Genomic DNA, 62,508 nt, shown 5'->3' with positions numbered 1-62,508 from the left:
CCTGCTATTAGACGTGTGCTTCAACTCTTTTTGTATTTTTCAGCCTAGTTTACGCACTGTAGCAAATCTTTTTATGAATCGACCAAACTCCTTTATGGGGTAATGTTTTGTTACCTTGGAGAAATAAAGTGTCAGGGACATGTGTGGAATGGGGAGTGTGTTTTCAGATGTGTGTGTGTTGATAAACACACGTAAAAGACCCTACGTGGCTTTAATATTTCCTGAATTAAGCCCTTATTTAGAGATGTCAGACTCTCCCAGGCCTTTAACTTTCTTGGGCTCCTGGACTTACAGTCCTTACATGGCAATCTGAATGACTTGGACGATCAGACATTTATGAACTAATAGATACCAAATGTATCTCCGTTTAGCAGCAACTCTTCATAGTCATGACAGTACGTGATGATGTATTGTGTCAAAACAATGGTATCTTAGAGACGTCTCCAGTACAGGGAAACCACCTAGTTCATTGCGAAGCTGGCTTGGGTTGTGTAAGCTAGTGATGTAAGTCTAGCACTGCCTAGCAAAGGCAATAATGCTTGGCTGGGCAGATGTGTTGTTTGGACAGGAGTGTGTCACTGTGTAAACTGAAACATGTCAACTAGTCGTTTAGCACTGAGAGCTACTGCTGATCCAACTCCTTAGTAGCGAACTAGGTCATTATGTTTTGTGGGAATTGCAGGGGCACTATGAGTCAAGCCCGTGTCTGCTGCTGCCGGGGCAAACCTGACAGCAAATCATGATTTTAGCTAATTCACCTTTACAATCATAGACATACATCACAGGTTGTGACAGGACTTGTGCGGGCGCAATTGCGTTGCAATGTGTTGTAATCTTAAAATGCATTTTCTGTATTTTTAATGGTTGTATGCAATGCTTGGTATCCAGACAACTGTACAAAATATTGAGCGTGATCATGGATATTGACGATATTCTTTCATTTTAGTTGACATCTTTCTCTTGGTTTATCCTCTTTGGAAAGAAATTATCTTTGTCTCGAGCCCCCCATTGAACCAGAATGGAAAATTACAATGGATAATCTACATATTTATTTTACCTTTAGGCAAGTCAGTTAAGAACAAATTCGATGACAGCCTAGTGGGTTAACTGCCTGTTCAGGGGCAGAACGACAGATTGGTACCTTGTCAGCTCAGGGGTTTGAACTTGCAACCTTCCGGTTACTAGTTCAACGCTCTAACCACTAGGCTACCCTGCCGCCCCATAGAGAAAACCGCCTTCAGACATGTGTTCATTGGCTCCCCATACCTTATATAGGACTGTCTGCCCCATGGGACAAACATCTTAACAAGATCTGTAGCGACTCTTGAGAAAGGGAACCATTAGTTCATTCAATTATTGCTGAGTGATATCTTTGTGTTATTGCAAATTTGCCGTGTGACCCAAAGTAGGCCAAGACTGTGAGTAATTATGTGTTCACTAAAGAGAGATACATTTTATAAATATCACATAATCACAGTGTAAGAGGTACAAAACAGGAGGCTTGAATAACGAACTGGAAGCTTTACTTGATTGTTACACATTTTGAACCATAACCTACAATACACAAAACAACCAATGATTATCTTTAATAGTTTACGATGTGTACAGTCTACGCTAACATTGGTTTTGTCCTGGTTATTTCTGTATTGAGAACCGAGATACCCAATTCAAAACAAATGTCTATTAAATCCCCCTAACTCTCCAACCCGTGTGTGTGTGTGTGTCGGGAACATTATGTTTTTGGGCTACACTGTTTCCTGTAATCACTTCCTTGAAATGGTTCTCCTCATTTGTGAAAAGTGTGTGGCACAGATTTTTCTTTCAGTTCTACAGAGTTACAACCCCTATTACGAGATAGGTAAACCATCCATTGAGGCAAGCCCATCCTCCACCCTCTCTTCCACTCCTTCCTCTGATTGTTTTCCTTATTCCTGCTGGTTCACAGGAACCTTGTCTCCACAGCAGACCAAAGCATGTCCGTTCCCCTGCTCCACCTTACAACTATCCTTCTGTCACCCACGGGGTGTGGAACACGTCATTCAGCTTCACACCCAACAAAACTACCATCCTGTCCCTCTGCCAGCTCTGCTAGACTGCACTTGATTCCCAGAATAGGTCTGAGACTGAGTATAAGGAAATACAAAAAAAAAACATGTATTGCCTTGTCACAGTGTTATCACTGAGTGTACAAAACATTAGGAACACATGCTCTTTCCATATTATAGACTGACCAGGTGAATCGAGTGAAAGCAATGATCCCTTATTGATGTCACTTGTTAATAAATCCACCTCAATCAGTGAATATGAAGGGGAGGAGACAGGTTAAATAAGGATGTTTAAGCCTTGAGACAATTGAGACATGGATTGTGTATGTGTGCCATTCAGAGGGTTAATGGGCAAGACACAAGACAGAAGTGCCTTTGAATAGGGTATGGTAGCAGGTGCCAGGTGCACCGGTTTGTGTCAAGAACTGCAACCCTGCTGGTTTTTTTCACACTCAACAGTTTCACGTGTGTATCAAGAATGATCCATCACCCATATCCAGCCAACTTGACACAACTGTGGGAAGCACTGAAGTCAACATGGGCCAGCATCCCTGTGGAACGCTTTTGACACCTTGATGAGTCCATGCACTGACAAATTGAGGCTGTTCCGAGGGCAAAAGGGGGCGCAACTTAATATTAGGAAGGTTGTACACTCTGTGTATGTATATACAGTGGGGAGAACAAGTATTTGATAACCTGCAAAATCGAATTCCCCCGGGCAGATATCTAGGCCCCATACATTTTTCAATCTTTACTAAAGACGTGGTTTTGAGTAAAGCCAGTATGTCTATGTATATGGATGACTCAACACTATACACATCAGCTACTACAGCTACTGAAATGACTCCAACACTTAACAAAGAGTTGCAGTTAGTTTCAGAATGGGTGGAAAGAAATAAGTTAGTCCAAAATATTTCAAAAACTGAAATCATTCAAACCTTAAACCTAAACTACATCTCGTAATGAATAATGTGGAAATTGAGCAAGTTGAGGTGACCAAACTGCTTGGAGTAACCCTGGATTGTAAATAGTCATGCTCCAAATATATTGATACAACAGTAGCAAAGATTGGGAGAAGTCTGTCCATAATAAATTGTTGCTCTGCCTTCTTAACGACACTATCAACAAGGCAGGTCCTACAGGCCATAGTTTTGTCACACCTGGACTACTGTTCAGTCATGTGGCCAGGTGCAACAAAGAGGGACTTAGGAATAATGCAATTGGCTCACAACAGGGCAGCATAGCTGGTTCTTGGATGTACACATAGAGCTAATATTAATTATATGCATGTCAATCTCTCCTGCCTCAAAGTGGAAGAAAGATTGACTTCATCACTACTTCTATGTGTGACATGTTGTCTGTTTGAACTACTGGCACACAGCTCAGACCCATGCATACCCCACAAGACATGCCACCAGAGGTCTCTTCACAGTCCCGAAGTCCAGAACAGACTATGGGAGGGGCAAAGTACTACATAGAGCCATGATGACTACATGGAACTCTATTCCAAATCAAGCAACTCATGCAAGAAGTAAAATTAGAGTTAAAAATAAATAAAAATACACCTTATGGAACAGCAAGCACAGGCACAGACACATGCATACACACACACGATGCCATACCACTATACAAACACTTATACATGGATTTGTTTGTTGAGCATACTGTATGTGGTAGTAGAGTAGTGCCTGAGAACACACTTAATGTCTTGTGAAATCTGTTGTGAATGTATTGTAATGTTTTTAAAATTGTATCACTGCCTTAATTTTGCTGGACCCCAGGAAGAGTAGCTGCTGCCTTGGCAGCAGCTAATGGGAATCCATAATATATACAAATACAAGATGGCAAAAATATTTTCATCAATTCTCTTCACAAACTAGCATTTTTGGCCATGTCAGTCTTCTCCCTTGTAATACCAGATGTTTCTAATATCTGTTGTCTCATGTGTTGCCCTGTCATGGCCTCCAGTATTGCCATAGAAAATGAAACTATTTCACAAAAACAGCTCAATCGTTTTCTCAGGTGCTCAGTTTGGTTGTAGCTAGAACAGTTCAGCCTGCATTAGCAGAGTAACCAAATGTCTAAATAAAGAAATGAGTAGACGAGTAGATCATTACCGTGGAGCACACAACGGGTAGTGGCATTTCAACTTGTCATGTCTGGGAGAGGTTGGCTTACTGCCAGAACCAATGTTGACCCTAAAAGTGTATCTTGAATGTATCAAGACTGTAAAGGGAAATAAAACATTTGGCAACCCTCACTGTCTCCATTTTAAACTTGTTTCACTTTCCTACGGCTAATGTGGAAGATTTGATCTGTCTGCGTGAATGGCTGCAGGGCAATGAGCATTCCAAAATGCGTTACAGTTGTCTTTCTGTTATTTTTATGCACCAGGTTGAATCATTGAAATTGTTTCTTTGCACCACACAGCTTTTGTCTGGATGACAGGCAATAAAAACAGTTATTGCATGAAACCCAAGATGCCTTGAACCGAGAAGCTCAGGACCAAAAAAAGGTTTAATAACATTATAAAAATAAATATTTTCTAGAACATATCATAGCTATCATAATTGCAGACAAATAAAGCTTTATGGCGTAGCTGAAACAATTATATTATATTACAAGTTAAAAAGACAGCTCAGTTCCTGCTGTCGGCTTCATGTGAAGTATTTGGTAAGGAATGAACATTTTTCTCCTTACACTGCCCTTGAGTAAAACTGTAAAACTATCATCCAAAAAAATTATCAGTATCATTCACCTATAATCTGAGACTCTCTTCACATGTTTTTCCTTCAAATCAACATTCAAGTAAGTTCTTACGATTCTCTATAAGGATTAGCCATCTTTTCACATAGGCCAGCACCACTTGTATGTGGTAAGTAAAGAGCCCATACCTGATTACTACACTATGATGAGAATAAGCTATACCCCCACAGATATCCTAGTTCAACATTTACGACAAAAGACACTGCTACTTCAGAAACAGGACGTCAGCACAAGTATCAGTTCCCCTTTTATGGTCGTCACTAATTCCCAGCCGTCTGCCTCTGTCGTCATCAATGTTTGTTGATAATTCACCAGAGTAGGTTAATCATGTCTGAGATTGTCAACAAACACTCACTAGCTCTGAGTGCTGCATTTCTTGGACCCTAGACCAGTCTGATCAGCAGTTCTACCAATGGGGTAATCGGTAGACCTTAAGAGTAGAAAGTATTTCAGAGACTGTGAATGGTCCTAATAGGCCTTTCAGTGGACTCTATCATAAAGAACAATTGAGACAGAAAAGTGGGGGGTTACATTGTGAGGGCACAGGTGTCCCATTCCCCAGGAGGATAAGAGTTGGTGGGGGTTTGGACTCACCTTTTGAAGTGGCCTCTGCTTTTCTGAGACTAGACTAGCCAAATAATGAGGCCTCGAAAATAGCAATTTAGTCTCAGCCACTTTCAAAACACACAAGGGCAGTTATTCTTCCACAGAACAGTAATACTGTTTCACCGGGTCCTTGACAAGCTGTTTGATCAACCAGAGAAATGTCACTTGAGACATTCTTCAAGTCCAGAGAGATGATAAGAAATGGTGGATGGAGAGAATATTTACTGGAAACAGATGTCTTACGTTAAGTTTTGAATCGTTGTGGCGTTCCCGGGTTTGTTTCCATTGTTCTTCCACCATTTCATGCTAGCTTCCTTTTTCCATGATGGATTGTTTTCACTGAGAGAGGGAATCATTTTGCTGTCCTCGGCAGTCGAGTTACCACAGTATCCCTGGGGAGGTCTGCTAGTAATATACCATTCAAACCACGCTATACATACCTCCTTACAGAATTCACACACCTGTTCAAATACCCAGCGTGGACAGCCTGTCCACAAAGGGGAATTGTCCGCTACCACGTATTTGCAATGTCATGTGCTGTATTTCCAAACTCTCGCCAGTGCTTATTTTAGACCTAAAAAAACACAGAATTGTAATTACCTAATTGAAGTATGACCATCTGTGCTATGCTAAGACAGTTTACCTCTTGTGTGCAAAATTACTGCATTGTCAGCTAGACTCAAAGAAAATGCATGACCATCACCGCTGCTTTGGGATCTCAATGTAATGCTATATTTTCCTTCTTTTTCTGGGCTGTATGTATTTTGGGGGGGGAAATGACATGAACAAGAAGGAGTGGTTGCCAGTTTCGTTCAAATACAGATATACCTAAATGTATTGCAATTCATTTCAGTCACATTCACATGACAATAGCAACCTCCTAAAGCTGTAATGAAAACTTCAGAAGCACATTACTAATGAGTCCATCCCATCTGATTGTTGTGCTTCATCAGAGGTCCATTCCCACCCACAGGATTCCCATGCTCCGTTATAGGCTAAACCTATTTGTTGTTGTTACGAATGAATATCATTGTGCAACCAACACCTGCAAATATGCATGGCTTTGCCAAGGCATTTCTCAACTGTGTGGAATCAAATTCCATCAGGACACCATTGTGTACATGTTATTTAAGTGGTTGCTTATTGTGTGAGTGGAAAGAACTCTGGGACAATACTTGAAGAGTTCCTGGTGCAAGATTTCTGAGGTCAAGTTGAAAATGGAGCCAGAAATGTGATTTTATTGTGTTTATATGCACCTTGTAATGACTACCAAGGGCTAGGGTTTCACAAAGAAACATCAAACAGGAACTTTGGTCTAAACTTCTGCAGCCTATCAACACATGGGTTGTGAAAGATGTCTTTTTTAAGAAAACAAGGAGATGTGAAACAGGCTGACAGGGTATTTCTTTTGCAGAAGAGAGTGACGCAAAGTATGCCGTGTGCAGATCATCAGCCAATAGCAGGGTTCAAAAGGAGATGGCCTCACTATGTGAGAGTATTGCTTTGGTGTGGGTGTCTGTTTCCCTTTTTTGAGTCCATTTATACACCTTTCATCACTTCGTTGTACATGCTCAATGGTATGTCGCAGTGGTGAATTATTAAAATATATTTGTACTCCTGTAAGATATCTATTTTTATGTACAAGATGGGTTGCCCATCACTTGATTCCAGTTGACTCAGGGCATCCTCCAAAGAGCACCATTTATTCCCACCCTAGAAAGCTAAAGTAGTTTTTATTGAAAGGCATGCTGGAGACTGTGAGGACAAAAATGGCAAACTTCTAAACTGGTTTAGAGTCATCTCATTGAATGCAGCTGGAAGGTAGAGAATGAGCTGCTTTAGTTTTGCTTGTACAAAAATGAGTAGAGAGGAGGGAAATAGCTGTACACTGACGTCAACGCCCATGAGTGGAAGTGCTCTCCTTTTATAGCCACATTCTCTTTCTCTGGTGCATTCCTTAGAAGAGCACTGCGTCCCAGCACCCTGGAGAGGGCCGTGACGCACACACAGGGAGAAATAGAGAAGTTTGCACATGCCAGCCATGAGGAAAGGGAAGATGATTTCCCCCTCCCAAAGCTTTTACTTTTAATCGACAGGCTCAGTGATCTCAAAGCTCCGTATGTTTGAGGAAATGTAAGAACAATTTTACTTTAGAATGGACTGAGGTCACACTGAGACTTGGCAATGAAGTTTGATGAGATGGAGAAATGTGCCTTTACAGACACCTTTGGACTACTACTGAATCTGCTCTGCATTGTCAAAACATGATGGACTACAATTACACTGTGAAGAAGATTGCTATTATTTAGTAGAAAGCACTTTTACTTCGGATTAAACATTTTCTTCCCTTCCCCCCTTGGAACAGAATGGCACCAAATTACATGGCATCAAAATCTTGAAAATATGATTTCCCCCTAGCTGATCATTGTCTGCAGCCAGATCTGATCGTAGTGTAATGAAACAGGCAGAGAGAGTGAGCTCATCTGTGGTGGTCGGCAAACTTTCTGGCTCATAGCCCTGCATGGCATCAACTGTGCACAAAAGCATGCTGAAATTGCAATGTCAATATCCACATTTATTCACACATTGTTATTTGTGGTCGTAAACAATTTGTTGAGTTAATTTATAAGGTGGTTACATTTATTTTACAGTACAAGGGGAAGGCCATGTGAAAATATGTGTAATGTTGGGGAGGGGGGTGCATTTAAAAAAAAAATATGACACATTGAGTTGGACCAGCCCCCCCCAAAAAGAAACATGTTGATTTGTCCCTTACTATAGCCTATATCCCATGGCCTGACTTCCCACAACACCAAATTAATAAAGTCAACACACCACAAAGTCTTCAATGCAACCTCTCTCAGATCAACTTGATTAATAAAGCCAAACACATTTAACATTTAAAGCCTATTTCCTAACTCTCTGATTCTTTAGCCAATTTGCCACATTGTTTAGTTATTTGTTTAGCTTAGACACTCAGCTCAAAGATGTGCCAACTGCCTACACACACACCTGCTAAAATACACGTTCATATACAGTACATTTTGATTTGACTTGAGTGAAGTTTTATAGCTAGCCCTGAATGATTATAATAGCACAGGGAGTGCACCGTTCAACCTTGAATGTGCCTGACTCAAAACACAAAACTGTAGCAGTGCTTAAATGTGACTGTTGCGATAACTTCTCCATCGCTCATATTGCTGTGCACACATGCTCCACATTAGATAGGTAGGAATTCTCCCTCTGTGTTGTTCTTGGGTCTTGATAGGATTTGACACTGACTTGCACTGGCAGAATAGAAACCAGACTTGTTTCCATGACGCTGAACATGCCTGTTTCAAGAGGCTTTTGCAATTCATCTTGTGTCGCCTCAGTAACTTGTGCAAATAAACCACTTCTACCTTTGAACTGCTGCTCTAACAATCACCTCTCGGCAAATGTTGATAGAGAGTGGTTCAAATCGACTGCTTTCTAACTGTTATGGTGCTGCTAAATGAACTTTCCTACTGTGACTCATGTTTGTCCAAAAAAGTGTGCCTGTTCGTGTTTGTTACCGTAGGCAGAAGGATGTGTTTTGGAGACATGTACTTTTGAATGGAAATTACTACCTTGGTTAAAACACTGCTTTTAGTCATACATGTTTTTCGACAGCCTGTCTGCCCAACAAAACAATGTCCTGACTAGAATATTTATTATTCAAATTATACTTTTGTAAGGCTTCAGTGTTTCATAATAGTAGACTGTCTACTAGGTCTACTATCTCCTCTTTGCTTGGGAGGGTGGGTCTTGACAGTCCACAATGTAGCTCATGGAGTAATGGATTTTGTTTATATTTTATCTCTTACTAGTGGTTAAACATTGATGTTGTGAGAGGTTTGGTCTCTGATTATGGATCTGCTTGTTTGCACTAAGACAACCTTGCCAGGGTAAGTCAGTTAAGAACAAATTCTTATTTACAATGACGGCCTACCCCGGTCAAAACCTAACTCGGACGACGCTGGGCCAATTGTGCGCCGCCCTATGGGACGCTCAATCATGGCCAGATGTTGATACAGTCTGGAATCGATTCAGGGCCTGGAGTGACGAAACTAGCACTGAGTTACCATGTCTTAGACCGCTGTGCCACAACCTCACTCTGTCAAGAGGCTTAGTGAACCTTATGTATAAAATATTACTTTTCCAATCCCATCACGTTCTTCCTCTGTCCCCATTATGAGGTCCTTTAAGAACAGTTATTCATTTGGGTTTAGGCCATAAGGCCAGTGCCCCCAAGTGAGTTATTGCAGACCCCTAGAGGTTTCTAAAGGCATTGCAAGAAGGAATGGGGATTAGGATCAGTTTGCCATCCTAATAAATGATTATACTGTCAGTCCACAATAGATAGCCATAGAGCTCGCCAGCTTGTAGTCCTTTAAGAATGGAAATGAGTTACCTCTGGTTCGTTCGGCCATTCATATGGGGTAAATTAATAAGGAAACAAACAAACATCTCTCTGGTAAGAAGAAGTATGCCTTATGATTAACGACTCATGGTGTAATAACAACAACATACAGGAACTCAAGTCCTTTTGTTCACCTGACATAGAATTCCTTACGATCAAATGCCGAACACGTTATCTTTCAAGAGAATTCTATTCTATTATAGTCACAACCGTGTATATCCCCCCCAAGCAGATACTTCATCGGCCCTGAAAGAACTTCACTGGACTCTATGTAAACTGGAAACCATACATCCTGAGGCTGCATTTAGTGTAGCTGGGGATTTTAACAAAGCAAACCTGAGAACAAGACTTCTTAAATTCTATCAGCATATTGAATGTGTGACACGGGCTGGTAGCATTCTGGATCATTGCTAGTCTAACTTCCCTGATGCATACAAGGCCCTACCCCGCCCTGCATTCGGCAAATCTGACCATGACTCCATTTTGTTGCTCCCAGCCTATAGACAGAAACTAAAATGTGAAACGCACTTCTTCAGGTCTGTCCAACGCTGGTCTGACCAATCGGATTCCACGCTTCTAGATTGCTTCGATCACGTGGATATGTTCCGGATAGCCTCAGACAACAACATTGACATATATACGTTGACTCGTTGAGCGAGTTTATTAGCAAGTGCATCGGAGATGTCATACCCACTGTGACTATTAAACCTTTCCTAACCAGAAACCTTGGATTGATGGCAGCCTTCGTGCAAAACTGAAAGCGTGAACCCCCACTTTTAATCATGGCAAGGTGACTGGAAACATACAAACAGTGCAGCTATTCCCTCCGCAAGGCAATCAAACAAGCAAAGCATCAGTATACAGACAAAGTAGAGTCGCAATTCAATGGCTAAAACAAGAAACGTATGTGGCAGGGTATACAGTCAATCATGGATTACAAAAAGAAAACCAACCCCGTCACGGACATCAACGTCTTGCTCCCAGACAAACTAAACATTTTCTTTGCTCGCTTTAAGGAGAATACAGTGCCACTGACACGGGCTGTGGGCTCTTCTTCTCCGTGGCCAATGTGAGTAAAACATTTAAACATGTTAACCCTCTCAAGGCTGCCGGCCCAGACGGCATCAGTAGCCGCTTCCTCAGAGTTATCGGACATGTTCAATCAATCCCTATCCCAGTCTGTTGTCCCCACATGCTTCAAGATGGCCACCATTGTTCCTGTTCCAAAGAAAGCTATGGTAACTGAACTAAATGATTACCACCCCTTAGTACTCACTTCTGTCATCATGAAGTGTTTTGAGAGACTAGTCAAGGATCATATCACGGCCTCCCGGGTGGCGCAGTGGTTAAGGGCGCTGTACTGCAGCGCCAGCTGTGCCATCAGAGTCCCTGGGTACGCGCCCAGGCTCTGTCGTAACCGGCCGCGACCGGGAGGTCCGTGGGGCTACGCACAATTGGCCTAGCGTCGTCCGGGTTAGGGAGGGCTTGGTCGGTAGGGATGTCCTTGTCTCATCGCGCACCAGCGACTCCTGTGACGGGCCGGGCGCAGTGCGCGCTAACCAAGGTTGCCAGGTGCACGGTGTATCCCCCGACACATTGGTGCGGCTGGCTTCCGGGTTGGAGGCGCGCTGTGTTAAGAAGCAGTGCGGCTGGTTGGGTTGTGTATCGGGGAACGCATGACTTTCAACCTTCGTCTCTCCCGAGCCCGTACGGGAGTTGTAGCGATGAGACAAGATAGTAGCTACTACAACAATTGGATACCACGAAATTGGGGAGAAAAAGGGGTAAAAAAAAAAAGGATCATATCACCTCCACCCTACCTGATACCCTAGACCCACTTCGATTTGCTTAATAGGTCCACTGACGATGCATTCGCCAACACACTGCACACTGCTGTATCCCATCTGGACAACCTTTGTAAGAATGTTGTTCATTGAATACAGCTCAACATAAGGTAGTTCTTGTTACATTATTTGTTAGATATTACTGCATTGTCAGAACATTCGCTACACTCACATTAACATCTGCTAACCATGTGTATGTGACCAATAAAGTTTTGGGATTAACAAAAAATAAGGTCTAAGGTTAACACAGGCTTAGGAGATCTTATACGTTTTGTTCTGTGAGATAATATCAGTCAGTTAACATGACCTTTGTAAATTATGAAGCCTTCATGTGCTTGTTTTTTTTTACATAAATGCTTCAAAATTCACAAAAAGTGATGTTCGTTGATAAAGATTCTCATAGAGCAAAACATATAAGATCTCCTAATAAGTCCTAAAAAACAGAAATGAGTTACCTCTGGTTCGTTCAGCCATTCCTATGGGGTAAAACACCTGATTTTTTGGCATTTATCCAAAAACTCTAGAAACCCCATTAATTTCCCCATAGGAGAAAGTTCCTACAAAAATACGCCATTACTATTGCTCGCTATAATATTTATTTACCAGTGATACTGGATTTAAATCAGTTGTAGGGTATCTCTGTTGAGTCTTGGAATCAGATCAGAGTAGAGCGTAATACTTGGGATTGATTTGTGACTCACCATGTGACAATTTATAGAAACTGGGTCCATTAGACAAGGTGCACAATTGTAAATTGAGTTTGTCATAGACTGTAAATATATCCTCCTTGGCAGGAATCTACACGTAGTATATAAACTAGCATAATACTTAGAGTAACGACATTTCAAAATGTCAACTAAAGATAAGGATTTCACCAACCATTACAAAAGATAAAATGCAAAAATAGAATAAAGAAACACACTACATGTGGCATTACACTGTTGCGGTCCAAACTGCAATGGATGGTCCACCAGCTGTCTATGTTTGCAGTGTGAGGCTAGGCCAAACCAAGAGAAAACAGACTTCCCATTTGTGCTCTGTGTTGGTTATTTGCTTTTACTGAACGCCTCTGTTGTTATGGCAACACATCCTGTGTCTGTACTGACGTAAAAGAGAAACTAAATGGACTGTGAATTTAACTCTTTGTTGATGTGACTGATGACCTGCAATCGTAGTTTCCCTATAGTAGGTGTTTTTGTGTAACGGCATGGTCTTCCTAGGGGTGCTGTGAGGGGTCCTCTGGTCCTACATTCTAAGTTCTTGCGTGAAATACAGAGAAAATATTAAGGCAAAATCATCTGATTGACAAAAAACATTCTGCTCTTCAGATCAAACTTTAACTTCCTCCTTGTGGACTGACACCTCTACTACCCCATCTTGGTCCAAAGAGGGCAAGGCAACAAATAAATTGATGGCGTGAATTTGTCATATCCTTGACCTCACTTGTAGCTGTCACAATTGGGCTTACTGTGGTTTGAACAATGCAGTCTATCTCATGTGTCAACCACTGAGTGGCTGGTCTCTTTCCTTCATCTAAAAGTGAAAAACACACTAGCAGCACCATGCAAGATTACATTATCTAAACAAATAATAGCTTGTGCTCCCACTTTATAGTATATGGGCAATGTAAGTCTACATAGGCAATTTGTTTTGCAACTATTAATTTGTCTTTCGGTGACCTGTTCAAAGATTGTGTTTTCCCTACATATGGATTAGGACTATGTACAGTGCCTTGCGAAAGTATTCGGCCCCCTTGAACTTTGCGACCTTTTGCCACATTTCAGGCTTCAAACATAAAGATATAAAACTGTATTTTTTTGTGAAGAATCAACAACAAGTGGGACACAATCACGAAGTGGAACGACATTTATTGGATATTTCAAACTTTTTTAACAAATCAAAAACTGAAAAATTGGGCATGCAAAATTATTCAGCCCCTTTACTTTCAGTGCAGCAAACTCTCTCCAGAAGTTCAGTGAGGATCTCTGAATGATCCAATGTTGACCTAAATGACTAATGATGATAAATACAATCCACCTGTGTGTAATCAAGTCTCTGTATAAATGCACCTGCACTGTGATAGTCTCAGAGGTCCGTCAAAAGCGCAGAGAGCATCATGAAGAACAAGGAACACACCAGGCAGGTCCGAGATACTGTTGTGAAGAAGTTTGGATACAAAAAGATTTCCCAAGCTTTAAACATCCCAAGGAGCACTGTGCAAGCGATAATATTGAAATGGAAGGAGTATCAGACCACTGCAAATCTACCAAGACCTGGCCGTCCCTCTAAACTTTCAGCTCATACAAGGAGAAGACTGATCAGAGATGCAGCCAAGAGGCCCATGATCACTCTGGATGAACTGCAGAGATCTACAGCTGAGGTGAGAGACTCTGTCCATAGGACAACAATCAGTCGTATATTGCACAAATCTGGCCTTTATGGAAGAGTGGCAAGAAGAAAGCCATTTCTTAAAGATATCCATAAAAAAGTGTTGTTTAAAGTTTGCCACAAGCCACCTGGGAGACACACCAAACATGTGGAAGAAGGTGCTCTGGTCAGATGAAACCAAAATTTAACTTTTTGGCAACAATGCAAAACGTTATGTTTGGCGTAAAGGCAACACAGCTGAACACACCATCCCCACTGTCAAACATGGTGGTGGCAGCATCATGGTTTGGGCCTGCTTTTCTTCAGCAGGGACAGGGAAGATGGTTAAAATTGATGGGAAGATGGATGGAGCCAAATACAGGACCATTCTGGAAGAAAACCTGATGGAGTCTGCAAAAGACCTGAGACTGGGACGGAGATTTGTCTTCCAACAAGACAATGATCCAAAACATAAAGCAAAGTCTACAATGGAATGGTTCAAAAATAAACATATCCAGGTGTTAGAATGGCCAAGTCAAAGTCCAGACCTGAATCCAATCGAGAATCTGTGGAAAGAACTGAAAACTGCTGTTCATAAATGCTCTCCATCCAACCTCACTGAGCTCGAGCTGTTTTGCAAGGAGGAATGGGAAAAAATGTCAGTCTCTCGATGTGCAAAACTGATAGAGACATACCCCAAGCGACTTACAGCTGTAATCGCAGCAAAAGGTGGCGCTACAAAGTATTAACTTAAGGGGGCTGAATAATTTTGCACGCCCAATTTTTCAGTTTTTGATTTGTTAAAAAAGTTTGAAATATCCAATAAATGTCGTTCCACTTCATGATTGTGTCCCACTTGTTGTTGATTCTTCACAAAAAAATACAGTTTTATATCTTTATGTTTGAAGCCTGAAATGTGGCAAAAGGTCGCAAAGTTCAAGGGGGCCGAATACTTTCGCAATGCACTGTACGTACATGCACAGATAACTGCGCTAAGAGTCGGGAAGCAAGTTCAGGGAGTGAGTGTTAATTTAAAATAGCAAACATGAACACAAAACACAAACAACACAACGACATGAATACAGAGTCAATAACACCTGAGGAAAAAACCAAGGTGAGTGAAAGATATAGGGAAGATAATCAAGGAGGTGATTGAGTGCAGGTGAGTGTCATGAAGCGCAGGTGCACGAGACGATAGTGACAGGTGTGCGGGATAATCAGCAGCCTGATTACCTTGGTTGGAGAGGGAGTATATGTGACAGTTACAAAGATACTGGTAATTTACATAAAGTTACCGGAATATTCAGTCATTTTTGTAATTAAGGCAATCCATCGTAACTTTGGTTATCCATATGTAGTATTTATTTCTTATATCTGTGTCATCATATTGTCCATGAGTTTCTAGTAGATAGGCCGTATGGTTCTAGAAAAAATAGACAAATTAATGAAAAAATCATCTGATTAACAATGGCTTTATTTTCAATTAACTCTGCAACTCTTCACAACTGCCACCACTTTGATGCCTAGGCATTGACTACAACTACAGTTGATGTCAGATGTTTACATACACCATGGCCAAATACATTTAAACTCAGTTTTTCACAATTCCTGACAAATAATCATAGTAAAAAATTCCCTGTCTTAGGTCAGTTAGGATCACCACTTTATTTTAAGAATAATAGTAGAGAGAATGATTTATTTCATCTATTTCTTTCATCACATTCCCAGTGGGTTTACATCCACTCAATTAGTATTTGGTAGCATTACCTTTAAATTGTTTAACTTGGGTCAAACAATTTGGGTAGCCTTCCATAAGCTTCCCATAATAAGTTGGGTGAATTTTGGCCCATTCCTCCTGACAGAGCTGGTGTAACTGAGTCAACTTTGTAGGCCTCCTTGCTCACACACGCTTTTTCAGTTCTGCCCACAAATTTTCTATAGGATTGAGGTCAGGGCTTTGTGATGGCCACTCAAATACCTTGATTTTGTTGTTCTTAAGCCATTTTGCCACAACTTTGGAAGTATGCTTGGGGTCATTGTCCATTTGGAAGACCCATTTGCGACCAAGCTGTCTCGAGATGTTGCTTCAATTTATCCACATAATTTTCCTCCTCATAACGCCATCTATTTTGTGAAGTGCACCAGTCCCTCCTGCAGCAAAGCACCCGCACAACATGATGCTGCCACCCACGTGCTTCACGGTTGGGATGGTGTTCTTCAGCTTGCAAGCCTCCCCCTTTTCCTCCAAACATACATGGTCATTATGGCCAAACAGTTCTATTTTTGTTTCATCAGACCAGAGGACATTTCTCCAAAAAGTATGATCTTTGTCCCCATGTGCAGTTGCAAACCGTAGTCTAGCTTTTTTATGGCGGTTTTGGAGTAGTGGCTTCTTCCTTGCAGAGCGACCTTTCAGGTTATGTCGATATAGGACTCGTTTTTATTGTGGATATAGATACTTTTGTACCTGTTTCCTCCAGCATCTTCACAAGGTCCTTTGCTGTTGTTCTGGGATTGATTAGCACTTTTCGCACCAAAGTATGTTCATCTCTAGGAGACAGAACGCGTCTCCTTCCTGAGCGGTTTGACGGCTGCACGGTCCCGTGGTGTTTATACTTGCGTCCCGTGGTGTTTATACTTGCGTACTATTGTTTGTACATATGCATGTGGTAACTTCAGGCGTTTGTAAATTGCTCCCAGGGACGAAACAGACTTGTGGAGGTCGACAATTTTTTTTCTGTGGTCTTAGCTGATTTTCTTTAGTTTTTCCCATGATGTCAAGCAAAGAGGCACTGATTTTGAAGGTAGGCCTTGAAATACATCTACAGGTACACCTCCAAATGACTCAAATTATGTCAATTAGCCTATCAGAAGCTTCTAAAGCCGTGACATAATTTTCTGGAATTTTCCAAGCTGTTTAAAGGCACAGTCAACTTAATGTATGGAAACTTCTGACCCAATGGAATTGTGATACAGTGAATTATAAGTGAAATAATCTGTTAACAATTGTTGGAAAAATTACTTGTGTCATGCACAAAGTAGATGTCCTAACTGACTTGCCAAATCTATAGTTTGTTAACAAGAAATTTGTGGAGTGGGAATGCATTTCAATTACCAGGTGTGCCTTGTTAAAAGGTAAGTTGTGTTGTGACAAGGTATAGGGGGTATACAGAAGATAGCCATATTTGGTAAAAGATCAAGTCTATATCATGGCAAGAACAGCTCTGATGATGCCGAAAAACATGGCTGATGTTTTACATTCTCCCAACCAATTGTGCTATTTTTATTTTATTTTGTCATTTTTAGCATCTTATTTTTTTTTAAACGTATTGTTTACATAATGTTGCTGCTACCGTCTATTCTGACAGAAAATAACTTCTGGAAATGAGAACGACGATTACTCACCATGGACTGGAAGAAACGTTTTTCATTAACGAGTCCGACGAGATGGACATCCTGCTTTCACTGGAACAGGCCCAGTGTAGCTATTCCCTCTGCAAGGCAATCAAACACGCTAAGCATCAGTATAGAGACAAGGTAGAGTCGCAATTCAATGGCTCAAACACGAGACGTATGTGACAGGGTATACAGTCAATCATGGATTACAAAAAGAAAACAAGCCTTGTCGCGGACACTGACAACTTGCCCCCAGACAAACTAAACAACTTCTTTGCTCGCTTTGAGGACAATACAGTCCCTCTGACACGTTCTGCTACCAAAACCTGCAGGCTCTCCTTCTCCACAGCCAACGTGAGTAAAACATTTAAAAGTGTTAACCCTCGCAAGGCTGCCGGCCCAGACGGCATCCCTATCCCCCTCCTCAGAGCAATCCCTATCCCAGTCTGCTGTTCCCACATGCTTCAAGAGGGCCACCATTGTTCGTGTTCCCAAGAAAGCTAAGGTAACTGAGCTAAACAACTATCCCCCCTTAGCTGGGTCCTGGACTTTCTGACGGGCCGCCCCTAGGTGGTGAGGGTAGGAAACAACATCTCCATCCCACTCCACTGATCCTCAACACTGGGGCCCCACAAGGGTGCATTCTCAGCCCTCTCCTGTACTCCCTGTTCAGCCATGACTGCATGGCCATGCACACCTCCAACTCAGTCATCAAGTTTGCAGTCGACACTACAGTGGTAGGCTTGATTACCAACAACGACGAGACTGCCTACAGGGAGGAGGTGAGGGCCCTCGGAGTGTGGTGTCAGGAAAATAACCTCACACTCAATGTCAACAAAACAAAGGAGATGATTGTTGACTTCAGGAAACAGCAGAGGGAGCACCCCCCTATCCACATTGACGGGACAGTAGTGGAGAAGGTGGAAAGTTATACATCCTGTCGGGCTGTATAACCGCCTGGTACGGCAACTGCTCCACCCACAACCGTAAGGCTCTCCAGAGGGTAGTGAGGTCTGCTCAATGCATCACCGGGGGCAAACTACCTGCCCTCCAGGACACCTACACCACCCGATGTCACAGGAAGGCCAAAAAGATCATAAAGGACAACAACCACCTGAGCCACTGCCTGTTCACCCCACTACCATCCAGAAGGTGAGGTCAGTACAGGTGCATCAAAGCTAGGACCAAGAGACTGAAAAACAACTTCTATCTCAAGTCTATAGACCACTATCAACCAAGAGAGTTCTCATTTACATTATTTCATAGCTGTCTATTTGCCACCACTGAACACTGCTGGCAATAAGACCACTCTCAACCAGCTCTATAAGGCCATAAGCAAAGAAGAAAATGCTCACCCAGAAGTGGCGCTCCTAGTGGCCGGGGACTTTAATGCAGACAAATTTTAATCAGTTTTACCACATTTTTACCAGCTTGTCACATGTGCTACCAGAGGGAAAAAAATCTTAGACCACCTTTACTCCACACACAGAGATGCATACAAATCTCTCCCCCGCCCTCCATTTGGAAAATCTGACCATAATTATATCCTCCTGATGCCTGCTTACAAGCGAAAACTAAAGCAGGAAGTACCAGGGACTCGCACAATATGGATGTAGTCAGATGACGCGGATGCTACACTAGAGGACTGTTTTGCTAGCACAGACTGGATTATGTTCAGGCATTCATCCAATGGTATTGAGGAGTACACCACCTCAGTCATCGGCTTCATCAGTAAGTGCATCAACGTTGTCGTCCCCACGGTGTCACGACCTGACCGTAGAGAGCTTTTTTATGTCTCTATTTGGTTTGGTCAGGGTGTGATTTGGGGTGGGCATTCTATGTTTTGTTTTCTATGATTTTGTGATTCTATGGTTTGGCCGGGTATGGTTTTCAATCAGGGACAGCTGTCTATCGTGGTCTCTGATTGGGACCCATACTTAGGTAGCTCTTTTTTCCTCCTTTCGTTGTGGGTAGTTAACTTTGTTTGTGGCACTTAGCCCTGTTGAGCTTCACGGTCGTTATCTTGTTTTGTTGTTTTGTTGGAAAAAAAAAAGAAATGTACGCTCACCACGCTGCACCCTGGTCTTCTTCCAGCAACTGCCGTGACAGAACTAGCCAACCCAAAAGGACCAAGCAGCGTGACCAGGAGTATGAGATCACCTGGGAAGAGGTAGAAAGTGGTTGGTCGACCCAGGGAGAGTGCCAGAGCCCGCCTGGGATTCAATTGAGCAGTGTGAGGAGAATGGAGTTGGTGGAGAATGGAGAATGGAGTTGGCGACATGTACACGGCTAGCGAGGAAGCCCGAGAGGCAGCCCCAAAAAACTTTTTGGGCGGGCACACGGGGAGTTTGGCTGAGTCAGGTTGGAGACCTGAGCCAACTCCCCGTGCTTACCATGGCGAGCGTCTGGTCAGGCACCGTGTTATGCGGTGGAGCGCACGGTGTCTCCAGTGCGCGTTCACAGCCCGGTGCGCTACATCCCAGAAGAGGGCACAACAAAACCTTTTCCCCCTCCAGAAGACTGAAATGATTTAACATGGGTCCCCAGATCCTCAAAAGGTTCTTCATCTGCACCATTGAGAGCATCCTGACTGTTTGCATCCCCGCCTGGTATGGCAATTGCTCGGTATCTGACCGTAAGGCACTACAGAGGGTAGTGCGAATGGCCCAGTACATCACTGGGGCCAAGCTTCCTGCCTTCCAGGACCTATACAATAGACGGTGTCAGAGGAAAGCCCATAAAATTGTCAAAGATTCCAGTCACCCAAGTTAGACTGTTTTCTCTGCTACCGCATGGCAAGCGGTAACGGAGCACGAAGTCTTCTACCCCCAAGCCATAACACTGTTGAACAACCAATAAAATCGCCACCGGACAATTTATGTTATCTCAACTAACCTGTACCCCATGCACACTGACTCGGTACCGGTGACCCCTCTATATAGGCTCATTATTGGTGTCCCTGAACAAAGGGGGGATCAAAATCAAAAGTAACAGTCAGTATCTGGTGTGGCTACCAACTGCATTAAGGACTGCAGTTTAACTCCTCCTCATGGACTGCACCATATTTGCCAGTTCTTGCTGTGAGATGTTACCCCACTCTTCCACCAAGGCACTTGCAAGTTCCCGGACATTTCTGGGGGGTATGGCCCTAGCCCTCACCCTCCGATCCAACAGGTCCCAGACGTGCTCAATGGGATTGAGATCCTGGCTCTTCGCTGGCCATGGCAGAACACTGATATTCCCCGTCTTGCAGGAAATCATGCACAGAACGAGCAGTAAGGCTGATGGCATTGTCATGCTGGAGGGTCATGTCAGGATGAGCCTGCAGGAAGGGTACCACATGAGGGAGGAGGATGTCTTCCCTGTAACGCACAGCTTTGAGATTGTCTACAATGACAACAAGCTCAGTCCGATGATGCTGTGACACACCGCCCCAGACCATGACGGACCCTCCACCTTCAAATCGATCCCGCTCCAGAGTACAGGCCTCGGTGTAACGCACACACCTTGGACGATAAACGCAAATCCGACCATCACCCCTGGTGAGACAAAACCGCGACTCGTCAGTGAAGAGCTCTTTTTGCCAGTCCTGTCTGGTCCAGCGATGGTGGGTTTGTGCCCATAGGCGAAGTTGTTGCCGGTAATGTCTGGTGACACCTCCTTACAACAGGCTTACAAGCCATCAGTCCAGCCTCTCTCAGCCTATTGCGGACAGTCTTAGCACTGATGGAGGGATTGTGAATTCCTGATGTAACTCGGGCAGTTGTTGTTGCCATCCTATACCTGTCCAGCAGGTGTGATGTTCGGATGTACCGATCCTGTGCAGGTTTTGTTACACGTGGTCTGCCGCTGCGAGGACAATAAGATGTCCGTCCTGTCTCCCTGTAGTACTGTCTTAGGCGTCTCACAGTTTGGACATTGCAATTTATTGCCCTGGCCACATCTGCAGTCCTCATGCCTCCTTGTAGCATGCCTAAGGCACGTTCACTCAGATGAGCAGGGAACCTGGGCATCTTTCTTTTGGTGTTTTTCAGTGTAAGTAGAAAGGCCTCTTTAGCATCCTAAGTGTTCATAACTGTGACCTTAATTGCCTAACGTCTTTAAGCTGTTAGTGTCTTAACAACAGTTCTACAGGTGCATGTTCATAAATTGTTTTTGGTTCATTGAACAAGCATGGAAAACAGTGTTTAAACCCTTTACAATGAAGATCTGTGCAGTTTTTTGGATTTTTATTAATTATCTTTGAAAGACAGGGTCCTGAAAAAGGGACGTTTCTTTTTTGCTGAGTTTACATGTTACCTCAATTAGCCCGACTAACTGGTGCCCCCGCACATTGACTGTGTACCGGTACCACCTGTATACAGCCTCGCTACTGTTATTTTCACTGTCATTTTACTGTTCTTTTTATTTTGTATTTCTCTAATTATCTATGTTTTACCAAATACTTATTTTTTACTTAAAAATTGCACTATTGGTTTGGGCTTGTAAGTTAGCATTTCACTGTATGGTCTACACCTGTTGTATTCAGCACACATGACAAATGAACTTTGATTTGATTTGAAATATGCAAAGAGACATGACAGTCCATCATTACTTTAAGACATGAACTTTCAGTCGAAAAAAATATCAAGCGCTATGATGAAACTGGCTCTCATGAGGACCGCCACAGGAAAGGAAGACACAGATTTACCTCTGCTGCAGAGGACAAGTTCATTAGAGTTACCGGACTCAGAAATTGGAGCCCAAAATAAATGCTTCACACAGTTCAAATAACAGACACATCTCAACATCAACTGTTCAAAGGAGACTGCGTAAATCAGCCCTTCATGTTCGAATTGCTGCAAAGAAACCACTACTAAAGGACACCAATAAGAAGAAGAGACTTGCTCGTGTTTCTTAGCCCAAGCAGTGGACATAAGACCGACGGAAATCTGACATTTTGGTCTGATGAGTCCAAATTTGAGATTTTTGGTTCCCAACACCGTGTCTTTGTGAGATGCGGAGTAGGTTGACAGATGATCTCTGCATGTGTGATTCCTACTGTGAATAATGGAGGAGGATGTGTGGTGGTGTTGGGGTGCTTTGCTGGTGACACTGCCAGTAATAAAATTAGAATTCAAGGCACACTTAACCAGCATGGCTACAGCATTCATCAGCGATACGACAACCTATCTGGATTGTGCTTAGTGGGACTATAATTTGTTTTTCAACAGGACAATGACCCAACACACCTCCAGGCTGTGTAAGAGCTATTTGACCAAGAAGGAGGGTGATGGAGTGCTGCATCACATGATCTGGCCTCCACAATCACCCAACCTCAACCCAATTGAGATGGTTTGGGATGAGTTGGACTGCAGAGTGACAGAAAAGCAGCCAACAAATGCTCAGCATATGTGGGAACTCCTTCAAGACTGTTGGAAAAGCATTCCTGTCACGCCCTGGCCTTAGTTATCTTTGGTTTCTTTATTATTTTGGTTAGGCCAGGGTGTGACATGGGTGATTTATTGTGTTTTGTCTTGTCTAGGGGTTTTATTAGATTAATGAGGTTGTGTTCAGTTTAGTTGTCTAGGTAAGTCTATGGTTGCCTAGAGTGGTTCTCAATCAGAGGCAGGTGTTTATCGTTGTCTCTGATTGGGAACCATATTTAGGCAGCCATATTCTTTGGGTATTTTGTGGGTGATTGTTTCCTGTCTTTGTGTTTACTGCACCAGATAGCGCTGTTGTATTTTGATAGATTACATAAAATCCTTGAAAGATAACAAAGTTCTGGTTTACTGGTAGACATCTAAAGTTTCCATTAATATACCCTCCCTTCATAACCCTAGTTATGTGTTCAGGGTTGTTGTTTGACCCCTACTTTATTCTTGGAGAAGGAATTTCTGATGATCCCATCAGAAATGTGCAGCGTATAGACTTTTGAAGACCTTACTGGGTTGAGTAAGAGTAGGCTATTGACGCAGGGAGGTTGATTTAACACTATAAACCTCACATTTCAAATACAAGATATAAGGAAGAGCTTGCATTGCTCTTTGTGTTAATCCTGTGACCATATTAAAAACTCCTCAATAAAACCCTGTCAGCTATCCTTATATGAAGGGACACAAACGTTGATACAAATAAAAATAGCAAGTATTGGTTTACACTCAAGTGTATGCAGAGCAGAAGGAAATACTGTTAACCATGACAACCTTGCCAGTGAGTAAACACAAGGGTGAGCACCCTTGAGGAAATGGTGTCCTAGGAGAGGAATGTCATATATGACAGGCACTTGACCACACAGCTAGGTTACAGCTCAGCTCCCTATCAACACATTAGCTCCAGCATATGCGCATGGCTAGTTATGAAACTGAGCTCTATACATGCAGGATAAGTTGTTGTTTTGGGTCAAATGCCTTCAGTGACTGACAGTATTTTGGCCAAATACTGGACCGATCACCCATTTGTGTTGACATAACAGCCGTCTCCAGAAAGATAAAGACTGGTTGCACACAGGTTACAGTGAGGAATTGAGAGCTTCTTCTTTTTCGATTTTTGTATTGTTAAGCCATGTATTCTACCCTCATATCTCATGTCTGTTTGTGTTGTCATCAAGTAGTAAGAAAGGTTTTCCTTATTGAATCAAACTTGAGACAAACTGTAAAACTGTCAAAAAAACAAACAATTAAATGCAAGAAATTACATTTATTTATCATTTTCATTTATTTCTCTTGTTTAGGCGATCAAAAATAAATTCATATTTTTTTCTCAATAATTCACACATCGTTTTTACAGACCCTGACAAGTTCTTGATAAATAAGTACAAAATACATTGGTATTACCACAATAAATATCATAATAAATATATTAGTTAAGTCTTTACAATTACAAAAAGCAAAGAAAGGCAAATAAGTCAACCTATCGTCTATGGAAATACTGTGATGTTACAGTCCCTGATGAAATAGAAGTCACCTACTACAGTTGAGTAAAGACCCAACCAGGGTTGTCAAAACATTATGGAACAAAACAGGTCTCTCAATAAATGGCAAAGGCTACACAAATACCCCCTCCTAGATCTGTGACATACACAGACGGCGTACTAGCACCTTCTCACTTTTGTCACAGATGTGTTAAAATATGACGAGTCCAAAAATAATAAGTCCAAAAATAATATGAAAAACTGTTCTTACACAAAGAATTTGGCAAAAGTAAAAAAAAAAAATTTAAAAAAAGAAGTGTAAAGCTTTGGTTAAATGCTACATAGAGAGACTAGTCTCCCAATACCTAGTTTAAAGTGCATATCACAGTGAGAGAATGTATTGTCGTCATTTTCCCTGTCACATTGATGGTTTGAATAGTTTTTGGTATACACATGAATACCAACAGTATAAACAGACCTGACAAACAGTTCTGTCAGCTTACTAAATGGAGGGGAGTCTTTTGTTTCAAATGATCATATATTTAAAGGACTAATCGAAGTAAGGCTACTAGGTCCTTCTCCTATTGATTGAGACAGGTAAAGATACTTAACGTTTGTTACTATCATAACCATCAAGGTCATTTTTAAAGAAAGCAATTAATGGAAGACAAGATGAAAAGATAAATGAAAATATACATAATTATAAAAAATATACAGATTTTGATAGAAGTTTGAGTACCAAATAAATGTCACTGAGCAAGTAATTTACTAATATAAATAAACAGTATAAAGTGTTGATGCGCATCATATTGATAGGATTTCTGATTTGTGTAAGCAGAACCTTCACAATTGATCAAGGTTCGGGTGTTGGATTGTCTTTATGTGGTTTGGGTTTCTTAGTCAGAGAGTGACAGACGCGCAAAGACGGTGAGGCGCTTGTTGCCAGCCCCATCAAATGTGGGGGACTCTGAACCGCTGGTGCTGCCTGTGCTGGTGTAACTATCCCGATCTGAGAGGGAATCTTCAGAAGAGAAGCGGTGGAGGTTTTGCTGGGTGATGTAGACGTTGTTGCGGTCCTCCATAGCGTACGATTTGTTCAGAGTGTCTGGGAAGTTATTTCCGTGGCCACAAACGCAGCGTGAGGGCTTCTGTGGCTCAACTATCATAGGGATGTTGTGGATGTCACCAACACTGGGTCGGCTCTGACAAAACTGAAATGTGTCGCGTTGGGTGTCATTGAACACTGGGGAGAGAATGTCCGCAGGGGGTGGTGACACCGAGGGCGCACGGGTGAAGCCAAGGGGGTCGTGGAGCGCAGGGGGAGGAGAGCTGCGTGATCCCATGAAACCTGCGAAACTGACGCTCTGACGGAGCTGACGTGGGCTCTGATCAGCAAGTGCTTGGTTGTGGAACTTCTGGGTTAAGGGGGTGAGCTTCTCTTCATGAATGAAGTGACAGCGGGCTCCATATGGGCAGTAGCCAAAGTTGTAAAAGGTGCGGCAGGCCTCCGTTTTGTATTTTGGGTGCCTGTACAAACCACGCAGCTCAGGCTCTCCATGGGCAAACTGACACTTGCTCCCATATTTACAGCTGCCGTTCTCCTGGAAACTACGGCACAGTTCGGTCTTGTAACGGTTGGAAGGGAGAGGTGTCGGGTTGTTCAGTGGGGGAAATCCAGGCGGTGGAGGCACTTCATCCAGGGTCTTCATTTTACCGAAGGAGAGTACACTGGATTCGGTCAGACTCATGGAGCGGTCAGGTCTGAAGGAAACCTGTGGTTGACTTGGAGCCATCTTGCTCCAAATGTCAAGTGGCCAGGGGGTATCATCGTTCAATTGCTCAGAGCTTAGACTATGGCTCTTTGGTGAGAAGAACGAAGTTGAACGGTTGAGACGAGGTACCATCGGTTGAATTTGTTTCTGGGTGAATGGTTCAGCTAAACCCAGATTGATCAGATTCTGTGGATAGAAATATAACAGTCAATAAATCACGTTATATCATATAATAGCCTACTCACGATGCAGAATTGTAGCATTAGCTCTGCTCCTCAGAAGCTTAATCGTTAAATATGTTTTGTGAATATTTCAACATGTAATCAAAGTTGAAAGTAGCCAACAACTAATAAAATAGTCTAATTGTGTTTTTGTTACGCACCAAATGCATAACCATAGCTTATACTACTGATCTGAACATACATATAACCCCAGTGAATAAAACTTACCCTCGTGATAATATCGTCGATCATATCTGACATGCTTCTATGTATTCTTGTCCGTTGAAAAGTTTTAGTTCGCCTGTCACTTTCAGCTGCAAGACACGGGCGATTGCGCTGCGCTGTTACTGAAGGACTAGCCCTTTTTATAGTTTATTTCTGGCGGCAGGCGGGGTTTCCTGTGCTATCTTCCCGGACGCCACTCCCGTAAAGTTTCATACACAGCAACCAGGGTTTGTCGTAAAGCCATGTTTTTGTATTTTTAAATAGCTGTGAAATGTTTCAGTTTCCCCAACATTCAAACATGAACGCATCATATAGACTAGGGCTACATAATACGCCCACAAGTAGTGACCCACTTGTTCATTATTTTCCTATGTTCATTCGATTTTAAGTTACGATGACGACTAGTTTTGGGATAGTAGGCTATGATTAACTACTTCGTTCCTGGTCACATTTCCCCCCAAGGCTGTTACCAGAATCACCCCATACTTTTTCCTCATTGGTTTCTATGCGTGAGATCTGCTCTCTGTTTTTAATTCTGTCTTTAATAATATATTTTCCAGTCTTTACTTTCATTTCCCAACAGTTATAGGCTAGCCATCGAAGGAGGGAGATATAGTTATTCATATACCCTTAGGCAATAGGAATATATATATGCCAATGTGCATTATTTAAAGTCAATGTTTTCAATTGCACCTTCAGACAATTACGCTCACATTTTGGCACAAAACAGACATGGTCAATTTCATGTAGCCTAGATTTAGTTGGAGACTGGATGGTGGTCATGTAGACTATAGATCTAACAAGGTGGCCTAAAATGTATCTGTGTTTCCATCTGTATGTCCATTTTCATGACAATGTCATGACAGGTGATATGAATCCATTTAGGCAATGATTTTAGTAAGATCTTACTGTAACAAATAACATTATCCAGTAATCAGTCTAGACTTGAAACACAGGGTTTATCAGGATACGGTTTAGTTTCTATTTGTGATATCATGTAGGGTTTGCTAAGTCATGTGTGTGGTACCATGACAAGGCTCAATTAGGCTATGTAAGTATTTTTTTCCCCATCTGTGTTACTGGTAGCCCAATGGTAAACAGACAATGTGATTACTAATCCCTCGATAGCAGGAAACTCTTGGATAATGACTATGTTTCTGTTTCTGCTATTTAACCATCAATGAAACCATGGGTCTATCCCTTGCCTGACATAGCACTGTTCACACGAGTGAGAAACGCATCTGAATTTGTGTGGCTAAATAAGTCATTTTGGCATTAACTCAGTGGCTAACTACCATTGGCTAACACCAATAAAGTAGGCGCAACAATGGCCCGATTTTAAAGTGTGGAATAACCCACTCTGCCTTGATTAGTAGACTACATTCTGAGATTATTTTGTACATTAGTTGTGCTACACTTGCTCATGTAAATAGTGTCAAGTTGAAGAAGTTGAGAGGGTTTAAAAACATATCCAGTCAAAATATATCCAGGGACAGTGTCCCATGGATCAACTGGCTCATGTTGAGTTGATCTACAGTTCTTAGAGGTGACTGTATCTCTATTTGTCATGTGGGTTTGTTGTCACACAGTTCATAAGTCTAACAAGGAAGTGCGATAGAAAGTCACATATTTACTTTGAAATGCTTACACTTGGATGTGCGTTGAGCTCTTTCAATTGAGTCATTTGATTGCCAAACTACCTAATGGCAGAAGGAACACTGTTTCAACTATTCAATGTTTGAGGATACTGCTCATTTCACTTGGACCCTATCACTCCCTCAAAATGCTTATACATTGACTTCAGCACCGTTGTTGCTGAATAGTGTTTTTGTATAATCTGGTTGTGTCCTAAACTCTATAGCCTATAGTTAACTCAGTATTAAGGTTGTATTATGGAGACGATGTGAGGGGAAATGGGTGCAGAGACTGGCCTAACATGATGTTTAGTATCTGCTGTATACATATTCGTGTAAGCCAACTCCTCATTGCCTATATAGCCAAAGGGGTGGATGTGGAACTGAAACACAAACTTGAGGCAGAAACACTCTATGTCCCACCCTCTCAATACATATTATGTCAGTTTCCCACCTTAGTGGTCACAGTGTACCTTTCCTTTACATTAATGTCACCTTAGTGGTCACAGTGTACCTTTCCTTTACATTAATGTCACCTTAGTGGTCACAGTTTACCTTTCCTTTACATTAATGTCACCTTAGTGGTCACAGTTTACCTTTCCTTTACATTAATGTCACCTTAGTGGTCACAGTGTACCTTTCCTTTACATTAATGTCACCTTAGTGGTCACAGTTTACCTTTCCTTTACATTAATGTCACCTTAGTGGTCACAGTTTACCTTTCCTTTACATTAATGTCACCTTAGTGGTCACAGTGTACCTTTCCTTTACATTATATCCCAACAGCAGTGGGACGTGTCCATCAGGGGCCTTGAAAAGCTCAAGTTTCATTAATTGCTGGCAGCATAACTCCCGGCCACAGAAACAGGTAGGGCAGGCATGCCTACTCATGTCCAGTTAAAAATAACCCCAAGCTTCCACTACCTTGTCAAATTTGGCTGGAAATTATATTTAAAAAATGGTTCATGAGAAATTGAAAATGTTGTTTTCTTCCTTGCCTTCTCTTTCCCTTTTTTTCTATTTTGTTTCCCAATCCACTTCTTTAGTTTCTCAAACTGTGAAGTGGTGTGCATCTTTTCTCCAAGTTTATTTTCTTCCCCGGTCCCAAGACTATGGGAAGTTGCTCCTGGTGAGTTGGGGAGGGGCCCGGCATACTTGCTCATACACACGTGCTCACACAAATATACATGCTAGCTAAGCCCCAAGGGACATTCTATAGTGCGCAACAATGTGCGATATGCCAAGCTTTCCATTGGGGCTTTCCAGTCTTAGCAAAGGTACAGTTTATACACTATAGACATCCCAATAGGCATGTTTAGGCAGGAACCCCCTTATGAACACTCATGGTGACATGTGCACGGGGTGGGGAGGCTGTGGTATGAATTAGGGAAATTATTACAAAAACGTATGCAAAACAAAATCTGACATAATTGAAATGTATGCATTTTATAAAGCACCTTTTATAGCTTGTATTAGCAGCCCAACAACAAATAGATGAGTAAAAGCAAAACTATAAATGTAACTCCATGTAAATGCATACAAAAATCACATTTTGTGCATTGTGGATTGTTACTGAAAATCACGTATGCCATGTCCTTTGTCCCAATTTCCACAAATCATTAACCCACACAATCATTCACCGATACCACTTATGCTAAGTGACCTTGGAGTGACTCAAATGGCCCAGTTATCAAATGTCTCAGCTAAACTCACTGTTTTTATGCTGCAGTTATCTTATTGTTGACAAAATTGTCAGCTCATAGTGAGCTGCTCTTATTGTAACTCCTCTCAATGCTGCTCAAGACATAAATAAGTGAAGGGTTGTGTCCAGACACATCTGTGTTCAGCACTGTCAATAGACTCAACACCTAAATCCATTTTTTTTTTATTGTACAGTAGTCAGTATTTACAGTGCCTTCAGAAAGTATTCGCACCCCTTGACTTTTTCTACATTTTGTTGTGTTGCAGCCTGAATTTAAAATGGATTACATTGAGATTTTGTGTCACTGGCCTACACACAAAACCTCATAATGTCAAAGTGGAATTATGTTTTTAGAAATATTTACAAATTCATTAAAAATGAAAAGCTGAAATGTCTTGAGTCAACAAAATTTGAATATGTAATATTCATAGTCTTTGTTATGGCAAGCCTACATAAGTGTAGGAGTAAAAAGGTGCTTAACAAGTCACATAATAAATTGCATGGACTCACTCTGTGTACAATAATAGTGTTTAACATGATTTTTGAATGACTACCTCATCTCTGTACCCCACACATAAAATTACCTATAAGGTCCCTCAGTCAAGCAGTGAATTTCAAACACAGATTCAACCTCAAAGACCAGGGATGTTTTCCAATGCCTCGCAAAGGGCACCTATTGGTAGATGGCAAAAACAAAAGCAGACCTTGAATATCCCTTTGAGCATCGTGAAGTTATTAATTACACTTTAGATGGTGTATCAATACACCCCATCACTACAAAGATACAGGTGTCCTTCCTAATTCAGTTGTTGGAGAGGAAAGAAACCATGAGGCCAATGGTGGACAATAAAACAGTTAGAGTTCAATGGCTATGATAGGTGAAAACTGAGGATGGATCATACTAACCTACTAACTTACTAACCTAAATGACAGTGAAAATAATTAAGCCTGTACAGAATACAAATATTCCATAATATGCATCCTGTTTGCAATAAAGCAACATCCAACACAACACATCACTGAGTACCACTCTTTATAATTTCAAGCATGGTGGTGACTGCATCAAAAATAAATGGAATAGAGCTAAGCACAGGCTAAACCTGGTTCAAGAAAACCCGGTTCAGTCTGCTTTCCAATAAACACTGGCAGACATATTCACCTTTCAGCAGGACAATAACCTAAAACACAAGGCCAAATATATTCTGTAGTCGCTTACCAAGAGGACAATGAATGTTCCTGAGTGGCCAAGTTACAGTTTTGACTTAAATCGGCTTGAAAATCTATGGCAAGACTTGAAAATGGCTTTCTAGCAATGATCAACAACCAACTGGACAGAGTTTTTAAATCATTTTTAAAAGAATAACAGGTGTGAAAAGCTCTTAGAGACTTACCCAGAAATGCTCACTGCTGGAATCGCTGCCAAAGGTGATTGTAGCATGTATTGATTGACTCAGTGTGAATATTGAATAATGAATATGAATTAGATATTTATGAATTTAGTTTTCAATAAATTTGCTAAAATATATAAAAACACGTTTTCACTGTCATTAATGGGGTAGTGTGTGTAGATGGGTGTGAGAAAATAAATCAATTTGATCCATTTGAATTCAGCCTGTAACACAAAATGTGGAATAAGTCAAGGGGTAGGAATACGTTCTGAAGACACTGTACACATAACAGAATCCCTCCACCCTCACCCCTCCCATTACCCCAAATGACATACTTAAGTTTTACCTGAATGATTGTGGACCATAACTTCCACTCAAATGGAAATGTACTCCTTACTTGTTGTGTGTATGTACTGACCTTAATGTGTAACTGATAGATACACACACTACATGTTAATATTTTTAAGTGTGCAGTACAGTACCAGTCAAAAGTTTGGACACACCTACTCATTCCAGGGTTTTTCTTATGTTGTGCTATTTTCTACATTGTAGAATAATAGTGAAGACATAAAACTATGAAATAACACATATAGCAACCAAAAAAGTGTTAAATGAAAATATGTTATATATTTGAGATTCTTCAAAATAGCCACCCTTTGCCTTGATGACAGCTTTGCACACTCTTGGCATTCTCTCAGCCAGCTTCATGAGGCATTCACCTGGAATGCATTTCAATTAACCGGTGTGCCTTGTTTAAAGTTCATTTGTGGAATTTCTTTCCTTCTTAATGGGTTCGAGCGAATCAGTTGTCTTGTGATAAGGCATGGGTGGTATACAGAAGATAGCCCTATTTGGTAAAATACCAAGTCCATATTATGGCAAGAACAGCTCGAATAAGCAAAGTGAAACGACAGGCCATCATTACTTTAAGACATGAAGATTAGTCAATACTAAAGGGTACCAATAATAAGAAGAGACTTGCTTGGTCCAAGAAACAGGAGCAATGGACATTAGACCGGTGGAAATCTGTCCTTTAGTCTGATGAGTGCAATTTGAGATTTTTGGTTCCAACCGCCGTGTCTTTGTAAGATGCAGAGTAGGTGAATGGATGTTCTCTGCATGTGTGATTCCCACCGTGAAGCATGGAGGAGGAGGTGTGATGGGGTGGGTATGCTTTGCTGGTGACACTGTCAGTGATTTATTTAGAATTCAAGGCACACATAACCAGCATAGCTACCACAGAATTCTGCAGCGATACTCCATCCCATCTGCTTTGTGTTTAGTGGGACTATCATTTGTTTTTCAGCAGGACAATGACCCAACACACCTCCAGGCTGCGTAAGGGCTATTTGACCAAGAAGCAGAGTGATGGTGTGGTGCATCAGATAACCTGGCCTCCACAATCATCCGACCTCAACCCAATTGAGATGGTTTGGGATGAGTCGGACCGCAGAGTGACGGAAAAGCAGCCATCAAGTGCTTTGCATATGTGGGAACTCCTTCAAGATTGTTGGAAAAGCATTCCAGGTGAAGCTGGTTGAGAGAATGCCAAAAGTTTGCAAAGCTGTCATCAAGGCAAAGGATGTCTACTTTAATATTTGTTTTGTTGGTTACTACATGATTTCATATGTGTTATTTAATAGTGATGATGTCTTCACTATTATTCTACCATGTAGAAAATAGTCCAAATGAAGAAAAACCCTTGACTGGTACTGTATCTCTCGCTTAAACTGACAGAGTTGTAGAGGGATATATATGTTTTTTGCTAATTAGATTTCCGAGGGGTGCAGATATCGACCTTTGCTAATGGAAGCTTCTGACTGGTACTGTATGTATATTGTAAAGTCATTTGTCTGTTATGTCTTTTTTGTTATATGTCGGACCCCAGTAAGACTAGCTGTTGCAAATGGGGATCCTAATAAATCGAATCCAAATCCAAAGTATTCCCTTTTTATTACCCTCCAAGCTCTCCATGGTTGTTTCCCCCCATTTTTCATACTCTTGTCTGCTTGGTTTCAGTTTCATCAGGGCACTTGAATATGAGTCAGTTGCACCACATACTCTTCTCATTGGGGATGACCTTACAGGAGGAGGACAGAGGGCATCGACTGACTCGGCTGCTGCAGTTGGTCACGAGCCCATATTTACAGACCTTTTTACAAGGGAAAGTACCTTCCTTTCCTGCTCGCATTACATTACTAACAGTGAGTCTCCCCCTTAGAAACACAGTGGCTCTTATTTTGTCAAGAGGTGTTTCCGTGTTCTATTCCTTTGTTTGAAATCAGTGTGTCTTTGTGAAATAGGTGTATATGAGGACTTGTGCTGTATAGTAGGCCTATGTTCTGTACCGTAGCTACGTATTGCTCTGCATTGACTATAATGTTTGTATGATAACCGTTTTCCTCTATTGCCTTTGTATGTTTTCCCTTAGCCTATTGGATTTGTTCTGACAAACTCACTGGGTAACTTGTCCGTGAGGTTAATCTCCCTGAGTTCAAAAGTTCAGTTTGAAATGCTTTTTAAAAGATTTGCTTTTGGGGGAAAAAAAAACTGAAATTGGGTAATACTTTGGTACATGACGTTTTCCAGGTATGACTGTTTCCTAGAACTACCTCAGCGAGTCAAAGCAGTAGCTTACTCTAGCGGTCCTCAGAGGGATTGCATTTCTGCCACTCTGTTTTCGCTATGGAGGTGCAGTTTTTACACTTCCCTTCGAAAACACATTTTGGCAGTGTGAAATATTCCCTGAGGAACAAACATGGCCTTATATATGGAATACCACCCCTCGTCTTTCACATACTGGCTCTGTGAGTTGATGCTACCTCCCTTCTATTTACGCAACCCCTCTTGAACACAGCACTGTCTACCGCACCTGGAAAACCTGAATGGATGTCAATACACATAGGCTACTGTGCCCTGTCTCACTGTTATAGAAAAAATGGGCTATCAATGAATATCAAAACCGAGACACACAACCCACTTGCTTTGTGCCAGTTAATATGTGGATGCTTGTTTGTCAATCCAAGCATAAAACCGTATTCCTTAACTTTTCTATGCACCTGTCACTGAATATAGTGGCCCAGCGCGTATTTGAGGCTTGGCATGTCAGTGTGGCACTTCCCTTCTCAATACAGTCTATACAAATATCACTGCTTTACAGGTGTGACGTGATCACACGACATGTAGCCACATTTTGACCACACGTGTGACATCGCACATGGAAGGCAGTGTCATTCTATGATAATATTCACAAATGGTGGAGGGTGACATCATCTCAGATTTGACCATTTGTGGGAGGGATAATTAGATAAATAAAAATACAAGAAAGGCCTTTATGATTCCAATAATAAGTTCAGCACTGTCTTGTGAAGTGGCTATTTTGATCATTATTTCAATTCTTGTCTTGTTATAGGAGTAACTAAAGGCAGTGCTAGTCTGTTATTCTTAATAACTTGGATGATCCTAGGTCCTAATGGCCAGGCGCCGTGGGAATGATTGAGCCATCCCTTCACAGGCAAGTGTGGTATGGCAGTCAAAGCTGAGTGCAGAATCTGCCAGTCCTGAGATAGGTCGGAAGTCCCACTCACTCTGCAGCAGCACAGCACTCATAGTCTCTCTCTCATGCTCTCTCTCTCAGTATAAATTAGGGAACATTATTGTCAGTGAACCATGTAGCTGTGTCCAGAGTGGGGACGCCTTGTGACAAAGGGGTCAGACACTGCCAGGAGACAGTTCCTATGGTGCAATGTTTTTTTCTCATCCATGTGAAATAGTTATGTTCTGCAAAGTTGTGTATTTTTAAGTGTATCTATTCATAACATGCAATAGGCTTTCAAACCTAACCTCTGTGAGAGCTCTTTGGGCTATGGCCAAGCACACACACTCCCTTTTCTGAGTTCTTCCATGTTTCACTCATAGATGTATTCATGGTCAGGTGCAGTACTGCTGGATGATAACTGTGCGGATGTGGACCCACTTAGTGTTCGGTAAGACTATAGCTGTGTTCGAATTACTCATACTAACCGCACTCACTGTACTATTTGTGACGTAAATTGAGTCTAAAGTATGCTTATTGGTCATAGTATGGATATAGTTGGTATGCTATAAGTTCCCGGATGTTGACACTATTTCCGTACTTTTAGGGCACATAATGCAATTCTTCTGAAAATGGGAGTGGCTTTACATCGTTTTCAGATTTGAACAAAATGATGGGAAATATGTAGCCGAAGTCCAACGAGAGCTTCATCCAATTCATTGCTTTAACTAATTGGGAAAAATGTTAAGAAAATGTTGAGCAATGTATTAAAGTAATGACTTTTCAAATAGGCAACCTTTACATGTTATGTTGGCTGACAATTTGTTAGCTATGCTATTCTTACGCACCACAGAGCATATCATTACAGCAGTATGCAACGTTATCGTTATGTTAGCTAGCTACCTAAAGTTAGTTGGCTAATAATACATCAAACTTGTCAATATATTAACTATATGCTATATAACTAACTACCCAATGTTTATTTACTTGATTATTCCCATATTTTTTTAGCTTAGCTAAGTGGTGTAGTCGTGCGTTCTCAATTAACATTATGGTGCTTTTGTAAATTCACTCTGGCTATACTTCAATATCAGAGATGGCCGGTGTCAGTAAACCTTGGCAAAAAGCGTAATTAAATTGTTGCCAGCAGCACTGTTACAGTCACCAATGCTCTGGATAACATGAAACCTGCCTAACCAGCTCTTCTAGGGCAAGTAAAATGGTCAGTTAGGTGTTTTCTCATTTGTATCTGGAAGTTGCTAGCAAGCTAGCCAACATTAGCCAGTTAGCTTGGGTGCTTGACTGCCATTGTAAGATCAGAACGCTCGAATCAACCCTATTCCTCAGCCAGAGCGTTCAGTGTGCGCTCTGAACGCTCCAAGAGCGAAATGCTCTGAATTTACAAACAGACAATCTGACAATGCTCTGAATTTACAAATGCCCAGAGCGCACTCTGAGCGCCCTCTGGGACGCCAGATTGAATTTCAGAACACATCCCAAGTCGGAAAACGTCTAGCTAGTAATTTGTTATGCTAACTTGCTAGCAAGAGGTTGCATAGCAACAGCATCAATTTCCGGTAGACAGGCGAAGCGCTAGGACGCTTTACAGTATACTTAAACGAACTAACAGTATATAGTATAGTATGTAGTATATACTCATTAAGTATGTAGTATACAGTATGTTAGTATGGGTATTTGACCATAGCTTATGACTCAGCCTTACACCCCTTTTTGAGGTGTTTTATGCAAAAAATAGTAATACCTCTGTCATCCTTGGTCACACCTATAAAAATAGTACATTTCCTCAAGATTAGGTTTCAAACGTCATGACCAGTTTTTTTCAGTTTCAGTAATATCAATGGAGTTTCAGTGTTGGATTGGTTTTCATGTGGTTCTTTGGCAGGCTTGAAGTTATGAAGACTCTGTGTATTAGCACATATAGCATATACTAATCCCTATGGGCCGTGCTTATTTGAACTCCCCTCTGTAATTTAGCTCCATGTCAACACCCCTTCCAGTCGCTGTATTTTTCCCCCTCTTTCTAATTCTCTCTCTCATTGTCTCTCTCTTTTCAAACCTTCTGCGAGTCTCTCCCTGGTTCTTCAGTAATATGAGAATCTGAAATTGTAATATGCTTTCTCACTTTTCTTTCTTCCCAATCCTCTTTGCCCTCTTTATCATATTTCTACATTTTTTTCCCCTCTCGAGGAAGTGGGGCCAGCGCTGCCTAGCAGGAGGTTGAGGGGTGGGAGAGATGGGAAGCAGAAGCAGAAGAAGGAAAATGAAACCAAACGTCCTGAATGCTCTCACAGTGGTTCCGCAACACCAGATTTTTTGTTCTTTCTCTGGTCTAGTGGAGAAAAAGGAAAGCAGATGAGTGCTATTGGGAATCCAAGGGAGGCAGCTTCCCCTAAATGTTTCATAACACCAGCAGTGCATGTAAATCCTGTATAGGGAAACACAAGCAAGTGAACTCAGTTGAGATGGGAAATAAAATAAGGGAGAACGGAGTGTGTTCCAAAACCTTTGATCTGTCAATTAACCGCCATTGCTATGGGAAGATAGCATTATTTTATGAGAGATAAAGAAACATTTTGTCATACTGGAAGGGGAGGAAAGTAAAGAAAAGGGCAAGGGATAGTTAGAAGGAGAGGGGGATAGAGATGGATGGAGGGAGGGAGTGGGCGTGTCTGCCATGCGTCACACCAGGCCTGATGTGCAGGCGCTATCTCAGCACCATCTCGCCTGTCAACATTCCCCATTCCACTGATAACAGGCCCTACTTCACTCACTCACTCACTCACTCACTCACTCACTCACTCACTCACTCACTCACTCACTCACTCACTCACTCACTCACAATCAAGAGTCTGCTCTTTTAAAATAAAGAAGTATTTCCATGTATGGTAGGGGACGCAAAATGTGCAGGGTAAAGTTTGATGTGTGAGGAGAGCGTTTCTGGGATTTGTGCTGCTGGTTCTTCTCTGTATATCATGTTGAATAATGTCCGACACTCTGGTGCCTGCCATTCATCAGCCATGTCTGATGGGAAAAATGTGGAAATATCATAAATGATCATAATAGCATTAATCAGAACAACAGTAGTAAATACCAATGGTTGTGTGGACACGTTGAGCTGTGTTTTCCAATAACATAACTTCCCCATACTTTTATGGAAAGGTCATGTATGCAGTAGTCACGTTTAAAGCGGGGAATATTTTAGATATTCAAATTGAAGCACAGTGGATTTGAAAACGCCACACGTCATTGGTGTATCCCTTTCACCAATCAGATCTGAAGCTTCTTTGTCAGGTGGCGTCTCCCTATGAATGTTCTCTCACATTAAAGTAGGCCAAAGGTACAGTGCAACACCTTTCCGATATCTCACACGCCGTCTTGTATGTCTCCTAGGTCCTAGGTGCGTATGTGTGTTCCCCCTATTAAAAGTCTGTATAGTTCCTCTGTCTCCTGAAGGAAGCTTCTCCCTGCTGCCGGTGCTCTCACGTATGCTCTGTATTTGCCACCATGGCACTATTGACACTAACAGCAGAAAGAAGTGAAAGGCTAAGCAATAACAGAAAATGTGTGCACATAGACACAAATACTTACACACGTCCACACACACGCACATACACAGTCCCTCAGGCTTTTAAAGGGAACCTTGTGAAGTGGGTGAAAACATTGAAGAGGTGTGAAGGAGGTTACTGTTTGTTGTGTAGATGTCATAAACGCTTGATCATGTTCATGTTTTGCTTGTCAAGGCCTATATTCTGTGTATACCAGTGGAGGCACCTCAGAGGAGGAAGGGGAGGACCATTCTCCTTAGTGAATTTCAGAAAAAAAAAGTTATATTATTTTGATAAAACGATATAATTGACTGAAACACACTGTTTTGCAATGAAGGTCATGTACTGTAGCCTCAACAGCAATCTCTGGGGTAGCTCCATGGTGTAGCCGGAGGACAGCTAGTTTCCGTCCTTCTCTGGGTACGTTGACTTCAATACAAAACCTAGGAGGCTCAGGGTTCTCACCCCCTTCCATAGACACAAGGTAATAACTTCCAGAGGGCATCCTCCAACCTATCAGAGGTCTTGCAGTATAAACTGACATGTTGTCATTCCAATCAAAGGATCAGACAAAGAATCTACTACTGAAAGCATAAGCTACTGCTAGCTAGCACTGGAGTGCAACAAATATGGTGAGTAGTTGACTCAAAGTGAGAGAAGGACAATAGTTGAACAGTTTTGAAGAAATGAATTCATAAGACAATGAAGTAATGATTACACCCTATATCAGCTAGATGCAGGCAAGAGTGTGCAAGGCGCTATTAAATGTGTCACTGTTTGGATTACTCAAATTTTTCTCTCAACCTGTTGTAACAACCTCATGATAGGTATAGGGAACATTTGAGGATCATGTAGGAGCCTAAACCTATTGATGTTACATTGAGCTGGGTGAATGGAATATGAATGACAGTCATCCAATATGCTGTAATGGAAATAAGGCCATGCTCATTAAAAAACATTGTCCTTCCTCATCTTAAACGGCACTGACCGCCACTGTTATGTACTGATAGAGAAACTAAAATCTGACAGTAACTTATTATAACTGAAACATTTACATTCAACTGACATTGTCCCTCAATTGCAATACCCCGATTTAAGAGCAGGTTAATTTAGAACCTAACCCGATCCAATTCCATGCATGAACATTTCCCTTCATCGAAACCTGGTTCTAGTCCACTCCTCTTATCCATCTACCAGTGACTCCTACTCCCCATGCCCATGGACGTGACTGTTTATCCATGATTGTGAAGTGCAAATACTGCTCATATATTGCTCTGTGAAATGCACTCAAAGGGCATAGCTGTGGGTTTATGTAAAATAAAATGATATAATATTGTACTTGTCACATGCGCCAAATCTTTTCAGTCTCTCGAGAGGGAATAGACGTTTTTGTGCCCTTTACGACTGTCTTTGTGTGCTTGATCACGTTGAGGGAAAGGTTGTTATCCTGGTACCACACTGCCAGGTCTCTGACCTCCTCCTTATAGGCTGTCTCATCATTGTTGGTGATCATGCCTACCACTGTTATGCCGTCTGCAAACTTAATGATGGTGATGGAGTTGTGCTTGACCATGCAGTCATGGGTTAACAGGGAGTAATGAGGGGACTGAGCACGCACCCCTGAGGGGCCCCCGTGTTGAGGATCAGCATGGGGGGAGCGGCCCGTCAGGAAGTCCAGGATACAGTTGCAGAGGGAAGTGTTTAGTCCCATTGAGTTTTGAGGGCACTATGGTGTTGAACGCTGAGCTGTAGTCAATAAGTAGAATTCCCACCTTTTGTCCAGGTGGGAAAGGGCAGTGTGGAGTGCAATAGAGGTTGGATCTATTGGGGCGGTATGCAAATTGGAGTGGGTCTAGGGTTTCTGGGATAATAGTGTTGATGTGAGTCATGACCAGCCTTTCACAGCACTTCATGGCTACCGACGTGAGTGCTACAGGTTGGTAGTAATTTAGGCAGGTTACCTTGGTGTTCCTGGGCATAGGGACTATGGTGGTCTGCTTGAAACATGTTGGTATTACAGACAGATGAAGACACTTGTCAGTTGGTCAGCGCATGCTCGGAGTACACATCCTGGCTATTCCGCTGGCCCTGCGGCCTTGTGAATGTTGACCTGTTTAAAGGTCTTATTCACATCGGCTATGGAGAGGGTGATCACACAGTCGTCTAGAACAGGTGGTGCTCTGATGCACGCTTCAGTGTTGCTTGCCTCAAAGCGTGCATAGAAGTCATGTAGCTCGTCTGGTAGGCTCGTCTCCCTGGGCAGTACGCAGCTGTGCTTCCCGTTGTAGTCCGTGTAGTAGGTTTGAATCTTAGTCCTGTATTGAAGCTTTGCCTGTTTGATGTTTCAACGGAGGGCATTGCAGGATTTCTTATAAGCATCCGGGTTAGAGTCCCGCTCCTTGAAAGCGGCTGCTCCACCGTTTAGCTCAGTGCAGATGTTGCCTGTAATCCACGGCTTCTGGTTGGGGCATGCACATACAGTCACTGTGGGGAGTGTCAGGCCTGGTGTATGTTCAGATTCAGGGGCCTACACTACAAAGCAGGTCACTGGTGTTTTTTTATCACTACATCAAACCTCTCACTGAATGTGGCTCTTTTTTTAAAGGGGAGACTTAATCTGAGCAATAATCCACACATCAAACATCCCGGGCCACGTGCGTGAGACCTTAGACCCTGGGATTATTTCTGACGAAATCCGTGTGAAGAAGGCAAACCTCAACAGTCAGCCCGATTGTTTTGGCCGTGCTTAGGTTTGACGTGGTTATGTGAGAGTGAAATCTCCTGAATCAGAACCAACACTCCGGCCTCCTGTATCCCGAACCTTGCCAAGCCATCCAAATGGAAGGCTAGAGAGAGGGACGGAAAAGGGACATATGATCACCTCCATCTAGGACAAGGGTGGATTCATGGACACTTGAGTCAGTTCTACCTTATCAGAGAAGTTCATGTCATGGCACACAAGGAAGAAATACATCTGACCGCTTGGGAGGATTTAGTTTTGAGCTCCTCTTAAAGGTTGTGAGGATTTAAAAGGGGAGTTATCAGGGTCAGTAAAGGTAATAAGCAAGAAGCTAAAGACGCAAAGACGCAGGCTGCAGTTGTGTGGGTGATATCTGCATAATTAATCCCTCAGCTTCCACAGGCCAATCTCTGTTGTTTTGGATGGCAAAAATTTAGGAGCTCTGATTATTTTATTTTTTTAAATAATTTTTAATTATTATTTTTGTAAAAAAAAATTTAAGCCTGTCACATCTGTGAATGTGGAATGTGTTTTGTTGGTTGATTGAAAAACAAGAGAACTTAATAAAACTATACATTGAAAAAAAGAAAGGGGAATGGAAAATGTCTGTTTGGCCCTTTTGATGTGGTGTAAATGATCTTCCACCTATGGATATTTTCTGAATTGTCACAAAATCTAAAACTTTCTTTGTCTTGATATGTAGGTCATGTCTTTCTAAGGTGAGCTTCAAAATGCCCAGGTTGAAGTGTGTGGGTCGTGGACTTTTTCAACTTTCCCTTAACACCATATAGCATTGTACCATCTGACATACAAAGGAATTGCTTTTTCAAGTGACAACTTAATAAAGTGTATTTATTTTTATTAGATGAGCAATGTGTCATCTTTTGATCAAAACCTTACTTGACATTCGATTTAAGAATGATTATCTAACCATGTGTGTGAAGTTTTATGTCTTTGTATCAGTTGTTGAAACAGGAGTATGAAAACATCTAGAAGGGATATTGAGGTGTGTCGTCCATTGCGCAAGAACCATAATTTAGCCATCACTCTTATCCAGAGCGACTTACAGTTAGGGCTTTTCATCTTAAAATAGCTAGGTGGGACAACCACTCTTCACAGTCATAGTAAGTACATTTTTCCTTAAAGTAGCTATCAACAAAGTCAAAGTTAGTAAAGGAAAAAGGTAAAGTGCGAGTGTTAGTTCACAAAAGGCTTTTTTTTGGGGGGGGGGGGGGGGTGCTGGGGAATTAAGATACTCTTCGAAGAGGTAGGGTTTCACATGTTTTCGGAAGATGGGCAGGGACTGTCTTAGCTTCAGGGGGAAGTTGGTTCTACCATTGGGGTGGGCCAAGAGACCAGAGGTGGCAGAATGGAGTTCTCGGGTTGGGGTGTAGGGTTTGAGCATAGCCTGAAGGTAGTGATTGGCAATTCCTCTTGCTGCCCCGTAGGCAAGTTGTGGATGCAAGTTTCGGCTGGAAGCCAGTGGAGTGTGCTGAGGGAAGGGGTGACATGGAAGAACTTGGGAACGTGGAACACCAGGCGGGATGCAGCATTCTGAATAAGCTGAAGGGGCTTGATGGCACAAGCAGGGAGGCCAGCCAACAGCAAATTGCAGTAGTCCAGACTGGAGATGACAAGTGCTTGGATTAGGACCTGTGTTGCTTCCTGTGTGAAGTAGGGTCGTTTTGATGTTTTCAGAGAATGACAGGGTGTTGTCCAGGGTCATGCCAAGGTTCTTTGCACACTGGGAAGGTTGACAACCATGATGGCGAGGTCTTAGAGCTGACTGGCCTTCCCCGGGAGGAAGAGCAGCTCTGTCTTGTCGAGGTTGAGCTTGAGGTGGTGGGCCGACATCCAAGCAGAGATATTTGCCACACATGCAGAGATGTGTGTCGCGACCTGGGTGTCAGAAGTGGGAAAGGAGAAAAGTAGTTGAGTGTCATCCGCATAACAATGATAGGAGAGACCATGTAAGGAAATGATGGAGGAAAGATATTTTATGATGTCACATAGCAGGTGCAACCTGTTTCTGTTGGTAGCAGGCAGGAAGTCAGACAGTGTGCAGATACAGAGAGAGAAAAAGGATGTTTGTTGTTGTTTGGCAATTTTGTACATTTTAATGAGCTGTAAGAAAAGTGAAAAGATCTGATAATTCAAATCATGATGCATTGAAATTGGTATGTGTGCCGAGTTGGCTAATTTATGTCAGAAATGTTTTCTGACACATCTTCTCAGCTTTATACTGGTCTGGTACAAACTCATTAAGAATTATTGAGAGAAAGGTTATAGGCCTACTAAACAATCTTAGCAATGAAATGTTACTAGAAACAGTTGTAGACTGAAGACTTGGGCCAACTAGGGAAGTGACTCATGGCATACTTTGAGGTCAACCAAAAATCATTTGTTGGGCAATGGACAATTAGCTTTGGAAATAAATGCATTGCATTTTGTCCCCTTATCAGGTTTCCTGTGTTTTGGTGGGCAGAGGAGATGGCAGACAGATAGAGGCTTCTCCTTTCCTCACTCCTCGTCTCTCAGTGGGGTCCGTTTGGGGTCTTAGTCACCGGGGTGTGAATCAGAGGCCGTGTTTGCATCGAACACAGTGACTCACCCTGCTGCTTTAAATCACAGGAATGCCCGCAATGCTGCAAGATGGCTGCCTCTGGGCTGGTGTCATACGGACTCCAGCTGAAAGAGAGGTTTGACTCCCTCACTGCCAGAGAATTCCCCCCTCTGCCCTTCTCCTTATCCCACTTCAGTCATACCGATTTGGTACACCATTTTAAATAGGTTGATTTAATGTCTTCAGAACAACATAGCTTTGACTGATGCTTGTGTTTAACCCAGAGTTCCTTGCATAGTTTTGAAGTTGATAATAACCTGCATACGAACAAATGTTTAGCTTTTTTCACTTAATCACTCACTCACTCACTCACTCACTTCGGGCTTTTTTTTGACAACCTATTGACCTTTTAATGTTATGACAGTAAAACCCTATTTGTAAGCCTATATCTGTTGGCTCAGAATGCAAAGTACCCCAAATGTTGTAGAAATGTACACAGTAGTGTTAGTGTTACGTACAGTATTAGCAATAGTGTAATAAGGGCTTTTATTTCCTAAGAAAAATAATGACAAGGTCACACATACAAGACTAATTAAATTGATGTGTATGTTAGGTATAGTTATGTTCCTTCACTCGTCAGTCAAATGCATAACAATATTGTATCACTTTTTGTTAAGATCATCAAGCCATTCATACTGAGAGCGCTTTTATGAGAGGTTCAAGTCCCTCTTAAATTGAGGAAGGGGTCTGGGGAATGTTCCGATTTTTCTTGGAGTATCCTTTTCTGTATGAAATGCAGTCCAGGCTTTCCCACATGTTTTTCGTTTCCGTCCTTGGTTTTTCTTATCTGCCCGTCATCTGGAAGGTCTTCTCATTTGTTAGTGAAATATAGCTGAGAGGTGTTAGTCACAGGGCGAGCTAGAGCAACTGGAGATGCTAGGAGATGTCGCGAAGAGGGCCCTGTCAAACAATCGGCAGATGCTGGGAGAGGAGGCGGATCAAGACCCTAGGCATGGGCCTACCTCATGGAGGGGTATGGTAGTGGGCTAAAGGCTTGGGCTTTGGCCTACTGGAGGTGTATGATAGTGAGCAAAAGGCTTAGGACTGGGCCTATGTGGTGTGGTGGTGGGCCAAATATTTTGGCTTGTGCTGATGTGTGGTAGTAATGGAGGTAACAATTCAGTCTTACTTTTCTGCAATTTATGCCATTAGTGATTAGAGGTACGGAAATGAAATACAAGTGTTTATTATTCAATTCTTAGCCGATTTTAACAAAGGGGCAATCATGAAGTTTAGTCAAACCATTAGGTATGTCCGTTCAAATAAATAATCTGCTGTACAAATTGTGTGGTTACCAACTTTGCGTACGTTACTTGTATTTTAAATGTGTATTTATACATTTGTCTTAAACATTTGCCGTATTTGAAAGCGGCCACACAGAGTAGAAGGTTCCGGGTTTCTATTGTATTTATAAATTCAGCATATTGTCTGTTTGAGTTGTCTTGGTGATACGGTGAGAAGGGTGTACACTTGTTGTTACTAGAGACCAAGTCATAACACGCTTCATTACCAGTTCCTCAATCAGCAAAACCTCAAAGCAAACAAAACACCTGTCAACGCCTAATGACCAATGAGATGAAACTGTAACGTGATTCTCGCCATAAAGTATGGAATGCTTCTCATACATTATGACATTTTCCATTAGGATCTATAAAAGGTGGACCGGAAAATTGAAATGATAGAGAACATTTAATGCTGACGCAAGTTTTTGGATTTACTTTGGCAAAATAAATTTGCTTTCAGAAGCCATGTGCCAACATATTGACACCACCCACATCCCTTTTAATCAGTATTGGTTTTTATAATATAAGAATGTGCATAATTACGCGTTTACACTATTTAGCCAAAGTACATACTCTGGGGGTATGGATTTCGATTCCGTCCATCTACCACGGCACTGAAACTCTGTCAAAAACCCTGAAAGTTTCCCATTCCCCAGAGACCATATCACAGTTCATTCCTCCGGCTGAAACCTCAGGCCATATGTTGAAAATGTCACCAGGGAGGTACCGTTCAAACCATGCTATTCTGCACCCCACCCACGCTATCCTCAGCACTTATCATGAACAACTATGAAGAGCCTAGAACTAAAGAAAAACGTCTGTCTTCCTAGATCCAGTGAGGAGGAAGGTGAGAGCTGCATTCCTGCCCTGTGGAGGTGAGGTCCATGGGAGGAAAGATCTACTGCTCCATTTGGTGGGTTTTCTTTTCAATCCAAGCTGCCCAGAGCATAAGCCAGCCAGTGTGGCTAAGAGTACATCCCCAGGTTTCTAAGAACTCTGACAACAATTCCAAGGAAGAGAGATTAACACACTTGCTTGTAAGAACACAAACTAATTAACCAGAAATATTTTTGTGATTCTTAGGTTCCCAAAGCCTACAAATGACTGGCAGTTGAACGTATGATGAAATCAAGGGGGTGGGTGATCTCTTTTCAACCTGACAATGTTTCTTCACAAGTTCTACACTTTGTTGTCACTGGATGTACATTAGAAGCTTTATTGGCAAAAACATCCAGAAACATACCACTGCTAATGTTGACTCAGTCTACCAGTGTTTTGGCATTGATGGGTGTGACTGTAATGTTTGATTTGAACAGGTAAATGTGAAACTCTTTACATCTCTTCCATTAATTACGTAATTCTAGAGAACTTTTCAGCCTGTAGAGAGGCTTGTTTTTTATTTTGTGTCCATATTGTCTATTTTGTAAAATGCTCAATTTTTTTTATAATAGGTCATGTGACACCATAATATATTTCTATATATTTATATTTTCATATTTTTAGTTAAGCCTGGATGGAAGAACCCAAAGCTTGCATGTGTTTGTGACAAATCTTAATATCGCCGCTATATCTAGTTTTTGTTACTATCTACTGAATCACTGCTGTAAATCAGGTTGTCCGACATTCCTTGGCTTTGTCGTAACCATATTGCTTATTCTGCCTTTCAACAGTGCTTCTTTGTCAAATGTGCAATGTTGTTTTTTTCTGCCTTTAACACAAACACCTAGGGAATTTGAGACATAAGGAAGTTATTTTGAAGGAATAACACACACAAAGCGTGCGATCATCTAAGCATTTATTTTCTTGTTTTGATTGTCTGTGATGTTGTCTCGAACATTAAAGACAATCCATTTGTCTTCTTTTGTTCCCTCACAGATGAATCCATCTGAAGTCCCGAACGCTGTGCCAAAACCACAGTGAAACAGAGTCACATGAGGTGGAATGAACATTGAGGCTTCGTCACAGGCCACAATGACTCAGACTTAGAGGACCCACTTACTTCCACACTCACCAATTTACCCACCCGCTAGCTCTGAGACAAACACTCATTCTTCTCCATACTCACAGCTATTTCTGCACATTCTGAGAACTTGGTTTACCGCTTCTCAAAAGTGCCACGTGTTGTACAGCAGAAGAAAGTGAATCTTGTTTTTGATGAGGATACAGGTTTATCCCGTTCCCACACGTGAAGAGTGAGAACAACATGAATGTGGTATTGGAACAGAGCCAATATTGGGCCTTTTTAAGCTCTTAAAGGGAAAAAAATAGGCCTTGTGGTCAACCGAACCGCAAATATTTGCCTGGTGTGGTTTACTGTAGCCATCACAATTCTTTGGTGGCAAATGTAGTAGTTTTTCCCAATAACATTGTAAAATTTGAGGGATAAACTTTCATAATAAAAAACAGAAAACTGGACAAATCTGAGGAAATCTAACAGCATCCCAGACCGTTAATTGGCAATACAACTTGGCTCTGCTGCATGGTAGCTTAAGCAATGCTACACTTTTAGAAAAAAAAAGTTATTTGGCTGTCCCCATAGGAGAACCATTTTTGGTTCCTATGTGGAAAGGGTTCTACATAGAACCCAAAAAGGTTACACCGGGAAACAAAAAGTGTTCTTCAAAGGGTTTTCCTATGGCAACAGCCGAAGAACCCTTTTAAGTTCTACCATAGCAAAAAAATATATAAGAAATGAAATAGGACACACTTGAGAAGTAATTGGTTATTCAACATAGGGCACCTGATTGGTAGATTTATCTGTAGCGTCATAAATAATACAAAAAAAAAAACTCATACGATATCATCTGATTGGTGGAATAATGGCCAGTGTGAGTCCCTGGTTTACAGCCTTACCCCTAGGCGTGCGTTGTGCCAAGAGGCGGGACTGACTTATGGAGCTGTCTTTGATTGGGCAAGTCTCTGAGCTGGTGAAACGGGTTATACTGTCCCACAGCAAGGGCAGAACCCATCAGAGTTATATTTTGAAGTCGGGGTGGGGCACAGGTAGGGACGAGGCCTCACATGACACAAAATCCACAGGACAACAATGTCAAAACAACCTGTCAAAATGCCTCAGTGAGTACTCCACAAAAACAATGATGAAACCATGCAGGTTTACTACATTATTCCAATGGAAAAGTTCACAAGTTTACAGAGAATATTTTCTTCATGTCATGTGTCACAATCGCATTCCTTGTCATACTATTGCAAATAGTGAACTCTATGACTGAGTTAAAATTGCTGTAAGGACCTATACTCCACTGAACCACTTAGTAAATGGTGGGGGTGCAGCAGAGGTTTCATACAGGTCATAACACACAGACACAGACAAACACGCACAAGCACAAACCGCTGACCTTCACGCTGGTAATGTTTTCTCTCAGTGAAGAAAAATCCATGAAAAAATGGTCAGCATTACTGGAAAGAATTACTGTATGAATACTCTAGTGACTTGAAATTTGAAGCCAACCTGTTCACTTAGATTCTTGTCTCAAGGCCCCTTACATAAGGCAACACATGATTGCATGGAAATGTTGAATAGTAAGGTCAGGTGAAATAATTACTAAACTTCTGTCTTTTTTTGGGGGTGACTGTGGTTTGTTCCATGTTCTGTCTTTGTCTGTTGTCTGTTCAGACAACCCACACCCTATTTTAAATAGCCCCACCCAGTTACCGATATTTAGAAAACTGGAAAGACAAGATTAGCTTACCGTAAATCTTGCATTCCTAGACAAAAAAACAGTGTATATAAATAATGCTAAAATATTAACAACAAAACATCAACAACCTCTTTCCACAACAGACTGACCAGGTGAATCCAGGTGAAAGCTATGATCCCTTATTGATGTCACATGTTTAATCCACTTCAACCAATTTAAATGAAGGGGAGGGGACAGTTTAAAGAAGGATTTTTAAGCCTTGAGGCAATTGAGACATGGATTGTGTGTGTGCCATTCATAGGGTGAAGGGACAAGACAAAAGATTGAAGTGCCTTTGAACGAGGTATGATAGTAGGTGACAGGCGCCCCGGTTTGTGTCAAGAACTGCAACCCTCCTGGGTTTTTCACGCTCAACAGTTTCCCGTGTGTATCAAGAATGGTCCACTACCCAAAGGACATCCAGCCAACTTTACACAACTGTGGGAAGCATTGGAGTCAACATGAGCCAGCATCTCTGTGGAACGCTTTCGACACCTTGTAGAGTCCATGCCCTGACAAATAGAGGCTGCTCTGAGAGAAAAAGGGGGTGCAACTAAATATTAGGAAGGTGTTCTTAATGTTTGGTGTACTCAGTGTCCGTCAGCCACAATACAAATGGGGACATACTAAACATCTGAGTGTGCACTAGCTGGTGCTTGGTTACAATGTTGACCGCCATTAGAACGTTTTAATTCACCTTCTCTGCAGGCCGCATGTCTTAACTACGTATCCGTCTCTCTCACTCTCCCTCTCACCCGTGTACACACACATACAACCCCACACATACTCATAGACGGACGTTCATACTTCGTAGCTTTAAAGTTTGAGCTTGTTGCCTCATGTAGCCTGCTGTGTGCAGTGTTTGTGTGTAACACGATGTAGGTGAGGGAAGAGCAGAGGCGGCTCTGCAGGTTGTTCAAGGAGTGGTTTGTGGTGTCTCCCATAGCTGTGAGCTAGGAGGGTGTTGTTCACCATTCACTAGCCGAACCTCCTCACAACCCTTATTTGCCATCCTTTGGGGAGAAACACAGCATTTTTTTCTGACTCTGTTTACCAGGCCTTCGGGCCAAGTGTTTGCAGAGTGAGTTGTGTTTCTGCCTGTGAGTAATAACAGCCCTTGGATTTCTAAATGTGGCCATTATCACAGCTGGCTGAAAGGGGAGAGCTGTGGGCAGAGGGAGTTGGATGGGGGTGGGGGATTTTTTTTTTTTTTTTTAACTAGTAAGTTTGGGTCAGAGCCCTGGATGTTGTGTTAGTTCATGCTAAAGTTAGTTCATGCATATTACACAATCAATAGTAGAGTAGATCTATAGTAGAAAGAGGAATAACACGGGAACAGGTTCTGAATGAAGTACCTGTTGTAATCACACAATAGAATCACAGGGGAAACCGTGTTAGTAAGGATGAGATACAGATTAGCAAAGGGCAGACAAAGGGGAAATAAAATGACTTAACTCGGTTAAAGATCAACTTCTCCTTATCGACGGTCATTTTTAGCTCATGGGTCAAATCAGTGAAGGAGGTTGACATACTTTAACCTTGACCATGAAACAATCATAGGACCTGAGTCATGTTTTTCCACAGGCTGAGGGAAAGAGACTCCCTGGAAGAAAGTTCTGTCTCAAAAAGGCTAAATGGTTCTTGAAGCGTTTTCAACGGACTAATTATTTGTAGAATGACGTAATTCAGAACGCTCACCTGATTTGGCAAGGTGCAGTTGGCAAGGTGCAGTAAGTTTATGTTAACCATAAACATGGGACAAGTGACAGCTCATCAAAATACAATATTTTACTCCTCTGTAGTTCTAGGCCAGTCGTTGTGTAGCCAAGCTTATCTGCCATGTTTATTTATTTGATTTAACTAGGCATATGTAAATATAAAGTCACGACTACTTCTACCATTAGGTCTGTGTCTTTGTGGCTTAGCTCGCCTCGTATACTAGACGCACATACTATTGCCCTCTACCAGTTCACTGTCTACATTTTGAAGTCCAAAGAAACTACAGTGATTCATGTTTTGTAGCGGCCCTCATTCGAAGGGACGTAGGACTCCATTTCTCACTTTATTGTACCTTTTAGGTCAGTACACTCTGGCGGCTGTACTGTAAAGGCTCTCTGACGTCAGTGTCTGTGCTTGGCCTGAATACTGTTAGGCAAAACAGCCTTTGGACTGTGTCGAGGAGGAACTGCACACTTCCTCTGTATTCTTGAGTTGCGGTTAGCCTGTGGTACCCTGTATTGTATTGTACTATAACGGCACTAAAACGTTTTTATGGCACAATGGAATAATTCAATGTTGATCGGTTTCGTCTTTTATATCAACTTAGACGCAGGGACCATGTCAAAATTGGAAGTTCTCATTCATAACTGAGATGAATGTACCTGCTTTAACTTCAACTGAAGGTTGATTAAAGAACTGAGCAAGACCAATAGTGGCTACATAGTATCTAGACATGGCCACTATTTACACTGCACTGGTCAAAGTTGGCCTGGGCCCGGGTGGAAACTGCACACCCTCATAGCGGTGCCTTTGTTTTTCTTCTTGGTTTTTCTTCTTACCTTCACGTCACGGCGTCTCCATTCTCGCCTCTTGGTGTGAAGTGCACGCTACCAGTCCAACCACAACATCCTGTCCATGCAGACTGTTAACTTCTCAGGGAGCTGTGCAGAGGGGCGGCTGCTGATTTTAGACGTGTTAATAAGACGTGTGGGAGTGCTAGCTGCACGCACAAACACGCTCTAATGAGTACAGAAAGATCCTTGCGCGCAGCATGGGTTTGTCTCTATTTTGATGGTGATACCAGTATGTGCAGTGGCCTGAGGTTAGTAAGTGAAGGTGGTCCTTTTTTTTGTGTAACATAATGGCTGGCTTTGACTAGTCAGCAAGCACCATTTGGGTCAGTATGACATGGTTCAAGTCATCTTTGCACTAGTTGAGACAATCTGTCTGATCACTTCTGAGAACATGACTGTATCAGGTGCAGTGTGATGGTTATATAGTGTGCTAAGTAGGGCAGGTTGTGAAAGCATGTACACATGCATTGTTCATGCCTGTGGGACTGCACCAACCACAGTGTGACAGACAGCGGGTCTTAGAAACTGGAAAGTCAACCTGCTTTCCTGCTCAGCATGTTCACACAAAAGAAATGACTTTGTTATGACTTTGTTTTAGTATGGTCAGGGCGTGAGTTGGGTGGGTTGTCTATGTTCCTTTTTCTATGTGGTGTTTTTGTGTTTGGCCTGGTATGGTTCTCAATCAGAGGCAGGTGTCGTTAGTTGTCTCTGATTGAGAATCAAACTTATGTAGCCTTTTCCCACCTGTGATTCGTGGGTGATTATTTTCCGTTTCAGTGTTTGCACCATTCGGGACTGTTTCGGTTTTCATTTTGTTTCTCTTGTACTTTTTGTATTCTGTATCCATTCTCATTAAATTATGGATACATACCACGCTGCATTTTGGTCCTCCAATCCTTCCTACTACTCCTCTTCAGAAGAGGAGGAGGAAAGCCGTTACAGAATCACCCACCAACCAAGGACCAAGCAGCGTGGTAATGGGGAGCGGCAGAAATCTCAAGACTCCTGGACATGGGAGGAGATTTTGAACGAAAAGGGACCCTGGACACAGGCTGGGGAATGTCGCCGCCCCTAGGCAGAGCAGGAGGCAGCGAAAGCTGAGCGGTGGTGGTATGAGGAGGCAGCACAGCAGCACGGCTAGGCACGAGAGGCAGCCCCAAAAATATATTGGGAGGGGACACGCGTGGAGAGAGGTGGACCGGGCAGGAACCGTGTTATGCCGTGAGGCGCATGGTGTCCCCGGTGCGCAGGCATAGCCCGGTGCGTTACATCGCAGCTAGAGTGGCATCGAGCCAGGTGCCATGAAGCCGGCTCAGCGCATCTGGTTTCCAGTGAATCTCCTCGGGCCGGGGTACATGGCACCAGCCCTACGCATGGTGTCCCCGGTTCGCCGCTGTGTGAAAACCTTGTGAAGACTTACAGAAAACGTTCGACCTCTGTCATTGCCAACAAAGGGTATATAACAAAGTATTGAGATAAACTTTTGTTATTGACCAAATACTTATTTTCCACCATGATTTGCAAATAAATTCATTAAAAATCCTACAATGTGATTGTCTGGATTTTATTTCCTAATTTTGTCTGTCATAGTTGAAGTGTACCTATGATGAAAATTACAGGCCTCTCTCATCTTTTTAAGTGGGAGAACTTGCACATTTGGTGGCTGACCAAATACTTTTTTGCCCCATTGTGTATATATATATATGATTGCTATTTTAGTGTGTCACCTTTTCTAGTACATACAAAATACAATAAAGAAGTTGTGTATGTGAAGTTGTGTAAGTTGTGTATTGGCTCATCTGGATTGGTTCCCTATCTTTTTCCATAGCAACAGTTCTCATGGCCCAGCAACTAGCTGCACACGCCTCAGAGAGACACCCAGCATCTGTAGTCTGAGGGAGGGAAAAATGTTATTGTTAGGCAGTCAGGGTCAAGAAGCAGCTCCCTCAGTTCCAGCATTTCATGCAATAGAAGATGTTACAAATGTTCAGTCAGTGAATAGTGGATGGCCAGTGGTAATGGATGTGTTCCAGATTGAGACTGTGTGAGGGGTGGTGTGGGTTGGTGGTGTAGGGTGACTTACTCACTGTCACCGCTTATGGAGACGGCGGCTAAATGAAGGAATGGGTCAAATCAAACTTTATTAGTCACATGCGCCGAATACAACCTTACAGTGAAATGCTTACCTATGAGCCCCGAACCAGTAACGCAGTTTCAAGAAACACGGATGAGAATGAGAAATAAAAGTAACAAGTAATTAAGAGCAGCAGTAAAATAACAATAGCGAGACTATATACAGGAGGGTACCGGTTAGTTGGTTGTGATCGTATGCGTAGGCGGAGTCCTTTAGTCCAGTTGTGGTTAGATACTGCAGGGGCTTTTTTTGGTGTCGGGGGTGGAGGGTCATGTTGACCTAATCTCTGAGGAATGTCCTTCCTTCAAGGTCCAATTGTGCAAACTCAAGGACATTGGGGGGAGAGGGGACTATTGGCTCGACTGACTGACATTCACTCAAATATCAGATTGTTTAAGTCAAAGATGAATGCTTCAACAGATATCTATCTGCAAGCTGTATTCATTCTGTCAATGGTTTCTGCAACCAAATAATCTAATTGTATATCTTTGTCTCAGAGGTCGAATAGCACATTGTGTATCATAAACGACATATGTGTTAATAAGATGTAACTTGTTCCGCCAGTCTAGTTAGGAGGGTTTGAGCAAATCAGATTATAACAACCTTACAATACAGGTTTTTATTTACAGTTAACTTTAACAAAAAGTTCAACAGTATGTACAGGTTGTTTGACAGCTCAAAAATACTCCCAAAGCTGAGTTATCAAGAGAGCTTCGCAACACATGTTGTATAAGCAGTTCTCTTGAACAATGAATGTGAGGCATAGGTTTAATGGGCCTACCTGAACTTGACACCTAATAGGCCTAAACAGGTATTTTTTTTCAAAGGTAAAATGCACATACTGATACTTCGGTCACCGACAATAGCAGGTGTTAATATTTTCAGTAGCTTAGTACAATAGCCTACTTATCCGAAACGGAATAAATCAAAGCAATTCCTGGAGTCACCAACACAATGTATTGAGGAAGTGAAGTGAGTGCGCACCATAGATATAGTTAGAGAACTCATCTTTGTATATGTGCCATTGTAGCCTCTTTGACACCCAGTTGACTACTTTAAAATGGTGGAAGCCCTCAATGGCAATGCCCATGCTATATATATATATATATATATATATATCCATGATGAGTCCTCTATCTATCTCTATGGTGTGCACTCGCTTCACTTCCTCAATACATTGTGTTGGTGACTGATTTATTCCATTTCGGATATGTAGGGTATTGTAATAAGGTACCGAAAATATTAACACCTGCTATAGTCAGTGACTGAAGCATCATTATTGAGGTTTTCTGTTGTGTAAATGTTTGTCTATTTACTTTGGTAGGCCTATGAAAGCGCCTACACAACAAAAGGTGAACACAAACACCGGCTGAACATGAAATGTATGCCGTATCTTTGTTCAGAAGATACAATAAATTCTCACAATGATTTAATAAGAAGTTGTTTGTGAAGTCTATGTATTAGAATCATTAGTAGCACAAACAAATATGCGTGCGCCACGGTCACTCATGTAAGCGCAATTGTTGGCCTACATTTGTTCAAATTGCGTATGGCACCCTATGGAGAAAGAGTGGTTGCGCCACGGTCACTCATGTAAGCGCAATTGTTGGCCTACATTTGTTCAAATTGCGTATGGCGCCCTAAGGAGAAAGAGTGGTTGCGCTGGTTTCGCCTTGGTTCATAAAAGCTGAACCAAGCGGTACCGGAGCAGCAAAAGCCTCCTTAACAGCTTCTACCCCCAAGCCAAAAGACTGCTGAACAATTAATCAATTCACCCCTACTTACATGTACAAATTACTTCGACTAACCTGTATACAGCCTCCTTATTGTTATTTTATTGTTTATTTTACCTTAGTTTATTTATAAATATTTTCTTAACTCTGTTTTCTTAAAACTGCATTGTTGGTAATGCTGACCAGCCCGCTCCCACGCATGTTGAACCTGATCAGGACAAGCATGTTGAAATATCAAAACTAACTCCGAACCAACTATATTGATTTGGGGATAGGTTGAAATGCAATAATAATTTATGAACATTTAGCTAGCTAGCTTACTGTTTTGGGGTATTTAGCTAGCTTGCTTGCTGTTGCTAGCTAATTTGTCCTGGGATATAGACATTGAGTTGTTATTTTCCATGAAATGCACAAGGTCCTCTACTCCGACATTTAATCCACAGATAAAAAAAGTTAACTGAGTTTGTTTCTAGAAATCTCTCTTCCTTCAGGCTTCTTCTTCTTCTTTGGACTTATTTGGCATTTGGCAGCCAACTTTAATCTTTCAATCACCCACGTGGGTATAGGCTCCTAAAAACCAATGAGGAGATGGGAGAGGCAGGACTTGCAGCGTGTCAAGTGTCACAAATTGTGATATTTCGGGCCTGGCTACGTAGAGGCTCCTTGACGTGTGTGAGCAGTGTGGGTGCAATGATTGAATAACATGTATGTATAACTTTATTTTGCAATGCGCATGCGACACGAGCGGTGTGATCATCATGTCAGTAAGCATTTCACGGTAGTATCCGGTGCATGTGACAAATAAGATTTGATTTGGAAATGCAAGTCAATATGTATTTTCAAAATTACTTAATTAGTTTACCCTTACAGAAAAGATTCAGCCAAATGTAAAAAAATCACAAATATGGGGGAGACCGGGCCTAAACAAGGGTCAGTTGTAAGAGGTTAAATAACTCATTACAGAAACAACTTCCAAATCTCTCATGTGTCAACATGCCAATGATTTTTTATAAATCCATCAATTATTTAAGGTTTTATAGACCTATCTTTTTAAATTATTGACCAAAGAAACACTCCATGTATCTAAACATATCATTTTTATCTGTAGGATGTGGTCTTTTGATTGGTATAGTTTATAACAATTGTTGTCAGGCTCCCGAGTGGTGCAGCAGTCTAAGGCACTGCCTCTCAGTGCTAGAGGCGTCACTACAGACATCCTGGTTCGAATCCAAGATGTTTCGCAACCAGCCGTGATTGGGAGTCCCATAGGGCGGCTCTCAATTAACCCACCGTCATTCGTATCACGTTTCAGGTAAGCCCAGATGCAGACAGTGTTCGAGGAAATGAAAGTTTAATTCTAAAACAGGGGCAGGCAAACGAAACAGATCAGGGTGTGACAGTACTCCCCTCTCCCCCTCTAGTGGCGCCACCTGGCATCCTACCTGGGCGCATACCTGGTTGACCAGGGTGCCATCGTTGGAAATCCGTGATGAGGCATGTTTCCAGGATGTCCCTGGTGGGGACCCTCCCAGTCAACCAGGTACTGGAACCCCCTGCCCTGAGGTCAAACCTTCAGGAGATGCCTCACTGTGTAAGCCAGTCGGCTGAGACAAAGGGGTGTGAGACGTGGGTTTAACTCTGGACACGTGAAAGGTGGGATGTATAGGAAGGGTACGGAGCAACAGAAGACAAACTGCAGAGGGGCTAATAATTTTGGAGATTGGAAACAGGCCTATAAACCGGGGGGAGAGTTTGCGGGATTCCACCCTGAGGGGCTGATCCCGGGTGGACAGCCGTACCTTCTGCCCGAGATGATACCGGGGAGCAGGGTTCCGGTGGCGATCCGCTTGTTGTCGATACCCGACAGGGCTCTCCTCCAGGAATGACGACAGCGGCCGACAAACATCTGGGCAGAAGGTATGCCGACCTCTTCTTCCTGCTCAGGGAAGAGCAGGGGCTGATACCCCAGGGAACACTCAAACGGTGATAGGCCCGTGGCAGAGCAGGGAAGGGTGTTGCGGGCGTCTTCAACCCACACAAGCTGCTGGCTCCAGGTTTGCAGAGACCATGCAGCGCAGAGTAGTCTCAAGGTCCTGGTTGGCAAGCTCAGGCTGGCTGTTGGTCTGGGGTTGGAACCCGGAGGACAGGCTGGGAGACGACCCAATGAGGGTGCTGAACATCTTCCAGAACCAGGCTGAGAACTGGGGACCCCTGGCAGAGACTGTCAATGGGCAGTCCATGGATTCGGAAGACGTGCAGCACCATTAACTGGGCCGTCTCCTTGGCAGGGGGTAGCTTGGGGAGAGGAATGTAGCGGGCGGCTTTGGAAAACCGATCCAGAACAGTCAGGATGGCAGTGTTGCCATCAGATGGAGGGAGACCTGTGACAAAGTCCAGAGATCAGGGATGGTGAGGGACAGACAGAGGTTTGAGGAGACCAACCTGAGCATGCTGAGGAGTCTAGTTCTGTGCACAGACCATGCAAGCGGTGAGAAATGCGGAGACGTCAGGCAAGCATTGTCGCACAAAAGCCAGGGTCCGCCAGGAGCCTGGGTGGCAGGCAAGCCTGAAGGAGTGGGCCCACTCCAGGACCGCGGAACGGACCATGTCAGGCATGGACATCCGGTTATCTGGAGCCCCCCTAGGGTTCGTCTGGGGACAGCCTAGCTCTGCCTAGTTGCATGGACTCTGGAAGAGGTGAATCAGCAGCCTTCGGAGACTCTCGGGGGAACTCGGGTATTCTCAGGTTCACTTGGCAACGGAGCCGTCGGGGACTTCCGGGATACTTTGGAGGCGAGGTGGAATCCTTGAACGAGCGAGTGAAATCGAATCTCCTTTCCTCTCCTTCCTTCATTCCGGTAGTCGCCCATCGATCCAAATGGTGAAGGCGATGAGCAAGTCGAGATCCGTCAGTAGTTCCCGGGCAGCAAGCTTTACTCCTTTACTTCCTCCAAAACTCTGTCCATTAACACTTCGAACAGTGCCCTCCCGGGTTCCAGGCACTTTCGCTGCCAACATGCCTTGCCTAAGCTTGAATAAATTCCCGGGCAGCCTCTCCTGGACAATGGAGCATCAAAAACCTTTTCCACAAGCTCCTCCAGATTGGAGCATATGGCCGACTGTTGCTCCCAGACTGCCATAGCCCAGACCAGAGCATTCCCAGACATTAGCGTGACGAGGTATGCTATCTTAGAGCGGTCCGTGGGGAAGGAGGAGGGCTGCAGCTTGATAATGAGTGAGCACTGCCCGACTCTCCGTCGAAGCGCTCCGGGGGAGGTAAGTGAGGATCCCGGGAAACCCGGGGTGACGGCGCTGCTAACAGCCAGGTTACTGAGGTGCTGGGAGGTTACCGTCGTGGTAGGCCGCATAGTAGACAACCCACGGAATTGCTCCAGCAATGTGTTTAATGCTTGGTCGTGACGTTCAGCCAAGGTCTGGAACCCTTCCATAAGACCCCGAAGAAACTCCTCGTGCCTTCCAATGGTGGCTCCTTGGGAGGGTCAGGGCAGGCAGAACGGTCAAAACTGGGAAGAACTAGAAAACAAGAGCAATAAACAGGCAGGAGCAGGGGAAGAAACACTGGTAGGTTTCACGAACAAAACAAACTGGCAACAGACAAACAGAGAAAACAGGTATAAATATACAGGAGATAATGGGGAAAATGGGCAACAGTTGGAGGGGGTGGAGACAAGCACAAAGGCAGGTGAAACAGATCAGGGTGTGACAGACCGAGTTTGGACAGTTTAGGCCATCATTGTAAATAAGATTTTTTTCTTAACTGACTTGCCTAGTTAAATAAAGGTTAAATTTAAAAACATTCTCACAAGATCGACAAAAGCTCCTATGCTCGGAGTTAGTTGGTAGACTGCTAAAAAACTAGGCTACCTCCATGAAATAAACAAATGGGGCAGAGACAGCCTACTTGTCTACCAAAGAACTCTTGGAAGTCTTAACTCACTTAACTTCACTCTTTTAAGATAAACATGCCCGTTTTCTGTCACTGAGCAATTAGCCAGCCGCTCTGACTCGCTGATTCGCTGCTCCCACATTCCAGATGGTCATCATGTGCCAAATTGGAGTATCTCCTGAGAGTTTCCTGAACGGCGGTCCAAGCCAAACTGGAAGGAGATCAGATCTGGAAAGGAGGGACCAGGACAGAAGGTAAAAGCCATAGGCTTTTATTGTCTCTGGTGCTAGTGCCATGTACAAATCATTTAGACGGGCTTTTGATATCCATAGGCGGGCAGGTTTTTTTCATGGGACCCCCTATGCGTGCACGCGCTTGAGCATTCACACATTTTTCATGGGTGTTATAGTAAAGACCAATGGTGATTTTAGCATGTACATTTTGGTGGGGCAAACAATAAAAAAATGGTGGGATGCATGCCAGCAAAGCGACTACACAACATTAAACAATACATTAATTGGACTATAACGGTGACAAACGGTGCCCACAAACTGTTTGGGCCTACATAAAGCTTTCCCAACAGCAGACCTAACGCCTTTACACTGCTACGCCTGGCTATCAGCGAAACAGTTCTTTCAACCTCAGTAACTGCCTTTAAAAAAAACGTATTTGAAATGGCTGACTTACTTAAACAAATGTGGTTTCTACTGACAATTGAGATGTATAAACTGTCATAAGGTGAAGACAAGCGGATAAGAGGCCATCCGTAATTTTGATTAAGACATTAATGAGCGAGCTAGGATGCACATAGTCAATATACCTATTTGTGCAGCACTTTTGAAATGTACAGCGACAGAATTCAGAACACGGGTCATTCTGACAGTGTTCTCCCTGTACACCAAGTCAGAACCATAGGATAAATAAAGGGGGCATATAAGCAGACAATGAAAGCGCTTACAATGTTCTATGATTACATTTCTCTAAAACAAGTTACAGTGTCTTGCGAAAGTATTCGGCCCCCTTGAACTTTGCGACCTTTTGCCACATTTCAGGCTTCAAACATAAAGATATAAAACTATTTTTTGTGAAGAATCAACAACAAGTGGGACACAATCATGAAGTGGAACGACATTTATTGGATATTTCAAACTTTTTTAACAAATCAAAAACTGAAAAATTGGGCGTGCAAAATTATCGAGAGACTGAAATTTCTTCCCATTCCTCCTTGCAAAACAGCTCGAGCTCAGTGAGGTTGGATGGAGAGCATTTGTGAACAGCAGTTTTCAGTTCTTTCCACAGATTCTCGATTGGATTCAGGTCTGGACTTTGACTTGGCCATTCTAACACCTGGATATGTTTATTTTTGAACCATTCCATTGTAGACTTTGCTTTATGTTTTGGATCATTGTCTTGTTGGAAGACAAATCTCCGTCCCAGTCTCAGGTCTTTTGCAGACTCCATCAGGTTTTCTTCCAGAATGGTCCTGTATTTGGCTCCATCCATCTTCCCATCAATTTTAACCATCTTCCCTGTCCCTGCTGAAGAAAAGCCGGCCCAAACCATGATGCTGCCACCACCATGTTTGACAGTGGGGATGGTGTGTTCAGCTGTGTTGCTTTTACGCCAAACATAACGTTTTGCATTGTTGCCAAAAAGTTCAATTTTGGTTTCATCTGACCAGAGCACCTTCTTCCACATGTTTGGTGTGTCTCCCAGGTGGCTTGTGGCAAACTTTAAACAACACTTTTCATGGATATCTTTAAGAAATGGCTTTCTTCTTGCCACTCTTCCATAAAGGCCAGATTTGTGCAATATACGACTGATTGTTGTCCTATGGACAGAGTCTCCCACCTCAGCTGTAGATCTCTGCAGTTCATCCAGAGTGATCATGGGCCTCTTGGCTGCATCTCTGATCAGTCTTCTCCTTGTATGAGCTGAAAGTTTAGAGGGACGGCCAGGTCTTGGTAGATTTGCAGTGGTCTGATACTCCTTCCATTTCAATATTATCGCTTGCACAGTGCTCCTTGGGATGTTTAAAGCTTGGGAAATATTTTTGTATCCAAATCCGGCTTTAAACTTCTTCACAAAAGTATCTCGGACCTGCCTGGTGTGTTCCTTGTTCTTCATGATGCTCTCTGCGCTTTTAACGGACCTCTGAGACTATCACAGTGCAGGTGCATTTATACGGAGACTTGATTACACACAGGTGGATTGTATTTATCATCATTAGTCATTTAGGTCAACAATGGATCATTCAGAGATCCTCACTGAACTTCTGGAGAGAGTTTGCTGCACTGAAAGTAAAGGGGCTGAATAATTTTGCACGCCCAATTCTTCAGTTTTTGATTTGTTAAAAAAAGTTTGAAATATCCAATAAATGTCGTTCCACTTCATGATTGTGTCCCACTTGTTGTTGATTCTTCACAAAAAAATACAGTTTATATCTTTATGTTTGAAGCCTGAAATGTGGCAAAAGGTCGCAAAGTTCAAGGGGGCCGAATTCTTTCGAAAGGCACTGTAACTCTGTCTACAACAGCATGTTCAACTGTGCTGATAGAAAGAACGGCTTATTGCCTTTGGCCCCGGCTTCAAAAACATAAAACCTCTCCTGTCAAGTGAAATGTCAAAGGCAGTTTTAAAACAAATGAAGCTGACCACAATATGGGGTAGTAAAATCACCCCCCATCCCACAGCTTACGTCTGCCGACTGTAAAGGGGTAAGTTTTGTGTACGCCCATGACCTACTCTGAGGTTCTTATAACTGTATATGGGGGGTGTAGTAGGAAAACAGTTTGTCTCTCACTTTCATATTCCATGCCACCTCTACATTACTTCATCTCATTAAGACTCACCTCAAATTGTTTTTACTGTAAGTTATGCTTCTGTATTTCTGGAAAATAATACAATTTTCTAATTTTTTTAATGTGATTTTCCCCCTAAAAGAAGACTGTTTCGAAAAGTTAACTCCTCAAAATGAGACAAGGGCTTATGAACAAATAACAAATTACACTCAATGGACAAAAAATTGAACTGATATACACACACACAGTAAAGATTACATATAAAAAAAATAATACATTTCAGATCAAAACAGGGGCACTTCCTTTGACATTTTAGTTTTTTTCCCCTTCAAATGTCACCAGCTTAATGTTCTAGGCCTGTCAGTGGTATATCAAGACAACTGTCACCACTCTTCGATCAGTGACATTTGATTTGCCTCTTATCCACTTAAAAAGATTTTTACAACATGTGAACTTTAACTGTACAGTACGTGGTAAACCCATGTTAACTTATGTCTTGTGGGATAGGGAGGTGAGAAGTATTCTAGATGGAATCTCTCAACACTACAGAGCAGGGGTTCTGTTTCCATCGCCTCTTCTCTGTCTCTCCGTCTGGGGGCTTTCATGGCTAAAA

The 62,508-nt window shown here is 42.4% G+C and overlaps 1 protein-coding gene and 1 long non-coding RNA gene across 2 annotated transcripts; one reads left to right on the top strand and one right to left on the bottom strand.

The window, feature by feature from the left end:
- Positions 1–24,131: 24,131 nt before the first annotated feature.
- LOC110507452 (mRNA decay activator protein ZFP36) lies at positions 24,132–26,937 on the bottom strand. The gene is made up of 2 exons (XM_021587455.3): positions 26,582–26,937; positions 24,132–26,318 (listed from the first exon to the last, which is right to left on the bottom strand). Exons 1-2 carry the CDS (start codon positions 26,612–26,614, stop codon positions 25,257–25,259), a joined length of 1,095 nt encoding a protein of 364 aa, XP_021443130.3. The 5' UTR covers positions 26,615–26,937; the 3' UTR covers positions 24,132–25,256.
- A 17,670-nt stretch (positions 26,938–44,607) lies between these two features.
- LOC110507451 (uncharacterized) lies at positions 44,608–47,480 on the top strand. Its single transcript, XR_016492633.1, has 4 exons — positions 44,608–44,739; positions 45,880–45,962; positions 46,133–46,185; positions 46,925–47,480. It is a non-coding gene; the product is annotated as an uncharacterized LOC110507451 (long non-coding RNA).
- Positions 47,481–62,508: the final 15,028 nt, after the last annotated feature.

The sequence above is a fragment of the Oncorhynchus mykiss genome, chromosome 27, assembly GCF_057628025.1.
Source record: "Oncorhynchus mykiss isolate SJ-2025 chromosome 27, ASM5762802v1, whole genome shotgun sequence".
Taxonomy (NCBI): Eukaryota; Metazoa; Chordata; class Actinopteri; order Salmoniformes; family Salmonidae; genus Oncorhynchus; species Oncorhynchus mykiss.
The sequence above is the reverse complement of the archived record's forward strand: the minus strand, read 5'-3'. Positions and strand labels throughout refer to the sequence as shown.

Coding starts and splice junctions, on each gene's coding strand:
- LOC110507452 (XM_021587455.3), bottom strand. CDS start 26,614: ATGTCAGATATGATCGACGATATTATCACGAGG. Junction 26,319..26,581: donor TCGACGATATTATCACGAGG/GTAAGTTTTATT, acceptor TTCTATCCACAG/AATCTGATCAATCTGGGTTT.